A 60948-nucleotide genomic window follows, 5' to 3' on the forward strand; every position below is an offset into this window, starting at 1 on the left:
AGACTCCTCCCACTCCTATAATAAAAGCAGAATCCTGCAGATGTTGAAAACCTGAAATAAAAATAGAAAATGCTGGAAAAACTCAGCAGGTCTGGCAGCTTCTGTGGAGAGAGAAACAGAGTCAATGTTTTGAGCCCAATATGATTCTTCTTCCTCCCACCCCTCTTCATCTCACTTTGTCAACATATCCATTTAATTTCTCCCTCATGTGTTTATCCAGCTTCTTCCCTTTAAATGTATCTAAACGATCCACCTCAACCACTCCCTGTGGGAGCGAGTTCCACATTCTCACCACTCTCTGGGTAAAGAAGTTTCTCCTGAATTCCTGACTGGATTTTGATCGCGCCCACATCTTTTCTACATCGACCATATCAAACCCCAATATAATTTTAAAGACTTCTATCAGGTCACCCCTCAAACTTCTCTATTCTCGAGAAAAGAGTCCCAGCCTGTTCAATCTTGAGGTTAACAACCAGTTCACAGTAGCAGTCACTAATAGCAGACCAAAAATACTAAATAATCAAGGGGCAAAAGTAGGGGAGGAAATAAATACAATAACTATCACTAGAGAAAAAGTACCAGGGGAACTAATGGGGCTAAAGGCCAATAAGTCACCTGGACCTGATGGGTTGTATCCTAGGATATTAAAGGAAGTAGCTACAGAGATAGTGGATGCACTGGTAGTAATCTTCCAAGGATCCTTAGATTCTGGAAAAGTCCCAGAGGGTTGGAGAACGGCCAGTGTAACACCCTTATTCAAAAAGGGAGGGAGACAAAAAACAGGTAACTATAGGCCAGTTAGCTTAACATCTATCATTGGGAAAATGTTGGAGTTTATTATAAAGGATGTAACAGCAGAGCATTTAGAAATACACAATATAATCAAACAGAGTCAGCATGGCTTCATGAAGGGGAAATCATGTCTGACAAATTTATTAGAATTCTTTGAGGAGGTAACAAGCAGGATAGATAAAAATGAACCAGTAGATGTAATATATTTGGACTTCCAAAAGGCATTCAGTAAGGTACCTCACATAAGGCTACTTAATAAGAAAAGAGCCCATGGTGTTGGGGATAGTATATTAGCATGGATAGAGGATTGGCTAACTAATAGGAGACAGAGAGTTGTGTTAAGGGGGGTATTTTTGGGATGGCAGCCTGTAACTAGTGGAGTGCCACAGAGATCAGTGCTGGGGCCACAATTATTTGCAATATATATTAATGACTTAGATGAGGGAAATGAATATACTATCATCAAGTTTGTGGATGACACAAAAATAGGAAGGCAAGTGGCAAGGATGACACAAGGAGTCTACAGAGGATATAGACACATTAAGTGAGTGGGCAAAATCATTGCAGATGGAATATAATGTGGGAAAATATGAGGTTATGCACTTTGTAGGAAGAATAGAGGAGCTGAATATTATTTAAATGGAGAAAGGCTGAAGAAAGCTGCAGTACAGAGGGATTTGGGGGTCCTTGTGCATGAATCACAAAAAGCTAGTATACAAGTTCAGCAGGTGATAGGGAAGGCAAATGGAATGTTGGCCTTTATTTCAAAGGGAATGGAGTATAGAAATAGGGAAGTCTTGCTAAAACTATACAAGGCACTAGTTAGACCACACCTAGAATACTGTGAACAATTTTGGCCCCCTTATCTAAGGAAAGATATACTGGCATTGGAGGCAATCCAGAGAAGGTTCACTAGGTTGATCCCAGGGATGGAGGGATTTTCTTATAAGGAGAGGTTGAGTAGGTTGGGCCTGTACTCATTGGAGTTTAGAAGAATGAGAGGTGACCTTATTGAAACATATAAGATTCTTAGGGGGCTTGACAGGGTAGATGCTGAGAGGTTGTTTCCCCTTGTGGGAGAGTCTAGGACCAGAGGGCATAATCTCAGAGTAAGGGGTCACCTATTTAAAACAGAGATGAGGAGGAATTTCTTCTCTCAGAGGGTAGTGAATCTGTGGAATTCTTTACCACAGAGGGCTGTAGAGGCTGGGTCGTTAAATATAGTCAAGGCTGAGATAGACAGATTTTTAATCAGAAAGGGAATCAAGGGTTATGGGGAAAAGGCAGAAGAGTAAAATTGAGGATTATCAGATCAGCCATGATCTCATTGAATGGCAGAGCAGACTCGATGGGCCGAATGCCCTACTTCTGCTCCTACGTCTTACGATCTCTCAGTTCTGGTATCATCTTTAGGAATAATTTTTGCACTCTTTCCAGTGCCTCTGGCTCCTTTTTTTGATATTAAGGCTAGAATGGAACACAGTACTCTAACCAAGGTTCTGTACTAAATTTAACTCTGCTTTGTATTCTGTGTTAGACATGAAGTTTCATTGAAAATACTTCTCTGAACACTGGCCCAACACAGTGTGGGAGAGGAAAGGTCAGATTCCAATTAAACAACTAATGATTCTGTGAAAAGAGAGGTCAGCCAGACATCTTCACAATAAAAGTCTAGCCCCACATTTTTCGAGAAGCCCAGATTTGCACAAACTGTGAATGATGGAAGATATACAGGAACCAACAGGTTAAATTCCTCCAGACAGTGTGATAAATATAATTGTTTCCTATTTTTGTTCCTGTTTTTCCTTAACACAGACTGAAGAATCAGGGTTGTTTAGCCAACACAGATTGCAGATATGGAGACTGAAACCTGCACTCCCTATTCTCCAATCCACACTCCCTGCCAGGAACCCTTTCTCATTCACCTCATGTCTTGGGGATTTAGCTGTTTAGTATGAAGCAATTAGTCCCCCCATTTCCCGACACGATAGCTTCTCTTTGTCAGTGCGGTTTAGTGAACATCACTCACCATTGAGACAGAAGGATATGGGAGGGACTACCTCATGAATCTGATACTCCAGTGCAGTACTGAGGGAGCGCTGCACTGCCTGAGGGTCAGTACTGAGGGAGTGCTGCACTGTCAGAGGGTCAGTACTGAGGGAGGGCTACACTGTCAGAGGGTCACACTGAGGGAGGGCTGCACTGTCAGAGGGTCACACTGAGGGAGTGCTGCACTGTCGGAGGGTCAGTGCTGAGGGAGTGCCGCACTGTCGGAGGGTCAGTACTGAGGGAGTGCCGCACTGTCGGAGGGTCAGTACTGAGGGAGTGCCGCACTGTCAGAGGGTCAGTACTGAGGGAGTGCTGCACTGTCAGAGGGTCAGTGCTGAGGGAGTGCTGCACTGTCAGAGGGTCAGTACTGAGGGAGTGCTGCACTGTCAGAGGGTCAGTACTGAGGGAGTGCTGCACTGTCAGAGGGTTAGTACTGAGGGAGTGCTGCACTGTCAGAGGATCAGTACTGAGGGAGTGCTGCACTGTCAGAGGGTCAGTACTGAGGGAGTGCTGCACTGTCAGAGGGTCAGTACTGAGGGAGTGCTGCACTGTTGGAGGGTCAGTACTGAGGGAGTGCTGCACTGTTGGTTTTGCAGTCTTTCAGATGTCTGCCTGTTGAGATCAACATAAAAGAGCAGGAGAATTCCTTTGGTCTCTTGCCCTGTGTTCCTCTCTCAAACAATACCACCATCCAGTTTATCACTGGCTCTGGGATCTTGTAAAGGATGAATTTGTGGGAGGACATTTTAAGAGGTTAAGAGATGATAAAATGTATTATAAATGCAAATCTACATAGGAACATAGGACTTAGAAACAGGCGTAGGCCATTCGGCCCTTCTAGGCTCCTCTGCCATTCAGTAAGGTCATGGTTGGTCTGGTTGTGGTGTCAACTCCACTTCACCGCCTGGCGCCCATAACCCTCGTCTCCCTCGTCTATCAAAAATCTGTCTAACTCAGCCTTGAATATGTTCACTGACCCGGCCTCCACTACTCTCTGCGCAAGAGAATTCCAGAGATTAAAGACCCTTTGAGAGAAAGAATTTCACCTGATCTCCATTTTAAAAGGCTGACCTCTTATTTTTAAACTGTGTCCCCTAGTTCTAGTCTCTTCCACGTGGGGAAACATCCTCTCAGCATCCACCCCTATTAAATCCCCTCAGGATCTTATATGTTTCAATAAGATCACCTCTCATTCTTCTAAACTCCAATGGATCCAGGCCCAACCTGTCCAACCTTTCCTCATAGGATAAGCCCTTTATCCAAGGCATGAGTCGAGGCTTTAACTTGGGTTTTTGAGGGTGTATTTATAAAATAAACTGGGGACATTGAGAGGTACAGATTGGGACTGGATGTTTTGATTTGATGCTTTTAATGAATCATGTCTATCTGAATGTTTTCCACTGAATTGCACTGGGCTCAAGTTTTAAATTCTCCGTTTAGCCCTTCATACCAAATCTGGTATTTTCCTGGACACTATAAGCTAGTGGTTTGGAGTTTGAATGAGAATGCCAGAGGTTGGGAGGTGAAATCCTGAACATGGAAAAGCTGTGACATTCGATTCAGTAAATGTGCGAACGTCTGGCCTACCAGCAGACAGTGACCTTGAATGCTGTGGGATTGATGTAAATTTCCTGCCTGGCTGATGAGTTTCCTTCCTGATCTGGCCTGGACGCGATTCCAGTTCCACATCTGTGATTGGCTCAGTGCACCCTGGCAACACGTGATGGGCAGTAAAGACCATTGCCTTGCCAGTGTCATCCCTGCCCTCAGAACAAGTAAAAACTGTGAATGTTCTGAAGCGTTGAATGATATTCATCTCAGAATGAAGGCCCAGGGTGCCCAAACAGTGACCACTCTGGGACTAAGGGTTGTCTTGATTGACATCTCCTCAACCAAGCCACTAAACCTCAACATTTTTGCAAATTAATCTCGGGATGATTCGGTGAATTGTCAGTAAGCAGCTGGGGTTCATCGCTGAGCGAGGCTTGTTGAGGAATATTGGAACTGTTACTTATGCAGGAAAATAAAATGCTTTGAAGTATTTGCTCAGGATCAGCTTTAAGACAGTCGAGTCCAACGGGCTCGAAGCATTTGAAGAAATGGTTGTAGAGTTTGTTCCTTGTTTAGACTAAGATAAAATTCAACATGGAACCTTAATCAGGTTACATCGCAAACTGCATCTCATTGTGTAAGAGAAAACTCATCCTGTTTAACGTCATTAACCCCTGAAGCTCTGGACTAAAACTGACTCTCCCTCCAGATGAATCCTCGGCTGGACGGGTGCATGCGTGGGTGGAGCTGGATGCATCAAGGGTCTGCTGGAATCGAGGATGTTATCCAGAACATAAAAACCAAACAGTGCTTTCAGAATGTGGGGAAGGGATCCTATTTCCCTGGCAGGGGACGTGCCATGTTTCCATTCAACTATAGTAAGTGATATGACAAGCACTTGATTTCAGTGTCTTTTCTTCCAATGAGGAACCTCAACTCATGGGAGCATGGAATAAAAAAATTGGGCCAGAGGCCTTTGCTCATGAATTTTGACGCAATTCGTTGGCTTGAAAGGGCTTTGGGTCGTTATTAGGATGTGAAAGGTGCTAGGTAAATGTAGATTCTTTCTGTTACGATCTTTTAAGCATTGGAATGACCAGAAGATCGGGAAATCGATTCCCAATTCTCCAACCTGCGCTCAAGAAGGGAATTGAAGTTTGCAAAAGCCACGATATCAAAACACCTCCTTTCTTCTTTTTAAAATAGAGCCTCTTTTTCTTGACTCTTTCAGATACGACAGAAGACACTGCTGGAGGTTGGAAGGTTAAGTTAAATCTCCATCTGCGTCCATCAAAAGACACTGGTGTGTTATTTGCTTTAGTCAGTGGAGAGAAAGTTCCTTTTTCACTTGCCTTAACTGATTCCAACTCAACACTAACAGTTAAAAAGCAGGTAATTTGCTTTAATCAATATAGGACTAGCCTTTGGCAGTTCGAAAATCTTAGTTCAGCTTTTAAATATCCAGAAATCAAGCTTTGAGTAAAAGTGAGGCTCAACTGCTTTACTAATACCCTATAGGGAAGGAGATCTGCTGCTCTTAACTCGCCCTAGGCCCATATGTGACTCCAGTCCCATATCAATGTGATTGAATCCTAACTGCCCCCTGAAATGGCCGAGCAAGCCTCACATTAGTGTCTAAACTGTTCCTCACATTCAGAAGATGGCACACCACCATCCTCCCAGGGCAGCAAGGGGATGGGCATGAATAACAGCCTTGGTAGTGATCCCTGCAGACTGACAATCAGTGAAGCAAGGAAGTTCCCTATGTTAGAATGGTTGGGCTCCTCGACATGTAACATTTCTGACTCTGAACCAAAAGGTTGTGATTTCAATCAACACCCAGAGACTTGAGCAACAAATCTAGACTGACATTTCCCAGTATGGTACTGAGGGAGTGCTGCACTGTCGGAGGGTCAGTACTGAGGGAGTGCTGCACTGTCAGAGGGTCAGTACTGAGGGAGTGCTGCACTGTCAGAGGGTTAGTACTGAGGGAGTGCTGCACTGTCAGAGGGTCAGTACTGAGGGAGTGCTGCACTGTCAGAGGGTCAGTACTGAGGGAGTGCTGCACTGTCAGAGGGTCAGTACTGAGGGAGTGCTGCACTGTCAGAGGGTCAGTACTGAGGGAGTGCCACACTGTCAGAGGATCAGTACTGAGGGAGTGCTGCACTGTCGGAGTGTCAGTACTGAGGGAGTGCTGCACTGTCAGAGGGTCAGTACTGAGGGAGTGCTGCACTGTCAGAGGGTCAGTACTGAGGGAGTGCTGCACTGTCAGAGGGTCAGTACTGAGGGAGTGCTGCACTGTCAGAGGGTCAGTACTGAGGGAGTGCCACACTGTCAGAGGATCAGTACTGAGGGAGTGCTGCACTGTCGGAGGGTCAGTACTGAGGGAGTGCTGCACTGTCAGAGGGTCAGTACTGAGGGAGTGCTGCACTGTCAGAGGGTCAGTACTGAGGGAGTGCTGCACTGTCAGAGGGTCAGTACTGAGGGAGTGCTGCACTGTCAGAGGGTCAGTACTGAGGGAGTGCTGCACTGTCAGAGGGTCAGTACTGAGGGAGTGCTGCACTGTCAGAGGGTCAGTATTGAGGAAGGACACCATAATTTGATTGAGGTGCTGAATTGTTCAGATGGAAAATTGAAAATTCTGACTGGGTTCGAGTGCTCCATTTGTGTGGGCTTCAACCTAGACCTATACTTGTGATCTAAAGTACACAGAAAGGTCCCAGGCAGATCAGTTGCCTTTGGATGAAAGGAAAGAGAGCACTCTTTCTTCAGGCTGTTGGGGACCTTGGGCTATGCCCTTCAAGCGGCCTCCTCCGGAGGTCCCCAGCATCACAGATGCCAGTCTTTAGCCAAGTCGATTCACTCCACGTGATATCAAGAAACGGCTGAAGGCACTGGATGCTGCAAAGGCTATGAGCCCTGAAATATTCAGGCAATAGTACTGAAGGTTTGTGCTCCAGAACTTGCTGCGCCCCTAGCCAAGCTGTTCCAGTACAGCTACAACATTGGCATCTACCCGGTTATCTGGAAAATTGCCCAGGTATGTCCTGTACACAAAAAGCAGGACAAATCCAACCCGGCCAATTACCACCCCATCAGTCTACTCTCCATCATCAGTAAAGTAATGGAAGGGGTCATCAACAGTGCTATCAAGCGGCACTTGCTTAGCAATAACTTGCTCACTGACGCCCAGTTTGGGTTCCGCCAGGGTCACTCAGCTCCTGACCTCATTACAGCCTTGGTTCAAACATGGACAAAAGAGCTGAACTCCTGAGGTGAGGTGAGAGTGATTGCCCTTGACATCAAGGTAGCATTTGAACGAGTGTGGCATCAAGGAGCCCTAGCAAAACTGGAGTCAATGGGAATCAGGGGGAAAACTCTCCACTGGTTGGAGTCATGCCTAGCACAAAGGAACATGGTTGTGGTTGTTGGAGGTCAGTTCATCTCAGCTCCAGGACATCACTGCAGGAGTTCCTCAGGGTAGTGTCCTCGGCCCAACCATCTCCAGCTGCTTCATCAATGACCCTCCTTCTATCATAAGGTCAGAAGTGGGGATGTTCGCTGATGTTTGCACAATGTTCAGCACCATTCGCGACTCCTCAGATACTGAAGCAGTCCATGTCCAAATGCGGCAAGTCCTGGACAATTTCCAGGCTTGGGCTGACAAGTGGCAAGTAACATTCACACCACACAAGTGTCAGGCAATGACCACCTCCAACAAGAATCTAACCATCACCCCTTGACATTCAATGGCATTACCATCACTGAATCCCCTACTATCAACATCCTGGGGATTACTGTTGTCCAGAAATGGAACTGGACTAGCCATATAAATACTGTGGCTACAAGAGCAGGTCAGAGGCTGGGAATCCTGTGATGAGTAACTCACCTCCTGATTCCCCAAAGCCTGTTCACCATCCACAAGGGACAAGTCAGGAATGTGATGGAAAACTCCCCACTTGTCTGGATAAGCGCAGCTCCAGCAACACTCAAGAAGCTCGACACCATCCAGGACAAAGCAGCCCACTTGATTGGCACCACATCCACAAACATTCACTCCCTCCACCACCGACACAGAGTAGCAGCAGTATGTACCATCTACAAGATGCACTGCAGGAATTCACCAAGGCTCCTTAGACAGCACCTTCCAAACCCACAAGCACTACCATCTAGAAGGACAAGGGCAGCAGATAGATGGGAACACCACCACCTGGAAGTTCCCCTCCAAGCTGCACACCATCCTGACTTGGAAATATATCGCCGTTCCTTCACTGTCGCTGGGTCAAAATCCTGGAACTCCCTCCCTAACAGCACTGTGGGTGTACCTACACCACATGGACTGCAGCGGTTCAAGAAGGCAGCTCACCACCACCTTCTCAAGGGCAATTAGGGATGTGCAATAAATACTGGCCCAGCCAGCGAAGCCCACATCCCAGGAATGAATAAAAAAAAGCAGGAAGTGTTCTACTTCAAAAAGACCCGCCATGTAGCTCCGTCCGCACAGCCATGCCAGTGGTAGGTGAGGTGAGTGCGGAGTTTCCAGTTCCCCAGCTGAGGTGGCAGCATCAGCTTCCCCTCTGCAGACCTGACGCCCTGCCCAGGCATTCCAATCACCTCATTATGCAGATTTGGGAGGGGCCATGGGAAGCCCAAAGTGGAATTGTGGAGTGGTGGGGGGACATTCTCTTTCAGAGTAACAGCCTCAACCCAGGTCTTTAATAGGGATTATAGACATAAAAGTTTCCAGTCCCATGACTATTTGGACCCCATGTCCCAGTGTGTTAATTCCGACATTTTTATCCTTGATACTGTTTTATGGCGCTGGTGCTTTCTGCCTTCATGATCTCCTCGCTCCCTCTTTCCTCGAACAACACCTCCTCACCCCTCACTCTCCCTCTACTTGAGCATCTGCTCAATCCCTCGCTCTCCAACCTCTACTCACAGATTCCTCACTGTCAGTGGAAGTCACAGGGTTATGGTGTAATCTAAGCTGAGAAAGGTGGCATTTCTTAACCTTTGAGTTTATATTTTTATTTTTCATTAGGGTTTAATTCTGGCTGTAGAGAACCAGATTGTGTCCCGAACTGAGGGAATATACCTGTGCGATGGAGAGCGTCACTCAGTACATCTCACCATAACAGCCAAAGATATCCTGTGGAAGGTGGATGGAATCACTCGTGGGGATCACTTGAACAACTCAGGACTGAGAAAACAACTGACCATACTGGACCGAGCCATGCGGGAAACAGTCAACACAACACTGGGAGGGGTGCCAGGTAACAAACTGACAGGAAAATGGAATCTGCTACCAGTCGACACTAGGGGGCGCATTTTCCCAATACTCCTGTTTCCAATAGGGGACCTCACACACAACAACACACAAATAAATGTTTCTCCTGGATGGAGGACCTAAGACACAGGGTCACAGTTTCAGAATAAGAGGTCAAGCATTTCAGACTGAGATGAGGAGAAATGTCTTCTCTCAGAGGGTTGTGAACCTTTGGAATTGTCTACCCCAGAGGATTAAGGATGTTCAGTCGTTGAGTATGTTCGAGACTGAGATTGACAGGTGTTTGGGCTCTAAGGAAATCAAGAGATACACTCTGCTGCCACTGTGCCTCGGTGGTGGTGAGTCTGAATGTTGAAGGCAGTAGATGGGGTGCCAGTCAAGCGGGCTGCTTTGTCCTGGACGGTGTGAAACTTCTTGAGTGATGTGGGAGCTGCACTCATCCAGGCAAGTGGAGAGTATTCCATCACACTCCTGACTCGTGCCTTGTAGATGGTGGACAGGCTTTGGGGAGTCAGGAGGTGAGTTACTCACCGCAGGATCCCCAGCCTCTGACCTGCTGTCACAGCCACAGTATTTATAAGGCTAGTCCAGTTCGGTTTCTGGCCAGAGATAATATAAAATAAGGGGTACAATTCTTAAGGGAGTGCAGGAGCAGAGGTATCTGGGTGTAAATGTGCATAGATCATTAAAGGTGGCAGGACAGGTGGAGAGGACATTTAATAAAGCATATAGTATCCTACTATATAGTAATATAGTATCTATATTAGTATACTATAGTATCCTGGGATTTATTAATAGGGGTGTAGAGTACAAGAGCAGGGAGGTTATGCTGAATTTATTTAAGACACTCGTTAGTTCTCAGCTGGAATATTGTGTACAGTTCTGGGCATCATATTATAGGAAGAATGTGAACACACTGAGGAGAGTGCAGAAGAGGTTTACAAGAATGGTTCCAGGGATGAGAAACTTCAGCTATGAGGATAGATTGGAGAGGTTGGGACTGTTCTCCTTGGAGAGAAGGCTGAGAGGAGATTTGACAGAGATTTTCAAAATCATGAGGGGGCTGGACAGAGTAGATAAGGAGAAGCTGTTCCCACTCGTAAAAGGATCAAGAACGAGAGGGCACAGATTTAAAGTGATTTGCAAAAGAAGCAAGTGTGACGTGAGAAAAAACTTTTTCACACAACGAGTGGTTCGGGTCAGGGATGCACTGCCTGGAAGTGTGGTGGAGGCAGGTTCAATTGAGACATTCAAGAGGGCATTAGATGATTATTTGAATAGAAACAATGTGCAGGGTTACGGGGAAATGACAGAGTATGGCACTGAGTCATATTGCTGATTTAGAGAGCCGGTACAGACATGATGGGTTGAATGGCCTCCTTCTGCACTGTAACAATTCTGTGATTCTGAGTGGTAACCCCCAGGATGTTGATAGCGGGGGATTCAGTGATGGGAATGCCATTGAATGTCAAGGAGCAATGGTTGGCTTCTCTTTTGTTGGAGATGGTCATTGCCTGGCACTTGTGTGATGTGAATGTTACTTTTCACTTATCAGCCCAAGCCTGAGTGTTGTTCAGGTCTTGACACTGACTGGTTCAGTATCTGAGGAGTCGCGAATGATGCTGAACATTGTGCAATCATCAGCGAACATCCCCACTTCTGACCTTATGAAGGAAGGAAGGTCATTGATGAAGATGGTTGGGCCTAGGACACTACCCTGAGGAACTCCTGCAGTGATGCTGTGGAACTGAGATGACTGACCTCCAACAACCACAACCATCTTCCTTTGTGCTAGGTATGACTCCAACCAGCGGAGAGTTTTCCCCCTGATCCCCATTGACTACAGTTTTGCTAGGGCTCCTTGATGCCACAATCGGTCAAATCGGACTTGATGTCAAAGGCAGTCACTCTCACCTCACCTCGGGAGTTCAGCTCTTTTGTCCATGTTTGGACCAAGGCTGTAATGAGGTTTAGGAGCTGAGTGGCCTTGGCAGAACCCAAACTGGGCGTAAGTGAGCAGGTTATTGCTGAGTTCATAGCACTGTCAACAATACCTTCCATCACTCTGCTGATGATCAAGAGTCGATATTCCCTTCCAGTAATAGCTGTAAATCAGGAGGTGAAAGGGAGAGGGGAACTTGGTGAAATTACAATCACTAGGGAAGTGGTACTCAGCAAACTGATGGAGCTGCGGGCTGACAAGTCTCCGGGTCCTGATGGACTTCATCCTAGGGTTTTAAAAGAGGTGGCTAATGAGGTAGTAGTGTGTTGGTGTTAATTTTACAAATTTCCGTGAATTCTGGAAAAGTTCCATCGGACTGGAAAGTACTTAATATAGCCCCTCTATTCAAGAAGGGAAGGAAGCAGAAAACAGGAAACTCTAGGCCAGTTAGCTTGTTGTCTGTTGTGGGGAAGGTGTTGGAGTCGATCATTAAAAAGGTTATAGCTGGGCACTTAGAAAAACTCAAGATCATTGCGAAGAGTCAGCATGGTTTTGTGAAAGGGAAATCATGTTCAACCAATTTATTAGAGTTCTTTGAAGGAGTCACATGTGCTGTGGATAAAGGGGAACCAGTGGATGTACTGTACTTGGATTTTCAGAAGGCATTTGATAAGGTGCCATATCAAAGGTTATTGTGGAAAATAAAAGCTCACGGTATAGGGGGTAACATATTAGCCTGAATAGAAGATTGGTTTGCTGACTGGCAGAAAACAGAGAGTAGGCATAAATGGGTCTTTCTTTGATTGACAGAATGTGACGAGTGGCGTCCCACAGGGGGTCTGTACTGGGGCCTCAACTTTTTACAATTTACATCAATGACTTAGATGAGGGGAGCGAAGACATGGTAGCTAAATTTGCAGACGACGCAAAGATAGGTAGGAAAGTATGTTGTGAAGAAGACATAAGGATTTTGCAGATGTATATAGATAAGTTGAGTAAGTGGGAAAAAATCTGATAGATGAAGTATAATGTGGGAAAATATGTAGTTGTTCACTTTGACAGGAAGAATAAAAAGTAGAGTGTTACTTAAATGGAGAACGACTGCAGAATTCCAAGGTGCGGAGGGATCTAGGTGTTCTAGTGCATAAGTCACAATAAGTTAGTATGCAGGTACAGCAAGCAATTAAGAACAAAAACAGAATTACCTGGAAAAACTCAGCAGGTCTGGCAGCATCGGTGGAGAAGAAAAGAGTCGACGTTTCGGGTCCACACAACCCTTCAACAGAACTGAGTATAGTTAGGAGAGGGGTGAAATATCAGCTGGTTTAAGGTGGAGGGGCGGGGGGAGAGAAGTTGAGGGTGGGGTGGTTGTAGGGACAAGCAAGCAGTGATAGGAGCAGATAATCAAAAGATGTCACAGACAAAAGAAAGCAATTAAGAAAGCTAATCGAATGCTATCCTTTATTATAAAAGGAATTGAACATAAAAGTAAGGATGTTATGTTTCAGTTATACAGGGCATTGGTGAGACCACATCTCAAATATTTTGTGCAGTTTTGGTCTCCTTATTTAAGGAAGGATGTAAAAGCATTGGAGGTGGTTCAGAGGAGGTATACTAGATTGATACCTGGAATGAGTGGGTTGTCGTATGAGGAATGGTTAGACAGACTGGGCTTATTTCCACTGGAGTTTAGAAGAATGAGGGGTGATTTGATTGGAGTATATAAGATCCTGACTGGTCTTGACAAGGTGGATGTGCAAAGGATGTTTCTTCTTGTGGGTGAGTCCAGAACTAGAGGACACTATTTAAAATTAGAGGTTGCCCTTTTAGGGCAGAGATGATGAGAATTATTTTCTCTCAGAGAGTTTGGAACTCTGCCTCAGAAGGTGCTGGAGGCGGGGTCATTGAATATTTTAAAGGCAGAGGTAGATAGATTCTTGTTAAGCAAGGGAACCAAAGGTTATCGGAGATAGATGGGAATGTGGAACTCAAAGCAAAAATGGATCAGCCATGATCTTATTGAATGGCGGAGCAGGCTCGAGGGGCCAAATGGCCTCTTCCTGCTCCTATTTCGTATGTTCATATGTATGTTCAACTGATGGGTGGCAATTGGCCGGGTTGGATTTGTCCTGCTTTTTGTGTACAGGACATACCTGGGCAATTTTCCACATAGCCGGGTAGATGCCAGTGTTGTAACTGTACTGGAACAGCTTGGCTAGGGGCGCGGCAAGTTCTGGAGCACAAGTCTTCAGTATTATTGCCGGAATATTGTCAGGGCCCATAGCCTTTGCAGTATCCAGTGCCTTCAGCCATTTCTTGATATCATGTAGAGTGAATTGAATTGGCTGAAGACTGGCATCTGTGATGCTGGGGATCTCCGGAGGAGGCCGAGATGGATCATCCACTCGGCACTTCTGGCTGAAGATTGTTGCGAATGCTTCAGCCTTATCTTTTGCACTGATGTGCTGAGCTCCCCCATCATTGAGGATGGGGATATTTGTGGAGCCTCCTCCGCATCCAGTGAGTTGTTCACTGTCCACTGCCATTCAAATACACTAGGGATTTATCTATTGATTTGAATGGGTGATTGTAATATTCAAAACCCATAAGCATTTTAATAGATTAATATTGCTCCATAGTTAAGTGCCTTAATTTGGGATTGTTTGTTGCTAACAACGCTGTCACATTTTTGTGTTTTCAGCTGTTCCATTTGCATCCACGCCAGTCATAGCTTCCTTCAATGGTTGTCTGGAAATAAAGCTTAATGATGAGGTTATTGACCTGGATGAAGCCAGTCACAAGGACCCTAACATCCACTCCCACTCGTGCCCATCAGTGAAGAGAGAAGATTAGGCTCTGTCAGACTCTCTCTCAATGTAGTAAATATTTTCATGTTGCTTATCATTGTGGACTACTGTGTGGACATTGTTTTAAAGCTCACAGGCTGTAAACTGCACATAATGAAAACCGTCTGAAAAAATGTAGACTTTAATAATGCTTGTGCTCCAAGATAACAACTAGAAAGTGTAAATTCTAAGACTCTTTTTAAAAACTGTTTGTCAATATATGTTAGATTAAACTGAAGCTCTATTGAACTGTGTGTATCATGCAGTAAAATAACACCCATATTAAGCCCAAAACTGTTGTTTACCAATAGCCTGTCTGGATGTCAGTGGTGGCTCAGTGAGGAGTACTCTCGTCTCTGAGTCAGAAGTTTATGGGTTCAAGTCCCACTCCAGAGACCTGAGCTCAAAGTCTAGGCTGCCACTCCAGTGCAGCACTGAGGGAGTGCTGCACTGTCAGAGGGTCAGTACTGAGGGAGTGCTGCAATGTTGGAGGGTCAGCACTGAGGGAGTGCTGCACTGTCGGAGGGTCAGTACTGAGGGAGTGCCGCACTGTCAGAGGGTCAGTACTGAGGGAGTGCTGCACTGTCAGAGGGTCAGTACTGAGGGAGTGCTGCACTGTTGGAGGTGCTGGATCTCAGATGAGATGTGAAACCAGGGCCCTGACAGGTGGATGTAAAATATTCCATGGTCACTATTTGAAGGAGAGCTTGCCTCCTGGCCAATATTTATCTCTTGACCAACATCACATCAAAAAAACAGATGATCTGGCCATTATCACATCACTGTTTATAAAGTCATACAGTCATAGAGTTATAAAGCACAGAAACAGGCCCTTCAGCCCATCGAGTCTGTGCTGGCCATCAACACCTATCCATTCTAATCCCATTTTCCAGCACTTGGCCCATAGCCCTGTATGCTATGGTGTTTCAAGTGATCATCCAGATACTTCTTAACTGTTGTGAGAGTTCCTGTCTCTACCACCCCCTCAGGCAGTGTGTTCCAGATTCCAACCACCCTCTGGGTGAAAAGATTTTTCCTCAAATCTTCTCTAAACCTCCTGCCCTTTACCTTCAATCTATGCTCCCTGGTCATGGACACCTCTGCTAAGGGGAAATGTTTCTTCCTATCAATGCCCCTCATAATTTTGTGTACCTCTATCAGGTCCCCCCTCAGCCTTCTCTACTCTAAGGAAAACAACCCCAGCCTATCCACTCTCTCTTCACAGCTGAAACGCTCCAGCCCAGTCAACATCTTGGTGAATCTCCTCTGCACCCTCTCCAGTTCAGTCACATCCTTCCTATTGTGTGGCGACCAGAACTGCATACAGTACTCCAGCTGTGGCCTAACTAGTTTGTGGGATCTTGCTGTGCACAAATTGACTCCCTACATTACAACAGTATTTCACTGCCTGTATGGTATTGTGTGATGTCCTGAGGTCATGCTGTACAAATACAAGTCTTTTATGTCTTAATTTTCCTTCCCATCACCTTGTTTGATTCTCAGCGTCACAATTATAGCTTGAGAACTTCATGAATATTCCAAAAAAAACTGCCACAGAACATTTCCACAAGTATTTGGTTATTTTTTAAATGGTTGTTATTGTTAATTATGTTTGTTTAAAGAATATTGGTAAATGTGCACTTTTTGTTTTCCTTATGGACATATTATGACTTCTGGTACAACTTGCATTTATATAGCACCTTTAACATGGTGTTGAGGTGCTTCACAAGTGCTTGTGTAGCAGGTAGAGAGAATGTGACTGCAACCTTGAAACTACTGCACAGCAAATCACATCAATCCCTGGAGAATGCACTCAAATCGCCCCTGATAAATTAGTGCCTATTTGTGAATGCGTCTCTGCACATCCCACCACTCGCATTGTTCACACTTAGTTATCAATATCACACAGATAATATCCATCATTGCCACAGGCATCTGTAACAATGCTGCCCCTTCTAACGTGTTAAAGGCACCAGCTATTCCAGGCAGTTCAATAAGGGCTGGCCTGTTTATAATGTTCAGTTGATTATAGCCAGCTTCAATCAGCTGTTTGCTGAGTCAGGAGTTTCTGAAAGCAATTGTTAACATTTAAGAAAGGGAGTTGCTAAATGGACATTTCCAGTTTTATATATGTATATATGTGTGTGTGTGTGTGTGTTAGATACTTTGCTCTGGTTTTAGTGTTCCTAGTCCATAGCAGCTAACTGCTCTGCTGAGCTCTGAAAGAGTGAAGTTGGGTGTTTGTCTCTGGCTTGGCGTCTGCATCTTTCTTATTCAGTATAAATGTAATAAAACTATCGCTGACTTACACAGTGAGGATATCGGAGGGTGAAGAGAGAGATGAGCACTTTTGCTCTCTGACCTCAGTCACCCCAGTCTGTTGAAGATTACCCACTGACTCTTTTTAAAGTCTGTACCCTGGTTTCCTGCAATGGTGCTGGTCACTTACACCATTGCTAATCTCAGAGATTCCCTTCTATTAGGCAAATGATGCTAACCATCACCATAGGTATCCATTAATGGCAGCTGGCATTTATGGAGTGACTTTAATGTAGTCACAGCTTTTATAAAATATTCTGCTTTTCTATTATTATGACCAAAGTGAATAACTTCACACATCCCTATATTATACTCCACCTGCCATCTTGTTGTCCACTTACTTAACCTGTCTATATTTTGTTGCAGCCTCTGTGTCCTTCCCACAGCTTACCTTCCCACCTAACTTCGTATCATCAGCACACCTAGATACAATCCTCACTTTCCCTTCATCTGAGTCATTAATATAAATTATAAATAGCTGATGGCCCAGCACTGATCCTTGCAGCACTCCACTAATCACTGACTGCCAATTTGTAAAAGCCCAGTTTATGTCCATTCTTTGTTTTCTATTCATTAACCAATCCCCTATCCCTGCTAATACATTACCCTCCGCCAACTCCATGAGCCCTTATCTTACCTATTAACCTTTTGTGCGGCACCTTATCAAAAGCCTTTTGGAAATCCAGGTATATTACATCTACTGCTTCCTCTCTATCTTCCCTACTAGTTACATCCTCAAGAAACTCTAATAAATTTGTTAAACGGGATTTCCCTTTAGTAAAACCATGTTGATTTATTCTAATCATACTCTGCTTTTCTAAGTGCATTGTTAAGACTTTGTTAATAATAGTTTCCAGCATTTTCCCAACAACTAATGTTAGGCTAACTGGCCTGTAACCCTCTGTGTTCTCTCTCTCCCTCTCTTTTCTTGAAAAGCAGTGTAACATTTGCCAACTTCCAATCCAATGGGACCATTCCTGAACCTAAGGAATTTTGGAAAACCATAGCTAGCACATCCACTATCTCTGCAGCTCTCTCTTTTAAAATCCTATGTGTAGGCCACCAGGCCCCAGGGATTGGTTAGATTTTAGTCCCTTAAGTTTCATCAATACTTTATCTCTGCTGATCTTAATTTCCCTAATTTCCCCGCTCTTTTTAGCCCCTAGGTTACCATCTATTTCTGGTATGAAACTTGTGTTTTCTGCTTTGAAGACAGACACAAACTATTTGTTCAATGCCTCTGCCATTTCTTCATTCCCCAGGATAATTTCTCCTGTCTCTGCTTCTGAGGGACCAACATTTACTTTAGCTACTCCCTATCTTTTTATATATTTCTAAAAGTTTTTATGATTTATTTCTATTTTTTCCCTTTTTATCAACTTTTTGGTGGCCCTCTGTTGGTTTCTAAAATTCTCCCAATCCTTCTGTATTTTTGCAGTAAGCATCTTTTAAGCTAATAGTTATCCCTGACTTCCTGAGCCGCGGGTGGGTCTTTCTTGCTAAGTTTTTGTTCTTCAATGGAACGTATTTTTGTTGAACTGTTTTGAATTGTTTCTTTAAATGGTTCCCATTGTTCATTTACCTCCATACCTTTAAGTCTAATTACCAAATTAACCTTAGCTAATTCTCCCCTCACCTATGTAATTGGCTTTGTTTAAGTTTAATATTTTTGTTTGTGATTGGAGCATGTCACTTTCAAACTGGAATTCAATAGCATTATGATCACTATTTCCCAGTGGATCTTTTACTATGACATTACTAATTAAACCTGCTTCCTTACACAATACTAGATATAAGATAGTTTTGTCCCTGGTCGGTTCCACAATGTATTGCTCCAAAAAACAATCTCAAGAACATTCTACAAACTCATCCTCTAAACTACTCTTCCCAATTGGATTGCATCACTATGTGAAGATTGAAGTCCCCCACAATTATTACATTGCCTTTGCTACAGGCTCCAATAATTTCTTGTTTAATGCTCTGTCCAGTGGTATAACTACTGTTAGGGGCCCAATAAAGTACTCCCACCAGTGTTTTCTGACTCTTGCTTTCCCTCGTTACCACCCATGCTGATTCAGCGTCATGATCTTCTTAGGCCAAATCCTTTCTCACTAATGTCCTTATGTCCACCTTGACTATCAGGGCTAGCCTTCCTCCTTTGCCATTCTGCCTGTCCGAAATCTTGTGAACCCTGGAATATTTATTGATCAACCTCGATCATCTTGTAACCATGTTTCTGTGATTAGATCAAAGTCATTTTCCTCTATCTGTGCCATTAGTTCATCTATCTTATTGCAGATGCTTCGAACATTCAGATAAAGAACTTTTAACTTATTTACTTCTATTCTCTGCAATGTCCTTATTCACTGATGTACAGTTTTTGTTGAACTCTCTGTGGGTCTCCTGACTATATTGTTCTGATGCCTCTACCTTTCTCTTTGGATTTCTAAATCTCCCTTCACCCGAACACTCCACCACCACCACCCACAGCCCCCATCCCGGGGCCCTCCCTCTGTTAATTTAAATCCCTGTCCACAGCCCTAGTTATACGATTGGCCAGGACACTGGTCCCAGCTCAGTTCAAGTGGAGCCCATCCCATCGGAGAAGCTGCCCCTGCCCTGAGTACTGATGCCAGTGCCTGATGAATTGATACCCCTTCTTCCCTCGCCACTCTTTGTGCCTCATGTTTAAGTCTCCAATCTGCTTGATCCAATGCCAATTGGCTTGCAGCTCAGTTAACAATCTAGAGATGGTTACCTTTGATGTTTTGTGTTTTAATCCCTAACTCCTCAAATTCTCTTAGTTGAACATCATTCCTGGTTTTATCTATCTCATTTGTTCCCACATGGACCATGACTACTGGATCCTCCCCATCCCACTCCAAACTCCTCTCCAGCTGTGAGGAGCTGTCCTTAACCCTGGCACCAGGCAGTCTTCACAACCTTCAGAGCTCCCAGTCACGATTACATAGAACAGTATCTCTCCCCCTGATTATACTATCTCACATTCCTTTTTGCTTGCTCCCACTTGAATGGCATCTTTCACCATGGTGCCATGGTCAGTCTGCTCATCTACCCTGCAGTCCTCCTCATTCACACAGGCAGCACTCTCCTCAGATCTATTAGACAAAGTCAAAGGGTAAGGCTTCTCCATCACTACACGCTGGTTCCCCTTACCTGCCTGACTCACAGTCACATCCTCCTGTCCCTGACCATTGACCAACTCTAAAGTTCTGCCTAACCTAAGGGGTGTGACTGCTTCCTTGAATAAAGTGTCCAGGTAACTTTCCCCCTCCCTGATGCTCTGCAATGTCCCCAACTCAGACTCCAGCTCAGCAACTCGGAGCCCAAGTTGCCTAAGTTGCAGACACTTTCAGCAGATATGGCTGTCTGGGGATTGCAGTGCATTCCACAGGTTCCCACATGCTGCAGTCACAGCACACCACCAGCCCTGCCATTTCTGTCTAATCTTATTTGTTTAATTAGTCAGGTAATAATTAGCTGAAGTAATTGAAAGTTGCACTCTCCTAGCTCACCATTCACTGGAGGCTGAGAAAGTAGAAAAAGGAACATGTTTTTTCCCCTCTGCGCTGAATTACCACCCGAATCAAATTCCCAACTACACACGCTGTCCAGGTCTCACTCCAGCATAGTCTCTACCCTGTGCATCCCCTTACTCCACCAAAAACGTTTACTTTTGCCGTAGTCACATAGGATGTCATTTGTTATTTTAATAAGTGCTGTTGCAGGACTGTGGCAGGGTGGACAACCTGACTGGAGGGATTCAAACATAGAACATAGGAGCAGGAATAGGCCATTCAGCCCCTTGAGCCTGCTCTTCCATTCTACTAGGTCAGGGCTGATCATCTGCCTGTTATGCCATTTTTCCCCCATTATCCCCATATTCTGTGAGGTCATTGGTCTCCAGAAATCTATTGATTTCTGTCTTGAACATGCTCAATGATTGAGCTTCCACAGTCCTCTGGGGTAGAGAATTCCAAAGATTCACCACCCTCTAAGTGAAGAAAATCCTCTTCATCTCAGTCCTAAATGGCCTGCCATTTATATCCTGAGACTGTGTCCCCTGGTTTTGCGCTCACCAGCCTGGGGAAACATCCTGTCCATAGCCACCCTGTCACCCCCTGTAAAAACTTTCTCTGTTTCAATGAGGTCACCTCTTATCCTTTGGAACTCTGGAGAATACAGGCCCAGAGTTCTGGTAAAGATGGCAATGGCTGGGGGAGGGGACAGCACATTCATTTCCCTTTGAGGAAAAGGGAGGTTGGAGATGGAGTAGTAGTTAGCAAGAATGGGGGAGGCATGGGTTGGATTTTTGAGGAGAGGGTTGATAATGGCAGATTCAGGAGAGTCAGAGCTGAAGGGAGAGAATCGTTCACAATATCAGCTAGCACAGGGCCCAGGAGGTCAGCAGTTTAGTGGGAGCAAGGCTGAGGGAGGAGTAGGTGGGTCTCATGGACAAGATGAGCTCAGAGATGGGATGGGGGGAAAAACTGGAGAAAGATGTGAGTTCAAGCTGAAGGCAGGGGGTAATTTTAGAGGACATATGACCTGATAGGCTAGGAGATAGGATGGAAGTGACAGAAGCAGATGATTGACAATCTCAAATGCATTGATAAGGATCTCCATTCATTTACTGTTGGAGGTGACGATGGATGGGATAGGGGAGACAGTTTAACAAGATGCTTTGCAGTTAGCACAAAGAGGTGGGATTTAAAATCAATGCTTTCCACCCATTTTATGCTGGACACACACGGTCATCACTCACTGAATAAACAGATTCAATCACATCCTCTGTGATCTGTGGGCAACACAGGCCATTGGCTCACCAATGATATGCAAATATTTCTAAATGTCAGTCACTCTCACCTCAGAGACAAAAGGTTCTGAGTTCAAGACCTGTTCCAGAGACTGAAGCCCATAACCCAGACACACACACCTAGTGAAGTACCGAGGGAGTGCAGCACTGTCAGAGGGTCAGTACTGAGGGAGTGCTGCACTGTCAGAGGGTCAGTACTGAGGGAGTGCTGCAGTGTCAGAGGGTCAGCACTGAGGGAGTGCTGCACTGTCAGAGGGTCAGTACTGAGGGAGTGCAGCACTGTCAGAGGGTCAGTACTGAGGCAGTGCAGCACTGTCAGAGGGTCAGTACTGAGGGAGTGCTGCACTGTCAGAGGGTCAGTACTGAGGGAGTGCTGCACTGTCAGAGGGTCAGTACTGAGGGAGTGCTGCACTGTCAGAGGGTCAGTACTGAGGGAGTGCTGCATTGTCAGAGGGTCAGTACTGAGGGAGTGCTGCACCGTCAGAGGGTCAGTACTGAGGGAGTGCTGCACTGTCAGAGGGTCAGTACTGAGGGAGTGCTGCATTGTCAGAGGGTCAGTACTGAGGGAGTGCAGCACTGTCAGAGGGTCAGTACTGAGGGAGTGCTGCACTGTCAGAGGGTCAGTATTGAGGGAGTGCTGCATTGTCAGAGGGTCAGTATTGAGGGAGTGCTGCACTGTCAGAGGGTCAGTACTGAGGGAGTGCTGCACTGTCAGAGGGTCAGTACTGAGGGAGTGCTGCACTGTCAGAGGGTCAGTACTGAGGGAGTGCTGCACTGTCAGAGGGTCAGTACTGAGGGAGTGCTGCACTGTCAGAGGGTCAGTACTGAGGGAGTGCTGCACTGTCAGAGGGTCAGTACTGAGGGAGTGCCGCACTGTCAGAGGGTCAGTACTGAGGGAGTGCTGCACTGTCGGAGGGTCAGTACTGAGGGAGTGCTGCACTGTCGGAGGGTCAGTACTGAGGGAGTGCTGCACTGTCAGAGGGTCAGTACTGAGGGAGTGCTGCACTGTCAGAGGGTCAGTACTGAGGGAGTGCTGCACTGTCAGAGGGTCAGTACTGAGGGAGTGCCGCACTGTCAGAGGGTCAGTACTGAGGGAGTGCTGCACTGTCGGAGGGTCAGTACTGAGGGAGTGCTGCACTGTCGGAGGGTCAGTACTGAGGGAGTGCTGCAGTTTTGGTGGAGAGGCTGGGGATGTTTGGGGTGGGGGATGTTTGGGGTGGGGGATGTTTGGGGTGGGGGAGGTTTGGGGTGGGGGAGGTTTGGGGTGGGGGATGTTTGGGGTGGGGGATGTTTGGGGTGGGGGATGTTTGGGGTGGGGGAGGTTTGGGGTGGGGGAGGTTTGGGGTGATATATGCTGGTGTCCACCGTGTCCCCAGGTTGAGGAATGCAGCCTCTCTATTGTCAGGACAATTAAACTCGTGGCCAGGCCACGGCTCCAGAACAAAAGAAGAGCAATCCGCTTCACAATCTGCTTCACAGCCTGCTTCACTATCTATTCACAATCTCCTGTTCTCCCACATGTCCAGGTTCCTCATTCCTGCGATGCTGCCAGTTGACGTAGAGACTGTGTCTGAGCTTGTTGCTGTAATCTCTGTGTGAGGGAAGAGTTAAAGAGGTGATGAATGTAGATGTTGTAATGTTTACTCTGCTTTTACTCTCTCTGCTAATTGGTGCAGACTGAGAGAGGTAGAGCTGAGAAGTGGCCGGCAATCTGAGCGACACAAGATGCTGGGCACCCTGTTCCTGCTGCTACTCCTCAGCCCAGACTCCTGGCAGTGTAAGTGAGCTCTTCAACCGGGACAGTCTGTCCCTCTCTGTTTGTCTCTCTCTTCCTGAGTCTCATACTCTCTGATTCTCTCTCTCTCTCTCTCCCTGACTATATCTCTGACTTTCTCTCTTTCTCCCTCTGACTCTCTCTCCCTGTCTCTATCTCTGACTCTGAATTTCTCTCTCTCCCTAGCTCTCTCTTTCCCTCTCACTATCTCCCTCTCTCTCTCTGTCTCTCACTCACTCCCTCTTTCTTTGTCTAGTCTTGTCACAGAGAGCTGCTTCCAGCTTCCTCAATCGGATCAAACGGGCGAACCACGTCTTTGAGGAGACCAAACAGGGTCACTTGGAGCGAGAGTGTGTGGAGGAATCCTGTAACAAGGAAGAGGCCAGGGAGGTCTTCGAGAACGACCCAGAAACGGTAGAGAATATTCCCCCACCCCCCAGTCCTTACTGCCAGGAGTTGGCCAGTTTAGGACGGGTTTTATTCCCCCCAAGCTTCTGTCCCTCACCCTGTGATGTGTGTGTGTGTGTAGCTATGTTCATGCAGAGATGTGAAACTGTCACTGGGACACTAACAGTCCAGCCTTTCAGTCTGGGTTACATAATCCGAGAGGGGCAAACGCCGCAAATTCTTCACTTTCACATTTAAATTGAGTGAAAGCAGTTGGACTTGTGCCCAGGAGATGTCAGTCAACCCGTGCCCCTGTGAGGGTCGACCTCTTGGTGTGTGGGACACGGGACTCATTATTTCCAAAGCTGTCTTGCTTTCCAAGCCTTTTTTTTAAAAAAAAATGTTTTTTGTTGCATAGAAATAACTGCTTTAACAAACTACCGTGTGCTTCATTGGAGCAGTGCAAGTTACATTTCAGAGTTTGTCACTGTAGGAGTCTTGCATGTGTTCCCACAGTCAAGGCCACAAACAAGGCATCCTTTAAATAAATATCAAGGAACAGTTGATAGTCAGGCTTCCCAGCGAACTTCATAATTTTTTCTGACATTTTTTGCTGCTTGTCTGTGATTGTGTCAACACTTTCAGTGGAGGAATGTTTGATTCATGCCCAGCTAAATCTCTGGCTCCTTGCAGCAATTCTCCAAATTGTAGCTGGCATGTCAGTGTTAAAACAAACTGTAATTTACAGTAAGAATAATGTCACCAAAATGCGAAGGGCTGTGGTTCTGTCACTAACATCAGCTCTCAGTTCCAAGAGCAAACATTCTAACTTCTCTTTAATTAAAATTCTTGATGCTCTTTAATTAACCCAAAGCTGCTTTAACATAGGCTTTGGAAGATAGGAACAGGAGGAGGTCATTCAGCCCCTTGAGCCTGTTCTGTTGTTGTTCACTGTGATCAGAGCTGATCTGTATCTGAAACTCTATCCAGCCGCTTTGCCTCCATGGTCTCTTGATTAGCAAAACCTACTGACCTTAGATGTAAGATTAATGGAGCTGGCATTAACTGCTTTTTTGTGGAAGAGAATTCCAGCCTTTGCTTGAAGAAGCGTTTCCTTGAAGGGATCACTCGATATCAGCAGAATTGTGCATTATGGGGTATAATACATCTATTCACATATTATTGGGAGGTGGGGGCATACTGGGATTGTCACTGGCCTAGTAATCCCGAGACCTAGAGTAATGCTCTGGGGAGCCGGGTTCAAATCCCACCATGGCCGATGGTGAAATTTTAATCCAATAAAAACCTGGAATTAAAAGTCTGATGATGACCGTGAAACCATTGCCGATTATCGTAAAAACCCATCTGGTTCACTAATGTCCCTTTAAGGAATGCCATCTGCCTACCTGTGACTCCAGACCCACAGCAATGTGGTTGACTCTTAACTGCCCCCTGAAATGGCCCCAGCAATTCACTCAGTTATATCAAAAGGAATCGACCTAGGCCCTAACAGCACTGTGGGTGTACCTACAGCACACACTGCAGCGGTTCAGGAAGGCAGCTCACCACCACCTTCTCAAGGGCAACTAGGGATGGGCAATAAATGCTGGCCCAGCCAGCGAAGCCCACATCCCGTGGACAGATTTTTAAAAAAGAACAATGCTGCGAAGATACTCAGACCTGCTAATGTAGAACAAACTCCAATGCAGTTGGTTCTGCTGGTAGTATGTAGGATGATACACCCTTTTATTGTTTCACAGTTTGTTTTGTCAGCTTTAAAGGATCCCAACAAGTTGCATTTATAGAACACCTTTAATGGAAAAAGGGAATTAATATCCCGCAGCACATCACAGAGACGAAAGGGGAAATCTCGAGGCTGCGTCACCGAGGCAACTGGAAGGAGAGGTGACCAAAAGGCTAACGAGATGAGGTTCAAGGAGGACGGGAACATTGAAGAGGTTTAGGGAGGGAATTCCAGGGCTTGGAGCCCAGGCAGCTGAAGGCACGGCCACAAATGCTGGAGTGACAGGAGGAAGGGGATGTGCAAGGGGTCAGAGTCAGTGGCACAGAGAGGTCAAGGTTGCTAGATGAAGGAGAAAACTTGACATTTCATCCTGGGAGCCTGAAATTTGCAATAAAAATGGGTGGGACTCTGAAGATTAGTATTTCTTGAACAATCTCAATTTGCCCCCTTTTCATCTGATTGAGTGGTTTTCTGGGCTGGTAAAGAGCTGATGATATTGATGTGGGTTTGCAGTCACGTATATAACCAGGTGGGATAAGGATGACAGATATCCTTCCCTAAAGGCTGAAAGAGCTGGGCTAGTCGATGATTCAATGATTGTAAAATTCTTCTTTCTGTGGGAATGCTGCCTTGTGGTCACCTTCACAAAGTGCCACAGTACGGCCAGGATGGGAAGAGTGCGCGGTTTCTCTAGCCCCACCACTCTACAGGTCGGACCATTAGCTTAAAAGTTTAATTTACTCACCAAAATGGCCAATTGTTTACCTTCAACTACTGTTACCCAGAATAAAAGAGATTTTAACCAGGCTTATTTCAATAAACAACACTTATTAGTTTATTACAAAACCAGTCTTGTCAAATAGGAAAGCGAAGCTTATCAACATACAGTATGGAATATGAAACTATGCTAATTACTTTTTCAAGATACCCTAATTCTTTCACACACACACACACACACGGAGGAGTTCTTGAAATCGCATCCAGGTTATATGGTTGGTCTCTCAGCACAGCTCCCCGAAAGAATCAGCGACTCTGGTATTGCTTTTCAGGTAGACTTGAGGAATACTCGCGGATACTCTATTCCAGCACGTAGAGCATCTCAGGAGCAGCTTATATTCCCTTCCAGTTGTGAACTGACTCTGGGCTGCAAAATGCTGCTGTCTTCCTTCTCAAGCAGTTGGTCCTTTTCTCAAAGCAAAACCAAAACCCACTTTTAAAACAGTCTTCCAGGCAAGGTCTTTTTTCAGAGCCATAAAACCCATGTACTCTTTGTACACAGTTTACCCGGGTCAAGAGGTTGACAGTGTTTTTTAAACTGCTTTCTTGTAAAAGGATGCTTTTCCAGGAATAGCAGCAATCAGAGTCCTGCATTAACCCTTTAAGGGACAGTGTCTTTTAAAACACAAATTCTTCCAGAATGTTCTTAGCCCTTGAAGATGAACCACTTTCCATGATTAAAATGTCCATGACACTTCCCACCCTGGAGAAATGGGACGCCGTATTTATATATGTTCCATTACAGAGTGTAATAAAACATAACACAAAAATACTAACACACACCCACACTCTCATTCATTCACTTTACATAGAAAACTAATGCAGCTATTCTCTGTATCATTTTGGCCTTTAGCAAATTTAAAGCAAAGTTCAATTCTAGACAAAGCATCAGCAATTACATTGTTTGTCTCTGCAATGGGGAAAATCTCTAAGTGATAAGGCTGTAATGATAAACTCCATCTAAATAGTCTAGCGTTTTGGTTATTAAATTTTTCCACAAAGGCCAAGGGGTTATGATCAGTATATACCAGTGTGTCTCTGCTTCCATGGTGGACATACATGTCAAAATGCTTAAGAGCTGATAGCTTGCCCAGGGTTTCCTTTTCCAGAGTATTGTTTTAGGTGTCAATTCAACTTCCTGGGAAAGTATCCCAATGGCCTTTCTATGCCTGATTCATCTTCTTGTAACAGGACAGTACCGACCCCCCAGCTCACAGCATCAGTTGCTACTTTGAAGAGCTTAGTGAAACTTGGAGCATTCAACACTGGTTCATTGATCAAAATTGCTTTCAGCCTTTCCAAAGGTGCCTGGCAGTCCCCCTATTGCACTACCTTGGCTTTCTTTTGTAACAAGTCTGTCAGTGGGGCAGCTATAGTGCTGAAATTTGGTACAAATTTGCAGTAAAACCCACAGATCTGCAAAAACTTCATGATCTCCTGCTTAGTTTTAGGGCAGGGAACTCCGCCAATGCTTGTACTTTCGCTGTTCTTGGTAGCACTTGTCCTCACCCTACAGTATGCCCTGGATAAGTTACTCATCCTTTTGCGAATTCACTTTTGGAAAGGTTTATTACCAAATCAGCTGATTGTAGTTTTTAAACCGGGCTTCTAGCTGTCTCAGGTGTTGTTTCCAAGTGTCACTATACATCAGTACATCATCAAGGTAAACCATGTGATCCATTTGCCTCTGAAAAGTTGCTTTTTAGCCCGAATGATGTCACTCGGCATTGGGAAAGACCATCTGGCATGGCAAAGGCCGAAATTTATTTAGCACAGGTTGTTAGAGGAACCTGCCAATATCCCTTTAACAGATCTATTTCGGTAAGAAACATGGCATGGCCAACTCTGTCAAGCGAGGAGTTAGGTGGGAATCTGCTTTTGTTACTGCATTGACTTTTCTGTGGTCTATACAGAATCTGGTCGAACCATCTGGTTTAGGCACTAACACAACAGGGGGAATCCAGCTGCTTTGGCTGGGTTCAGTAAGGTGATTTTCTAACATGTACTGGATCTCTGCTTTTACCTGAGCCTGTTTCTCTGGCCCTAAGCAAGAAGGATGCTGTTTTTTCAGGAGACCATTCTCCTACATCCACATCGTGTATGGCTAAGCTTGTACATCCTGGTTTCTCCCTACAGATTTCTTTAAATTCTGTAAGTAATCTCACTAGATCTTACTGGAAAAATTCCTGGAACCTTTTCCTCCAGCTTCTAGGTATGAAAAAATAATGTCTAACTATCCGAATATTTCAGTTAGCTAACCAGGTAGTAGGAGGTTCAATTTGGGAACTGTCTCTTCCATCCTCTGCTGTCCTCACTATCTGACATACCTGCTCCTTATCCTCCTCTCTATGGTGATATTGTTTTATATTATGACACAACCGATGGTAAAGTTTGAGCTGTGTAAATCCCAGTGGGAAATTTGAAACAACTGTCATAACCCATTTTTGAAATTTGTAATTTTGAGATGCAGACTTTGAATTCAGCAGGAATAAGACCACTGAGTCTCATGGTTTTTATATACAACTAAGTTAAACATTTATTAATATCACAACAAATTAAACACATACATATGGCTACAAATTGCTACTATAATAACTTTTTAACAAATCCCCAAATTAATCAGCCCCCAGGTAAATCTCCACTAAGGCAACAGTAACCCATAGACTTGAAATAGATACCAGGTAAAGCACATTTGACCTTATGAATTCCAAATGAGGTTCCTTTGCAAGTTGGTTGTAGGCGTACAGGCTGGTTAGGTCTTAAGTGCCTCTCCCTTACACACAAACTCCTTTCTTTATATACCTAGCTTTCCCTTTGAATGTAAGTTTTCCATTGTATCACTAGGACTTTACCCCTTTCATAACACCAGACATTAGGTCACACTCCAAGTGCACCCGATACAAAGGTATGGGTATATACCCCCTGCGAATGCCATTTATTAAAACTTTGGGTTTTAATGTGCTCTTGGGGAAAAGTTTATACCTTTCCCCAGCAAAAGTGTTCCAGTGGCTCTCATATCTCTGCATACGATTGTAGGTTTAGCTGTCTCATTTGAGGGATAAAAGGTTACTTCTCCTCTCAATAAGAATTCTTTATAACTCTCATGTATTGCATTCACCTCTCCTGAACTCACAGCAATGTTCACACTTGAACTTACAGCTGCAGTTAATGCTACTGATCTGTTGTATTTTCAGTCAGGGCTCCTTTTCTTGAATCACCCTTATGTACCCCAATTACTTTTGAAGTGTAGTCACTGTTTTTTTATTCATTCATGTGATGTGGCTATTGTTGGCAGGGCAGCAATTATTTCCCACCCCTAATCACCCTTGAGAAGGTGGTGGTGAGCTGCCTTCTTGAACCGCTGCAGTCCATGTGGTGTAGGTACACCCACTGTGCTGTTAGGGAGGGGGTTCCAGGATTTTGACCCAGTGACAGTGAAGGAACGGTGATATATTTCCAAGTCAGGATGGTGAGTGACTTGGAGCGGGACTTGCAGGTGGTGATATTCCCATCTATCTGCTGCCCTTGTCCTTCTAGATGGTAGAGGTCGTGGGTTTGGAAGGTGCTGCCTAAGGAGCCTTGGTGAGTTGTTTGTTAACATACTGTTCCCATAATTTATATTTTTTATTCTAGACGTATCCTTACATTATCTGTCTGTGACTGGGCTCCAGATAGAATATGTGACACTTTTTTGGCTCTCAATTCTCTGGAAGTATCTCTTTTAGTTAAAGCTTCCAAACTGTAATTCATCCTGAGACACCCTTGGACGAGGATGGTATATTTTCTGGGGAGATTTGTCTCATGTCCGCAGTTATAAACCTTGGCGTCTGACATTGCAGTTCTGATCTACCAGCACTGCAGGGGGACCTCCCCCACACGGACTGCAGCTTTTCAAGAAGGCAACTCCTCCTCAAGGGCAGTTAGGGATGGGCAATGAACACTGCCCTGATAGCGATGCCCACATCCCGTGAAAGAATAAAAAAAAGCCACTACACTTCCAAAATAATTGCTTAATCGTAAAGTGCCTTGAGAAGTTGTGAAAGGCGCTATATAAATGCAGGATGTTTCTTTTTTTGTACGTGGTTATCTGAGTGTGAGAGCTCCTGAATCCCCAGAAGCTCCTGGGGTGAGTAATCTCGCCCTGGTTATCCTCGATGTGCCAGCCTCTGATTATTTGGCTTTATTTATTCTTTTACTGTAGTGTTAATATTGTCAGATATTTGATGCCTTTCCTCTCACATTTGATATAATGCCTTTTCTCTCCACAGGAATACTTCTATCCAAAATATGTGGGTAAGTTCACTCTTTGTATCAAACAAAGTTTTGGAAATCATTTTGCACAGCCAGTGATAGATTTTAACCTGCTGACAGAGGCTCAAATGCTGTGGAAAAGACTTTCTATGTCCCATTGTAGTGGAGTTAAGATTGGGCGGTTTCTATAAACAAGCGACTGATCCGCGTTCGTTCAGGGTGGTAGCTTCAAAGTCTAACTCAGTGGAGTTCTGGGGTTGTGATGATTTAATCATTGGGTGACACTGAGTGCATTGGCCACAACTGTCACCTCGTTCCAACCCCTGCCCCAAAGTTGGGCTTGTCACTCCGAAACAAATAATTACCAGACCAACGGTTACAGAGTATTTACAGCACAGAAACAGGCCATTTGGCCCATCTAGTCCATGCTGGTGTTTATGCTCCAGACGAGCCTCCTCCCACCCCCTCTTCATCTCACCCTATCAACATTTCCTTCCATTCCTTTCTCCTTCGTGTGTTTATCCAGCTTCCCCCTTAAATGTATCTGTACTATTCACCTCAACCACTCCCTGTGGTAGCGAGTTCCACATTCTCACCGCTCTCTGGGTAAAGAAGTTCCTCCTGAATTATTGAGGATTGAGAGGTGATCTTATTGAAACATATAAGATTCTGAGAGGATTTGACAGGATGGTTGATGAAAGGATGTTTCCCCTTGTGGTAGAGACTAGAATTAGGGGACACAGTTTAAAAATAAGAGGTCTCCCATTTAAGACGGAGATGAGAAGAATTTTTTCTCTCAGAGGGTCATGAGTCTTTGGAACTCTCTTCCCCAGAAAGCGGCGGATCATTAAATATTTTTAAGGCAGAGGTAGATAGATTCTTGACTAACAAGGGGTAGGTAGGAATGTGGAGTTGAGACCACAATCAGATCGGCCATGATCTTATTGAATGGTGGGGCAGGCTCGAGGGGCCGAATGGCCTACTCCTGCTCCTAATTCGTACGTTCGGATGTTCACATTAGCAACAACCTTACATTAAATTGCGTCTAGTTTTGCGCCCCCTCCAAGTGGAACCATCATCTCCACATGTACCCCATCCAACCCGTTTATAAAGACCTTGATCGGGTCACCTATCAGTCTGTTCCTTTCATTTCAATGGGACTGAAAATGAGGGGAGATTTGAAAGGGGCAGCAGATTCACGATTGTCCATTTTACACTTTGTACAAAAGCGAAATGACCCCTAACGTGTGGAAATTTGGTGATGACCGTTCTAACAGTTTGTCACATCTGCAAACAAAGCTTTATCCACTGGGTTGTTACAGAATGTTGATGAAGGTCAAATATACACCTGGAATCCGAAAGTCTCGGGCCCCGACCTTAAAGCAGCCAAAGAGCGGCTGTCTGGAATGTACAATATTAATCATTGATTTCCTAAGATCCCCTCACACTGTGTGGGAGCAAGTGTTGAAAACACTTGCGTCATTTCCATATTGAAGAGTTCACAGGCGATTAAGTCAGGACCAGCCAATTTTAACAGTAATGCAGCTCAGTTGATCAGTAACCAGAGGACACAGATTTAAAACAATCTGCAAAAGAACCCGGGGGGTGGAGGGAGATGAGGGGAATTTTTTACGCAGTGAGTTGCTGTGATCTGGAATGTGCTGCCTGAAAGGGCGGTGGAAGCAGATTCAATAGAAACCTTCAAAAGGAAATTGGATAAATAAAGAGATGAAAGGGTGAAGATCACGACTGAAATTGTGTGTAGAGTTCTGGTCTCTTTATCTAAGGAAGGATATACTTGCTTTGGAAAGAGTGCAGCAAAGCTTCACTGGATTGATGCTGGAAAGACAGGATTGTCCAAGCACTGGAGATTGAGTAGAAAGACCTATATTCTCTGGAGTTTAGGAGAATGAGAGGTGATCTCAATGAGCTGAATAAAATTCTCAGAGGACTTGACAGGGTAGATGCTGAGAGACTTGTTTCTGCTTGGCTGGGGAATCTAGAACTCGGGATCCCAACCCCAGGATAAAGGAACAATCATTTCAGACTGAGAGGAGAAGAAATTTCCTCACTCAGACGGTAGCGAATCTTTGGAATTCTCTGCCACAGAAGGCTGTGGATACTCAGCCATTGAGCATATACAGGGCAGAGAGTGACAGATTTTATGGCACTATGGGAATCACCTTCCACTGATTGCTATTTCCGATGTTCTACAAAGTTCTCCAGGAATCAATCCAAGCAGAGTTGGTAACATAAGGTATGATTTCCTGATGTGTGAGGGATTCTGCACTGTTGGTGTGTGAGAGATTCTGCACTGTCGGTGTGGGAGAGACTCCTGTTATGACAGAGCAGTTTGTAAAGGCTGAGCTATTTAAAAACTCAGAGGGAAACTTTAAACAACTGTCATAACCTATATTTTCAATTGGTAGGTTTCGAGTTGCAGCTCTAAATTCAGGAATAAGACCACCAGTTCTTGAGAGGTTTTTATATCAAAATAAATGAAACATTTATTAATTTACAACAAATTAAACACATACACATGGCTACAAATTACTACTATCATAACTTTTAACAAATTCACAAACGAATCTCCACTAAGGCAACAATAACCAATAGACTTAAACCAGACACCAGGCAAAGCATTTTAACCTCACAAATTCAAAATGAGGTACCTTTGAATTTGGTTCCTTTGCAGACAGTTGTAGGCTTACAGGCTTAGATCTTACATGCCTCTGACCTGCACACACAAACTCCTCTCAGGTTATACCTAGCCTTCCCTTTGAATGCAAACTCTCATTGTATCACCAAACCCTTTTAACACCACCTCTTCAAACAATAAAACCCCTTTCATTGTGCCAATTTTATTAGTAATATAAACATTTTGCTTGGTGTCTCCTAGCTAGGTGCACAAATTCACCCCCAGGCTTTGAATGGTCTATTTAAAGATGCAAATTGCCGCCCATGTTTATCTAATTACCATTACAAACATTACTTTTTTCTATGCATCAAAGCACACAGACTAATGGTTTTAATCCAATTTACACACACAGACTAAACCTCTATTTAAAAAAATTAATCTCCAATAACATTATATACATTAATATCTCTTCCTGACACTCCACACTGTCGGTAAGTGAAATTCCTTGGACAATAAACGTAGAAAAGAAATGGAATCCAAGGAAAAGCGTTCACACTCTGATGGATTCGGTCATGGGGTAAGTGTTTCTCTAACGTCTGCAACATTTACGTTGGATTTCACTCGGGATATTTTATAATAGGGCAGGGCAAGGTTACTTTTAGAATGCGGAATGATTTTTTGAGGCTTTTTAAATTGTTTGAAATCTAGTCTGATTGTTTGGATGATTTGACAGAACAAAATGTTACTTTATAGCTGTTTTTTGTGATCGATGTTGGGCTGTAGTTCCTACTCATGAAAAATTTTTGCTGTTTTTACCCACAGATTGCCTGAGAAAGTATGGACCCATCAGCGCAAGAAATCCTAACCTTTTGACATGTGTTCACAGTAAGTTACCGATAACATCCCTCAGTGTAATGAGGCAGGATGGCAAATTGTATTCCCTCGGTGCCTGAGTCCAAAGCTCATGAGGTGAAAGTCCGATGTTTGCGTCTCAAGTTTTGCATGTAAAATAAGCATTGGGTCATTGCATCGATCCCTCAGTACTGACCCTCCGACAGTGCAGCACTCCCTCAGTACTGACCCTCTGACAGTGCGGCACTCCCTCAGTACTGACCCTCTGGCAGTGCGGCACTCCCTCAGTACTGACCCTCCAACAGTGCAGCACTCCCTCAGTACTGACCCTCCGACAGTGCGGCACTCCCTCAGTACTGACCCTCCGACAGTGCAGCACTCCCTCAGTACTGACCCTCCGACAGTGCGGCACTCCCTCAGTACTGACCCTCCGACAGTGTGGCACTCCCTCAGTACTGACCCTCCGACAGTGTGGCACTCCCTCAGTACTGACCCTCCGACAGTGCGGCGCTCCCTCAGTACTGACCCTCCGACAGTGCGGCGCTCCCTCAGTACTGACCTTCCGACAGTGTGGCACTCCCTCAGTACTGACCCTCCAACAGTGCGGCGCTCTCTCAGTACTGACCCTCCGACAGTGCATCTCTCCCTTAGTACTGACCCTCCAACAGTGCGGCACTCCCTCAGTACTGACCCTCCGACAGTACGGCACTCCCTCCGTACTGACCCTCCGACAGTGCAGTGTTCCCTCAGTACTGACCCTCTGACAGTGTGGCACTCCCTCAGTACTGACCCTCTGACAGTGCAGCACTCCCTCAGTACTGACCCTCTGACAGTGCAGCACACCCTCAGTACTGACCCTCTGACAGGGCAGCACTCCCTCAGTACTGACCCTCTGACAGTACAGCACTCCCTCAGTACTGACCCTCCGACAGTGCAGCACTCCCTCAGTACTGACCCTCCGACAGTGCAGCACTCCCTCAGTACTGACCCTCTGACAGTGCAGCACTCCCTCAGTACTGATCCTCTGACAGTGCAGCACTCCCTCAGTACTGACCCTCTGACAGTGCATCACTCCCTCTGTTATGCCCCATTATGTCCTCCTACATTATAAGCCTAAACCGTTCTGTTTGATCGATCTTTTCTGCCCTGGGATTTACTCTTGCCACTCGATGAGGGATGGAGTGTGCACAGTCTAGTAAATCAGGATGAATGTGTTTGGGCTCCTCTCCTTTTCGTATTGTTTCATTGTTGATACGCATAACTCACTGATCTCCGGCATCGCAACTCCCTCCCGGGCTCTGCTTGTATCGTATTACAAGAATTTAATTGTGACACCGTGTGAAGACAATAGAAAATGTAATGTTAAATCCAGTTGAACTTGCTTTGATCTGTAAAGACGCTGTGAGGTATGAAACCCCCAGGTCTGTAACAGTCCCATTGGAAATGGTACCATCCCAGTTTCTCACTTTGTGCTTGGTTTGTAGATATCCCGAATCAGTGTTCCCCACAGCCCTGCAGTCTGAAGGGTTATGAACAATGTGAAGATGGTCAGGGAGCTTTTAAATGCATCTGTAAACCAGGCTGGAAAGGCAGTTCCTGTGAGCAAGGTACAGTATGTGTCGCGTAGCCTGACAGAGGACTGTGAATCTATTACTGAACTGTACTGCTGGACCTGGTAAACAGCTATGTGGAAGGAGCATGGGACTAATTGGATAGCTCCTTCAAAGAGCAAACACAGGTATGATGGAACGAAGGGCCTCTCTCTGTACATTGAATTTCTTAGGTTCACTAAGTACTCTGTCTGGACAGCGAAAGATTCACTTCGACCTGGGTAACCTTTGTGCCGATAACATCCTGACTTGTCCTGGTTTCAAAAAAGGAAGAGAAGTGAGAATATAATGCATTGAATCTTGAGGAGGCCATTCAACCCATTGAGCCCTTTCTTCCATTCCATTCTGTCTGTTACTCCTCACACTTTATAGAATCACAAAATCTTAATGGACTAGAAGGAGGCCATTCGGCCCATTGTGTCTGCACCGGTTCTCCAAATGAGCATTATGACCTAGTGCCTTTGCCCTGCCTTTTTCCCGTAACCCTGCACATTGTTTCTATTCAAATAATCATCTAACAATGCCTCGATTGAACCTGCCTCCACCACACTTCCAGGCAGTGCATTCCAAACCCAAACCACTCGTTGTGTGAAAAAGTCTTTCCTCACATCACATTTGCTTCTTTTGCAAATCACTTTAAATCTGTGCCCTCTCGTTCTTGATCCTTTTACGAGTGGGAACAGCCTCTCCCTTTCTACCCTGTCCAGCCCCCTCATGATTTTGAACATCTCTATCAAATCTCCTCTCATCCTTCTCCTCTCCAAGGAGAACAGTCTCAACCTCTCCAATCTATCCTCATAGCTGAAGTTTCTCATCCCTGGAACCATTCTTGTAAACCTCTTCTGCACTCTTTCCAATGTGTTCACATCTTTCCTACAGTGTGGCTCCCAGAACCATACACAATATTCCAGCTGAGGTCTAATGAGTGTCTTATATAAGCTCAGCATAACCTCCCTGCTCTTGTACTCTATGCCCCTATTAATAAAGCCCAGGATACTATATACTTTATTGATTGCTCTCTCCACCTGTCCTGCCATCTTTAATGATCTATGAACATTTACATACAGGTCTTTCTGCTCCTGCACCCCCTTCAAAATTCCACCCCTTATTTTATATTGTCTGTCCATGTTCTTCCTACCAAAATGCATCACCTCACACTTCTCTGCATTTAACATCATCTGCCACCTATCTGCCCACTCCACCAACTTGTCTATGTCCTCTTGAAGTTCCACACCATCTTCCTCGCAATTCACAACACTCCCAAGCTTCGTATCATCCGCAAACTTTGAAATTGTCCCCTGCACACCAAGATCTAGATCATTAATATATATATCAAGAAAAGCAAGGATCCTAATACCCGCCCCTGGGGAACTCCACTACAAACCTTTCACCAGCCTGAAAAATATCCATTGACCATTACTCTCTGCTTCCTATTTTTCAGCCAATTTTGTATCCATGTTGCTACTGTCCCTTTTATTCCATGAGCAATAACTTTTCTCACAAGTCTGTTGTGTGGCACTGTGTCAAATGCCTTTTGAAAGTCCATGTACACCACATCAACAGCATTACCCTCATCGATCTTTTCTGTTACCTCTTCAAAAAACTCCTGCAAGTTAGTTGAACATGATTTCCCCTTTAGAAATCCATGCTGACTCTTCCTTATCAACCCATATTTTTCCATGTGACTACTAATTCTATCCTGAATTATTGTTTCTGGAATCTTCCCCACCACTGAAGTTAAACTTACTGGTCTGTAATTGCTGGGCTTATCCTTACAGCCTTTTTTGAACAAGGGCGTAATGTTTGCAATTCTCCAGTCCTCTGGCATCTCCCCTGAGTATAAGATTATGGCCAGTGCTCCTGCAATTCCTACTCTTACTTCCTTCAATATCCTTGGATGCATCTCATCCAGTTCCGGGTGCCTTTAAGTACTGACAGTCTATCAACACTTCCCCCTTATCCCTAGAGGGGAGTGTGAGAGGAGGACCCTGGGACAGGCAGTCAGCAGCATCTGGCGATCTGGTCTATCTAGAGGATCCAGCATCTAGCCTATACTCAAGTAGGAGTAAGGGTAAAACAAAAGCAAGGGTACATATTCTATTTAGTTAATATATGTCTGAGGAGCTCAGTCCAGTGGTTTGCACGTCCTGTGCTATGTGGGAAATCCTAGACGCTCCCAGCGGTCTGGGTGACCATGTGCAGGAGGTGCCTCTGACTGGAGTGAGTCGAGCTCCGGGTTTTGGAGTTGGGGGCACTATAGTGCATTCACGAGGCTGAGAGGTTCATGGACAGCACGTTTCAGGATGTGGTCACCCCGCAGTTTAAGGATGTGTAAGCAGAGAGAGAATGGGTGACCGCCAGACAGAAGAAGGGGACCAGGCAGGTAGTGAGGGAATCCCCCGAGTGTATCTCACTCACAAACCATTTTTTGGCCTTGCAAAACAGCAAGAGTGACGGTTCCTCTGTGGAGGCCAAACAGAGCCAAGGCCATGGCACTGTGGGTGGTCCAGCTGCTCAGTGGTGGGGAGGAAAAAGTGTGGAAGGGCAATAGTAGAAGGGGTTAGTGAGGGGAGTAGACAGGCATTTCTGCGGCCGTAGATGTGACTCCAGGATGGTGTGTTGCCTCCCAGGTGCCAGGGTCAAGGATGTCACTGAACGGCTACAGGACATTCTGAAGGGGGAGGGTGAACAGCCAAAGGTCATGGTCCATGTTGGGACCAATGACACAGGAAGAAAGATAAATGAGGTCCTGCAAGCAGACTTTAGGGAATTAGGTAGAATATTGAAAAGCAGGACTTCAAAAATAGTAATCTCCAGATTACTCCCAGTGCCACGCATAGTGAGCAGAGGAACAGAAGGATAGTCCAGATGAAGGCGTGGCTAGAGAGATGGTGCAGGAGGAAGGGCTTTAGATTCCTGGGACATTGGGACTGTTTCTGGGGGAGGTGGGACCTGTACAAGTTGGACGGGTTACATCTGAACAGGAACAGGACCAACATCCTCGTGGGGAGGTTTGCTAATGCTGTTGGGGTGGATTTAAAATAAATTGGTGGGGGGATGGGATCCTGAAAAGTAGTTCAGAGGGGAGAGAAGCTGAGATGGAATTAGAAGTTAAAACACTAGTGAGTGAGTGTGGAAGGCAGAGGAAACATAGGCTGGATAAGAAAGAAGTGAGTTTAGCAAAGCTAAATGGAATATATTTTAATGCAAGGAGCCTGAGGAATAAGACAGTGAGCTGAGGGCACAGATAGGCATGTGGGAATATGATGTCATAGCTATGACCGAGACTTGGCTCAAAGATGGGCAGGATTAGCAGCTCAACATTCCTGGTTATAGGGTATTCAGACGAGATAGAGAGGGGGATAGAAGAAGAGTTGGGTGGGGGGTTGCAATATTGATCAAGGAATCAATTATAGCAGTGAGAAGGGATGATATATTGGAGGGATCATCAAATGAGGCCAAATGGGTAGAAGTAAAAAACACAAAAGGGGCAAACACACTGTTGTGTGTGTGCTATAGGCCCCCAAACAGTCCGAGAGAGATAGAGGGTCAAATATGTCATCAAATTTCAGAGAAGTGTAAGAATAACAGAGCAGTAATATGGGGGATTTTAACTACCCAAATATTAACTGGGATAGTTTTAGTGTGCAAGGTAGTGAGGGAGCAAAATTCTTAAGTTGCATCCAGGAGAACTTTTCAGCCAGTATGTAGAAAGCCCAACAAGGGAGGGGACAGTTTTGGACCTAATATTCAGAAATGAACCCGGGCAGATGGAAGATGTATCAGTAGGGGAGTGTTTTGGAGATAGTGATCATAACTCAGTTAGATTTAGGATAGTTATGGAAAAGGATAAGGTCGGACCGGGAATAAAAGTTCTAAACTGGGGAAAGGCTAATTTTACTGAGATGAGATACGATTTGGCCCAATTGGACCGGGAGCAGCTACTTACAGATAAAACTGTGTCAGAGCAGTGGGAGGCATTCAAGGAGGAAATAGCGAGAGTACAGGGCAAATATGTTCCCGTAAAGACAAAGTGGGGGACCAAGTCTGGAGAACCCTGGATGTCAAGGGACATAAAGGTTAGGATTAAGAAAAAAGGAGAAGCTTATGACAGATACTGAGAGCTCAATACAGCAGAGTCCCTAGAGGAGTGTAAAAAGCGTAGGGGGGGATCTTAAAAAGGAAATTAGGAAAGCTAAGAGAGTGCATGAGAAAGCATTGGTGGGTAGAATAAAGGAAAACCCAAAGGGTTTTTTAAGTATATAAAGAGCAGGAGAATAACTAGGGAAAGACTAGGACCAATTAGGGACATAGAGATAATCTGTGTATGGACCCAGAAGATGTCCTCAGTGAATACTTTGTGTCGGTCTTCACAATGGAAAAGGACAATGCAGGTAAAGACAACAGGGTGGAGGACTCTGAAATATTAGAGGAAATTAATCGAGAGAGAGGATATTCTAGTGGGTTTAGTGGCCTTAAAAGTGGATAAATTCACAGGCCCTGATGAAATGTATCCCAGGCTGTTGAGGGAGGCAAGGGAAGAGATATCAGGAGCCCTGGCAGTAATTTTAAAATCCTCTCTGGCCACAGGTGAGGTGCCAGAGGACTGGAAGACTACTAACGTTGTCCCATTATTTAAAAAAAAAGAGAAAGGGATAGACCAGGAAATTACAAGCCAGTCAGTCTAACCTCGGTCATGGGGAAGTTACTAGAAAGAATTGTGAGGGAAAGAATATATCTGCACTTGGAGAGACATGGATTAATCAGGGATAGTCAGCATGGATTTGTTAAGGGAAGGTCATATTTGACAAATTTGAATTTTTTGAGGAGGTAACCAGGAGTATCGATGAGGATAATGCATTTGATGTGGTCTACATGGACTTCAGCAAGGCTTTTGATAAGGTCCCTCATGGCAGACAGGTGAAGAAAGTAAGAGCCCATGGAATCCAAGGCAAAGTGGCACATTGGATCCAAAATTGGCTGAGAGGCAGGAAGCAGAGGGTGATGGTAGAGGGATGTTTCTGTGACTGGAAGTCTGTTTCCAGTGGGGCTCCACAGGGCTCAGTGCTGGGGCCCTTGCTGTTTGTGGTGTACATAAATGATTTGGGTTTAAAAGTAGGGAGTATGATCAAGAAGTTAGTGGATGACATGAAAATTGGTAGGATGGTAAATAGTGAGGAGGATAGCCGTAAAATGCAGGAGGATATCAATGGACTGGTCAGGTGGGCAGAGCAATGGTAAATGGAATTCAACCCAGAAAAGTGTGAGGTAATACACTTGGGGAGAGCTAACAAGGCAAGGGATTACATTATGAATGGAAGGTCCCTGGAATGTGCTGAAGATCAGAGGGACCTTGGTGTGCATATCCAGAAATCCCTGAAGGTAGCAGGGCAGGTAGATAAGGTGGTTAAGAAGGCATGTGGGATACTTGCCTTTATTAGCCGAGGCATAGAATACAAGAGCAGGGAGGTTACGGTGGAACTGTATAAAACGCTGGTTAGGCCACAACTGGAGTACTGCCTACAGTCCTGTTCACCACAGTATAGGAAGGATGTGATTGCACTGGAGGGGGTGCAGAGGAGATTCACCAGGATGCTGCCTGGGCTGGAGGGTCTGAGCTATGAGGAATGATTGGATAGGCTGGGGTTGTTTTCCTTGGAGCAGTGAAGGTTGAGAGGGGATCTGATAGAGGTATATAAAAGATGACGAGGGGCATAGATAGGGTGGATAGCAAGGCACTTTTTCCATTAGTAGATGGGTCAATAACCAAGGGGCATAGATTTAAGGTAGGAGGTAGAAGGTTAAGAGGGGAGTTGAGGAGAATTTTTTCACCCAGAGGGTGGTGGGAGTCTGGAACTCACTGCCTGAAAGGGTGGTTGAGTCAGAAACTCTCGTAACATTTAAGAAGTATTTAGATATTCACTTGCATTGCCATAGCCTCCAGGGCTATGGGCCAAGCGCTGGAAAATGGGATTAGTGTAGTCAGATCTTTGTTGACTGGCACAGACATGATGGGCTGAATGGCCTCCTTCTGTGCTGTAAACGCCTGAATTCTTTACCCAGGCAGTTGCTCCCCCTTGTTTTCCCCCCAAAGCAAAACAGCTGAGCAGTTTTGAGACACTGTTTTCCAGGCACAGGTTTTTTCCCTGACATAAACCACCATGTGACCCTTTTGTAAACAGTCCACCGAGGTCAAGAGGTTTCCAGCTCCTTTAAAACTGCTTAATTACCTTTTCTTATAAAATGCTGTCTTTTCCAGGAACAGCAGCAACGAGTCCTTGCCTTAACCCTTTAAGGGACAGTGCCTTTTAAAAAACACAAATTCTTCCAGAATGTTCTTAGTCCTGGAGAATGAACCATTTTCTGTGATTAAAGCACTTATGACAACAGCAATGTTATAACAATTGGATAATCCCTCTGGGTGAAGTCAATGGAGGGATAAATATTATCCAGGACACTGGGGAACTCTGCAGTTCTTCCACAGGGTGCTATGGGATTTTCTACACCCACCTGAAAGAACAAACCAGGGGCTTCAGTTTAATGTCCCATCCAAAAGACAACACCTCTGATAGTGCAGCACTCCTTCAGTACTGTCCTGCAAGAGTCAGCCGGGTCTTTGGAATTCTCTGCCCCAGGAAGTTCTGGATGGTCAGTTGTTGAGTATATTCAAGAGAGAGATCACCTGATCTTTGGGTACGAAGGGAATCACATATAATGCAGGAAGGTGCAGAGGGTAGAGAAGAGCTTGATCTTAGAAATTGGTGAATGTGACTTGATGGGCCAAATGGCCAGCTTCTGCTCCTAGTCCTTAGTTTTGTTTCCTGCACAGGTCTCTGCAGTGGGACTTGAACCCATGACTTCCTGACTCTGGGGTAGGATTGCTACCCATAGAGCCTCAGCTAACACCCCATCCCAATGCTCTCCTTTTAACTTCCACAAGGGGCTAGATTTTCATCCTTGACATTCTATGCAGAGTGTTTACATATCCCAATATCCTGTGATTGGTTCTGGTATTGACTCTGTGATTGGTTCTGGTATTGACTCTGTGATTGGTTCTGGTATTGACACTGTGATTGGTTCTGGTATTGTCTCTGTGATTGGTTCTGGTATTGACTCTGTGATTGGTTTTGGTATTGACACTGTGATTGGTTCTGGCATTGACTCTGTGATTGGTTCTGGTATTGATTCTGTGATTGGTTCTGGTATTGACACTGTGATTGGTTCTAGTATTGACTCTGTGATTGGTTCTGGTATTGACACTGTGATTGGTTCTAGTATTGACTCTTTGATTGGTTCTAGTATTGACTCTGTGATTGGTTCTGGTATTGACACTGTGATTGGTTCTAGTATTGACTCTGTGTCTTTCTCTGCCCTCTAGATATTAATGAGTGCATGATGCAGAACGGTGGCTGTGAGCACACCTGTACAAACAAGGAGGGGAGTTACCAGTGTCTGTGTAATGAAGGATTCAACATGAAGCCGGACAATCGACGATGTCAGGGTGAGACAGACACCTTAAGGGGCAGAGTCCTCTGAGTTTGTGCTCCGGGAGGGAGGGACAGCCTCATCACTTTGGAACTTCAGAGGTTCACATCTGTGGTTTTCCATTCATTAATGTTTATGATGGAGAAAGTGGGCAGTGAGCCCAGGGAAAGAAAAATCAGACCTGAAATGGGCCTGAGTTTCTATCATTCAATCCCTCCCTAACAGCACAGTGGGTGTACCTACACCACATGGACTGCAGCGGTTCAATAAGGCAGCTCACCACCACCTTCTCAAGGGGCAATTAGGGATGGGCAATAAATGCTGATCTTGTCCATGATTGAAGAAGTTTAAAAAATAAATCCATGGAGCTCCAGGATTTTATCCAGGAGTGATGGAAGGACGGTAATGTATTCCCAGACCAGGCTTGTGTGTGACCTAGTGAAAACTTGCTGGGTGGTGGCATTTCCTTGTGTCCCCTGTGCTTCTTGGTGGTGGACCTGGCAGGTTTGGGAGGTGTAAGATAAACATTAAGGGGAGGATTTTCCTCTTGTTGGGTGGGCACAGCAGACAGGCCCGGGAGTGGCTGTGAAACGGTCCACTGCCTGCGATTGGGGCCCCCGAGTGCGATGTCAGGCTGGCTGGCCAGTTAACGGCCAAGCCAGTGTGAAACAGCGCATAGGGAGCCTCAGCGCTGCCCAGGGTGAGCGTGGGAGGAGCGCGAGCGCTGAAGTGTGTGCGTGCGTGGGAGTGCACTCACTGAAAGCTCCTGGAAGGCACAAGAGCTGTCCCAGGGAGCTGAAGATTTTTAAAACGAAAAATAAAGATTCGAAAAATAAGGAAAACATGTCCCCCACATGTGACTCTGTCACATGAACAGAGAAAGGAGAAAAATTAGTTTAAAGAATTTTTATTGTTTTTTTTATTCACTGTTGGAAACTTTACCCCACCTGTGGATGAGGTGTCGCTAAAAGTGCAAAGGCCGCCTGGCCTATTCGCCTGTCCGCCAACCGTGAAAAATTCAATGGAATGAATTGATCGCCCTCTTAATTATCAGCGGGTGTGCCGCCGACTCTGGAGCGCGCCCGCCAACCAAAATACTGCGCGATGATGTCGAGATGCTCACCCGACATCACCGCGCACTATTTCACGCTCGTGCGTGTCAGGCACGCGCCCGCACACCGAGCTGAAACTCCTGCCCGAAGAGGTTGGAGAGGTTTACCTGTCACGGGTGTGACAGGGATATCGAGTCACGAGACATTAGTGCTCAGAATCACTGCCTACCGTATTCCAACCATAATGACCTCTTACCAGTTTCACGTTTTAATTAAATTAGATTAATTCAATTGATAACTTTATAAGTTTTGTAAAAATCATTTTAATTTCAGACATTGACGAATGTCGGTTGGAGCCTGAGATTTGCGGACTTGCGCATTGTGAAAACATGTTGGGTTCTTACAAATGCACATGTGAAGGTGGATACAAATATGACCCCTCGACCAAGTCTTGTAAAGGTAAACACTTCCCAAGCTCTGCACGGGAGCAAGGGAGGCTAAACTTAACCATCCCTTCAGCTGGGAGATCCTTAATGTGCTCAATTTGGGCAATTCTTTCATTGCAGAGAATAGAGAAATGGCAGAATTCAACAATACCAGCCTGCATTTATATAGCACCTTTAACGTAGCAAAACGGCCATTGAGTTTTATAGCAGAAATGATCAAACAATACATCCGTCAGTGAATTTTCACCCACCTGCTTATGGGTTTGACAAGTTGTGGAAATTGCCCTCAAATGAACTGCATGGAGGGAATCCGAGTGCAGGATGGAATTATTTTGTCAGATGTTATTGTGGCAGTCGCAGTGTTTAAGTGAAGGGAGAGGTTAGAATCTATAAATTTGTGGCAGTTAATGCCCTGATTACGTTCCCATTATTGAACACAAGTGGCAAAACATAGGAACAGACCAAGGCCATTCAGCCCCTTGAGCCTGCTCTGCTGTCCAATTAGATCATGGCTGACGTGTATCTCAACTTCATCTTCCAACCTTTGATCCAGATCCCTTGGTGCTGTTAGATTTCCAAGGGAAATCCAACTATCTCAGTCCCACCAACAAGCTGGGCCTCCAAATTTTCACCGCTCTTTGTAAGGAATGTCACATTGAGGTCACAGTCCATCGTGTCATATAACACTACCACCATGCTGAGTGAAATAGATTAAGTATTAATCGAACAGCTGAAAACCAGGCATCTCTGAGGTCATACAACGCTACCACCATGCTATGTAGGCCATAGGCATCAGTAGAATTGTATCTGACCACAGTCAGCACCTAGTATTTAGTATATACTCCTACAGCACCATCAAGCCAGATGAAAAATCTGCTGGTTCAATGAGGAGCTATAGGTGGAACTAAGTGATCCCACTGTGAAGATGGATGTTATTATTTTAATATTTTTTGAGAGTATGGTTGTATTCTGTTAAAAAAGGGTGTGTGTGTGATTAATTAAACTGGTGGGGTGGAGGTTGGGGGCAAAGTTAGTAAAGACAGCCTGTCAGTGGGAACTGAGAGATGAAAGGCAAAGGTACTAGATACATGCATGTATAATGAGGGGCTATGGTGAAGTTAGAATTACAATAATTTGGGTTTTAAGATTTGCATTAGGTGATAGGTAAGGACTTGGCTTTTCAGCTGCTAAATTTCAAAGGGAGTTTAAGGGACTTATATAAATTACAAAGGTTTCACATGTAAACAAGGGAAAAGCTATTGAATTTTATTTGACCTGCAAGTGGAGGCAATAGGAAGACATGAAAGATTTTTATATTTTGGAAAAGTTGAGTCAGAAGAGGTGCTTAGGACAATGAAGTCTGAGGTGTAAGGGATAAAAAAGGTATTTAAGGAAAGATGTTTAATTGATTGTGTTGTCTGTCTGGGCCAGATATACTGAGGCCAGTTCAGTGCTGAGAGAAATTGTGAATTTGAACCAGCCATCCAGTTTCAAACCAGTGAAGTCTTTGTTTCCAGGAAACAGCCTTTTCTGAACTTCCTTCAGTTCCACAGCAGAGTGGAAGAGAGTGAGATGTCGTGTGGTATACCTTTTACTAACGTAACAGCAGTTTTTACCTTGGGTAATATTAGTGGATTTTTATGTTTAAAAATCTATAAGGGAGCTGTTGCCAGGTAGTTTACTTGGGTCTTCTGACCAAGTGGGTTTATTTTGGGGAATGTTCTGTAAGTCTGTTTCAACTGTGCAATTTTAATCTTGTGTGTTTATGTTTTTTTTCTTGTCAATAAATCTTTTAATTTTAAAATCCTAAAAGTGTTAGTGGAATTCTATGCTTCTGGGATCAGTAGTTTTCCTCTTGCTTTCAAAATACCAAAAAAAAAAGATTATTATCAGTAAAATAAGTTTCCCTTTGGGATAAAAGCAGAAAATGCTGGAAAAACTCAGCAGGTCTGGGCAGCACCTGTGGAGAGAGAAACAGAGTTAATGTTTTGAGTCTGTATGACTCTTCTTCAGAGCTAAAGGGAAGTAGAAATGTGATGGATTTTATACTGTTTAAGAGGTGGTGGAGCAGGTGAAGCAAAGGTCAGGGACAGGTGGCAGCTAGGAGAGGTTTGACAAAGATGTCATGGACTCCAGACAAAGGGAGTGTTAATGATAGTGTTAAATCCCTCCTGCTCAATGAATAACATCAACTGCGGTCATAACACCACAACCAACAGATCAATGGGAAAACTCTCCACTGGTTGGAGTCATACCTAGCACAAAGGAAGATGGTTGTTAGAAGCCAATCATCTCAGCTCTAGGACATCACTGCAGGAGTTCCTCAGGTCAGTGACACTCCCAGTACAATACTGATGGAGTCTTGCACTGTCAGAGGTGTCATCTTTAAGATGAAATGTTAAACCAAGACTCTGTCTGCTCTCTCAGGTTGGCATAATAGATCCCATGACGTTATTCCAAAGCAGAGCAGGTGAGTTCCAACAACTAATACCACAAAAGCAGATTATCTGGCCATTTATCTCATTGCAGTTTGTGGGAGCTTTCTGTTTTATGGGCTGCCGTGTGCCCCACATCCCACATTACAACAGGGACTACACTTCAGAAGTACTTCCCTGACTGTGAAACATCCTAAGGTAGTGAAAGGTGCTATAGAAATGCAAGTCTTTTTATTTAATTTAACAGAGACAAGGCTATTGTGTAATAACATGAAATCTTTGTTCTGTTGTTCAGATGTAGACGAATGTGAAGAGAATATCTGTGAGGAAAGTTGTGTCAATACACCTGGTAAATATAGCTGCTACTGCGATGGAAAGCGAGGATTAAAGCTGGCAGCTGACCTCCAGAGTTGTACAGTAAGACCCTTGCACCTGTATTTGCTCTCTGTCTCCTTGAGGGTACCAAGGGGTGAATAGAAAAATGTGATGCCATTTGATCGATTATTTTAATGATATTTAATAAGTGCATTTTAGCAATCTCCAACCTCCATTCACAACTCCTCAGAGACTGAATCAGCCTGTGTCCAAATGCAGCAAGACCCGGACAATATTCAGGCTTGGTCGGATAAGTGGCAAATAACATTCGCGCCAGACAACTGCCAGGCTGTGACCATCTCCATATCAACAGACAAATTAGGGGGAGGCCACTCGGTCCCTCGAGCCTGCTCTGCCATTCAATAAGATCATGGCTGATCTGATTGGAACCTCTCGCCTACCCCCGATAACCTTTCACCCCCTTGCTTACCAAGAATCTATCTAGCTCTGCCTTAAAAATATTCAAGGACTCTGCCTCCACCGCCTTTTGAGGAAGAGAGTTCCAAATTTTTCCTCATCGAACAAGAGAGAAACCAACTATCTCCCCTTGACCCTCAGTGGCATTAGTATCACCGAACCCCACATTAACATCCTGGGGGTTACCATTGACCAGAAACTGAACTGGACTAGCCAGATGAATACTGTGGCTGCAAGATCAGGTCAGAGGGCAGGAATCTTGCGGAGAGTAAACTCACCTCCTGACTCCCCAAAGCCTGTCCACCATCTACAAGGCACAAGCCAGGAGTGTGATGGAATACTCCCCACTTGCCTGGATGAGTGCAGCTCCCACAACACTCAAGAAGCTTGACAGTGTGGTAGGGTAGTTTGGACAGTCACAAGGGACCATGGGTTGTGGGTGGGGTGGCAGGGGGGTGGGGGGGAGCATTGATGAACAGGGTGTATTGGGGGACACAGATTCTGTGATATTTTGACAAAAACCAATGGTTTCAAATATCTGCTACTTTATAAAATTTGCCATTAGACATTTTCTTTAAAGCAGACAATGAGCTTGTGTCTCTGTGTTTCAGCCGATTTTGCCTTGTGTTTCGCTGAACGCTGGGAAAAATGAGGCTTCTCTCTACCTGGGAAGATTCTTCAAGGGGACACCTGTGATGCGTTTCAACTTCAAGAGAAAACAACCCACCAGGTGAGGCCTTGTTAAATTCAAGATTTCACTGCGGGGAGTACAGAGCAAGGAAGTATAATCTTAAAATTGGAGCCAGGCCGTTCAGGGAGTGATGTCAGGAAGCACTTCTTCACACAAAGGGGAGTGGAAATCTGGAACTCTCCCCCCCCCAAAAAAGCTGTTGAGGCTGGGGGCGAACTGAAAATGTCGGAACTGAGATTGATGATTTCTGTTGGGTAAGGGGATAATAGAGCAAATGTGGGTAAATGGGGCTGAGGTCCAGATCAGCTTAAATGGCAGAACAGATTTGAGGGGCTGAATGGCCTCCTCCTAGTCCTAATGTGTCTCTGGATGGAAGAATTTTGTAACTCTCTGCAGCTGGTAGTTAAATTTGTCCACAGCAACGAGGGATTGCGACAGATAATATAGATAATACATAATATAGATAATATATAATATAGATAATATAGGCAAAGCTTTATTGGCTGGAGAGAGCTTTGGGATATCCTGAGGTCATGAAAGGTGCTAAATAAATGCAAGTCCTCTGATTGTGTTTATTAGGGTGTGTGCCCCATCACCCTCAATTCTCTCCCACTAGAGTCAGGTGAACTTTGTTACAGTTTGATTAGGCCAGTTGTGTGGGTTTGAACAAAATATACAAATGTATTGCAAAATACAGAGCATGTAAATTGTTTTTAGTTCAGATTGAACCTTGCAGATGAGCCCTTTGAAATAGTTATGAAATAATGTTTTTCCCCAGTTTGTTTTGAATCCCCGTGTGGGGGGTCTCCGGGCACAGGGAGTGAGAATACTGCCCTTTACAGGGCCAGGGTGGGATTGAGTCCAGAGCTCACTAATGAGATGTGGCCAGATATTGTGCAAGCCCCCACACACACTCAGCTGCATGTGGTTGTCGGTTTTGAGTCAATTCCCACTGGGCAGGACTCCAGAATATTTGGCAGCATGCTTGATTTTTGGTCTTTCAGATCATTAGTCTTCTCTAGAAATAACACAATGAAAGCTTTGAATATAGGAACAGGAGGAGGCCATTCAACCCCCTGAGGCTCTCCCACTGTTCATTGTGATCATGTCTGATCTGTACTATGTGCTCCATTTACTCCCTTTGCCTCATACCCTTCGATACCCTCACTGAACTAAAATCTGTTAATCTCAGTCTTGAACTTGAGCCCATCCAAACTCCGCTGTGTTCTAACTCACACTTAGTCCTGTTCACTCCTGTACTCGCTGACTACACTGGCTTCCATTCTGACAACACCTCAATTGTAAAATTCTCGTGCTTATTTTCAAATCCCTCCATGGTTTCATCCCTTCCTATCTCTGTAATCTCCCCCCACAACCCTCCAAGGTCTCTGCGCTCCTCCAGTTCTAACCTCTTGAGCGTCCTTGACTTTAATCATTCCACCATTGGCGGCCATGCCTTCAGCTGCCTGGGGCCTAAGTTCAGGAATTCCCCCCCCTTAAACCTCTTCATCGTTCTTTCCTCCTTTAAGCCTCTCCAAAAAATCTACCTCCTTGACCAAGCTTTTGGGCGCATATCCTAATATCTCCATATATGGACTTGTGTCAATTTCTGACTGACAACAAACCTGTAAAGTTCCTCGGGATGTTATGCTGTGTTAAAGGGGTTATATAAATCCAAGCTGCTTTTTTACAAGTTAAACAAACATTGTAGACAGGGGGAAAATCACAGTGAAGAATTATTGGACTGGGTCACGAATACTCTGCTCGTTTTCCAAGGGCTGGGGGTGGGTTGGGCACCATGAGAATGGAATTGTTGGGTGACCAAGGGCAGGAGAGTGGGGGGTGGGGCAGTTGGAGGTGGATGGTTATGTGATGCCACTTCCAGGTGAGCACCCAATCAGAGTTGGTGCTAGCTGTAGCGGTATTACTCAGCAATCGCTGTGAAATGACTGGCTGTTTTTTTTTTAATGGACAGTCTTTCAGTGGAATTCGATTTTCGAACGTTTGACACTGAGGGCACAATATTCCAAGCCGGACAACAGCGAAACAGCACCTGGATCATGCTGGGCTTACACAATGGGAAGCTCCAGGTTCAGTATAGCAACAACAATGAAGCCACGACTGGAGTTACCAGTGGAGGTCCATTCCTAAACAATAGCCATTGGCACACGGTACATCCTCACTCACTCACCATTTCTCTTCCTCCTTATAAGGAGTGCCAGGGTTGGAATAATATCTTCTGTGTTCAATTCTTTTCAGACCCCGCTCCACGTTGCGCGGGCCCTGCACCACATTGTGAAGATCCTGTCCCACGTTGCGCAGGCCCTGCTCCGTGTTGCGTGGGCCCTGCTCCATGTTGCGTGGACCCTGTCCCGCGTTGCGCAGGCCCTGCTCCGTGTTGCGTGGGCCCTGCTCCACATTGTGAGGGCCCTGTCCTGTGTTGCGCAGGCCCTGCTCCGCGTTGCGCAGGCCCTGCTCTGCGTTGCGTGGACCCTTTCCCGCATTGCGCAGACCCTGCTCCGTGTTGCGTGGGCCCTGCTCAGTGTTGCGTGGGCCCTGCTCCACATTGTGAGGGCCCTGTCCTGTGTTGCGCGGTCCCTGCTCCGCGTTGCACGGGCCCTGCTCCACATTGTGAGGGCCCTGTCCTGTGTTGCGCGGTCCCTGCTCCGCGTTGCACGGGCCCTGCTCCACATTGTGAGGGCCCTGCTCCGCGTTGCGCAGGCCCTGCTTATATTACGCGGGTTTTGCCCCTGTTGTATTGACTGTGTCCATTAGTGGCCCAGATTTCAATGTGCTGTCTCTGAAGTTGCAAAATATTTTCCATTTCAGATTTCTGTCGAAGAATCAAGGAACAGTTTAATTGTGAAAGTTGCCCGGGAGGCGGTGATGAATATTAACATCCCCACTGGTCTGTTCCAGGAGGTGCTGGGATTATTTCAGTTAAACATCGCGGTGGGAGGCCTGTTTAATGATGGACAGCTTGTTAAAAAGGTAACTTACTTCATGAAATGGTACTTCCCAATTATCAGACTAGGTTTCAGCATCAGTTACAGAGTATGTGGCGACAGTCACATGACCTACGGGGAGTCACATGTTCCATGGGGGGGGGAGTCACATGAACTTTGTGGGTGTTGTTTGCTTCTTCCCATTTAACTGAGCTTTCCCCCAAAGTGTTTCCTCTTGCTGTGTAATCCCCCGTTAGGGGGAGATTCCCTGTCAGGAATGAGAACCTGACTGTGATTCTCCGCTCCCAACGAACCTCACGACCTGATTGGTCCTCCTGTAGATTAACCCGCGATTGGATGCCTGCATGCGAGGGTGGAACTGGATGAATGGTGAAGACACGATTACAACTGAGACCATCAAACATGACAAAAGGATGCAATGTTTCTCTGCCATTGAGAGGGGATCCTATTATCCTGGACAAGGCTTTGCTTCATTTGACATCAAGTACGGTAAGAGGAAATTTCGTTCCCGCTTCACTGGACTGAAGGCTTCCCTCCTCAGACAGCTCCGTCACTCACTGGCAGATCTTCAAGTTGCATTTTGAGAATCGGGTTAGGGCGTGAGGTCAGGTCTGTGTGCCGAGGATGGACCTGGGGCCTGAGGCTGCTGTTGGTCCCCCAGTGTCAGCCGCTTGGAGGAAGGTGACCTGTGAGACTCGTTTGTATGTGCAAACTAACGAGCTAAAGTAACCTTTGTGTCAAAATACTGAACGTGATCCTTAAGATAATAACAAAAACAAAAATTGCTGGAAAAACTCAGTGGGTTTGACAGCGTCTGTGGAGAGAGGAGTTCAGCCTGAAGAAGAGTCACGCGGACTGGAATCATTAACATTGTTTCTCTCTCCATAGACACTGTCAGATCTGCTCAGTCTTTCCAGCAATTTTTGTTTCTGTTTCAAATTTCCAGCATCTGCAGTATTTTGCTTTTACTGTAAAATAATAAATTCATTTGTATTTTTAGATTTAGCTCAATGATGAAACTTGAAGGGTTTCTGTCTTTGTCTCATTCTATATCACAATGCTTAGTCTTTTTTGGACATTTTCCCCTTTTTGGATTCACTTCCCCAGTATCTCTGATTCCACTTATGATTGTCCTCTTCTGGCTTTACAACATAATTTAATAACCGTGTAACCTGCTCCAGGTTGGACATGAACAGGAGGGGGGTTCACTACTGAACCCTTGAACCTATTGAACCAATCAGATAGGTGACCCATTCAAAATGTTTAGACAAATTACAAGCCACCATGCGATATCACTCTTGCCTGCTCGCCAACGCTCCTGTGAGGGGAAAGGTCGGGGAGGGGAGTGTCGAGCAGGAGAGAGTTGGGGAGCAGGAGAGAGTCAGCAGTCTGAGGGGGTGAGTGGGAGAGAGTTGGGGAGCGGGAGAGAGTCGGGAGTCTGAGGGGGTGAGTGGGAGAGAGTTGGGGAGCGGGAGAGAGTCGGGAGTCTGAGGGGGTGAGTGGGAGAGAGTTGGGGAGCGGGAGAGAGTCGGGAGTCTGAGGGGGTGAGTGGGAGAGAGTTGGGGAGCGGGAGAGAGTTGGGAGTCTGAGGGGGTGAGTGGGAGAGAGTTGGGGAGCGGGAGAGAGTCGGGAGTCTGAGGGGGTGAGTGGGAGAGAGTTGGGGAGCGGGAGAGAGTTGGGAGTCTGAGGCGGTGAGTGGGAGAGAGTTGGGGAGCGGGAGAGAGTCGGGAGTCTGAGGGGGTGAGTGGGAGAGAGTTGGGGAGTGGGAGTGAGAGGGGGCGAGTGGGAGAGAGTTGAGGAGCGGGAGTGAGATGGGGCGAGCGGGAGAGTTGGGGAGTGGGAGAAAGTCAGGAATCTGAGGGGGCGAGCGGGAGACAGTTGGGAGCGGGAGTGAGAGGGGGCGAGCGGGAGAGAGTTGGAGAGCGGGAGTGAGAGGGGGCGAGTGGGAGTGGTGGCGAGTGGAAAGGGGCCATTCCAAAATGATGCTACCATCTGCAAATCCTGAGCGGGAGAGCGCAACCCAATAAAATGGAATGGATTTTGTTGTGAGATTTCATTTATCAAAATAAGGGAAAATCACACAATCATAGAAGGAGGTCATTCGGCCCATTCCAGATCACAGCAACTCGCTGTGTAAAAAAAAATTCCCCTCATCTCCCCCCCTACCCCCCAACCAACCCTCCCAAGATCTTTTGCAGATTATTGGAAAATTGTGTCCTCTGGTTACTGACTAACAGAGTTCCATTATTATTAAACTGGCTGGTTCTGACTTAATCACTGAAACTAAATCATCTTTGCAAAATGATTCTGAAATCTATGTTCTGGAAGAATATTAATTGAAAAACAAACTATTTTTAAAAACACAGCTACAAGACCGAATAATGACGATGGGAGCTGGGCCATGAATGTGGACCTTTCAATCCGCCCCTCAGCAGACACTGGCCTCTTATTCGCTTTTGTAAGCGGCAACAATATCTCCCTGTCCCTGGCCATCATGGATTCGAACTCTGTTACACAGGTAATTAATGAGAGGAAATAATGGAATTGTGCACAGGGGTCAGAGAGCGGAGGTCAGACTGTGAAGGTCAGAGGTGGGGGGTGGGGGGTCAGAGAGTGGAGATCACCTCACCCTGATGGATGATGCTTTTCTAACTTATAGGCTCCTAGTCATTGTTTTTGAGATTGGGGGTGGGGGGCATTTGCAGATCAGCTTCCAACTTGATGACAGCTTCTTGGTGGGTGAGCTCCACACTGGGAAAACACATTCCTTCCTGATAGATGAATAATAGCCAGTGGATGAGGGACTGTACCCTGGGAAAGGTCAAAGGGTTTCAAGGGGGAAAGGTCAAGAAAATGACACGGAAGAATGGGAGAGGAGCCGGATAATGTGGATGCTGTTCATCTCTAGTCATGGCATGGGTGTCTACTCTTCTTGTTCTGTCCATCTGCTCCTGTGCTCACACTATTTGGGGTGTGGCAATGGCAGCTAACAAACCCAATCCTTGTTCACATTTGGCATTAAGTTGTGGTTTTCACTCCCAAGGGGCTGGTTTGGAGAAGTTTGTGTTGGTGGGAGGGAGGAGGTTCCCTGAGATTGTGTTGAAGGACATCATGGGGATGGTGTCGAGGACTCTCTAGCTCTGTATCTAACACATGCTGCTCTGACCTGACAACACCTGATGCACCTACAACTCATCCTAACCGGGAATGAGTCCTCGAAACATGATTCACAGCTCGAGGAGCAATGGGGTCATCAGGAAGGAAGTGCAGGAATGAGGTCAAAAATTGGATCTTGACATCATCTATTCCACCATAAACCACCTGGAAGATTCACAAAACATCACTCTCATTCATTCAGCTTGGCACAGAGCTGGGAGTCAGCATCAGTCCCAGTGAGTTCAAGGCCCAGCCCAGGATCTGAGCACATAATCCAGGCTGACAGTTCAGTGCAGGACTGGGGGAGTGCTGCACTGTCGCAGCATTTGATAATGTTTGATAATGTTCCTGTGAAGCACCTTGGGTTATTTTACTGTGTTAAAGGTGATATGTAATTGCACATTGTGTTTCCTTAGGATATCATCCTAGCTGTTGAGAATGTGATTGTTTACAAACTGGAACGATTGCCACGGTGTGCCAAAGACAGATTGTCTATACAGCTCATCGTAACTAAAGGCCGCATCGTTTTAGAGTCGTCTGGTGTGGTTGGCAGTAGCCCTTTGACAAAATCAGAACTAGCAGAACGTCTCTCCAAACTGGACCAGTATATGCATGGATCAGGACTGACCTATCTGGGTGGCATTCCAGGTAAAACTCATTTTGTAGTTTATAGCATCTGTTTTCACAGTCCCTGCGTATACTTCCTGTCCACATCACCTTTAACTCCTGTCTCATGGTCTTTTCTGTAACGCTTATGTCAACATTCACATTGGGAAAAATCTCATGTCAACATTTTGCCTGTCACACAACAATTGCAAATCTTCCGCCACTATGTGAGGCTCCTTTTTAATCAGCTCTGTGAGCAATGCCACCAGAGGTCAGCTAGCAATGTATTAGAAATTTTCCATATTTCCCAGGCTTCCTACCAGTGTCACATTTTCATCCTATGACGCTTTATTGGAAAACTGTGAGCTCCTGGCGTGACATGAGCAAAGTATCCCTCTAACCCCTCCCGAGTGCTCATCACTGCACCAGCCTGTACCTGGTGAAGCACATGGTGATGCCTGTTTGCTGCCCACACCTCTCAGGTCTCCATCTTCAAATGGTTCCGGTCATGTTGCTGCAGGTTTCTTGCTTCACCCCAGCACCCAGCGCACTCGAATCACATCCTTACCCAAAACACTCGAATCACATCCTTACTCAGCGCACTCGAATCACATGCTTACCCAGCGCACTCGAATCACATCCTTACCCAGCGCACTCGAATCACATCCTTACCCAGCGCACTCGAATCACATCCTTACCCAGCGCACTCGAATCACATCCTTACCCAGCGCACTCGAATCACATCCTTACCCAGCGCACTCGAATCACATCCTTCCTGATTCTTGACATTTAATGGAATTAATAGTCTCCAGGTCTCTGCTTGGTACTTTCTTGGGAAAAATTTGGTGTCAGGACTCGAGACTTCCTGCCTCGTGGGATTTAGATGTCCAGGTTCAGAACATCACATGTCATTGGGCGAGGGGTTATCTGCCCCACCTCCCCCACACCCACCACCCTCACTCCCCCAGTGACACAGCCAGCCTGACATTCAGATCATTGGGATTAATCATCGGGAAGGTGCCTGTGGATTCCTGATGCACACTTGAGAGTAGATTGTCACACCCCCACCCCCCCCAAACTCACCGGTTACAGTCCCTCGGGCAGTAGACTCACCGGTTACAGTCCCTCGGGCAGTAAACTCACTGGTTACAGTCCCTCGGGCAGTAAACTCACTGGTTACAGTCCCTCGGGCAGTAGACTCACTGGTTACAGTCCCTCGGGCAGTAGACTCACTGGTTACAGTCCCTCGGGCAGTAGACTCACTGGTTACAGTCCCTCGGGCAGTAAACTCACTGGTTACAGTCCCTCGGGCAGTAGACTCACTGGTTACAGTACCTCGGGCAGTTAACTCACCGGTTACAGTCCCTCGGGCAGTAGACTCACCGGTTACAGTCCCTCGGGCAGTAGACTCACCGGTTACAGTCCCTCGGGCAGTAAACTCACCGGTTACAGTCCCTCGGGCAGTAAACTCACCGGTTACAGTCCCTCGGGCAGTAGACTCACTGGTTACAGTCCCTCGGGCAGTAGACTCACTGGTTACAGTCCCTCGGGCAGTAGACTCACTGGTTACAGTCCCTCAGGCAGTAAACTCACCGTTTACAGTCCCTCGGGCAGTAGACTCACTGGTTACAGTCCCTCGGGCAGTAGACTCACCGGTTACAGTCCCTCGGGCAGTAGACTCACCGGTTACAGTCCCTCGGGCAGTAGACTCACCGGTTACAGTCCCTCGGGCAGTAGACTCACTGGTTACAGTCCCTCGGGCAGTAAACTCACCGGTTACAGTCCCTCGGGCAGTAAACTCACCGGTTACAGTCCCTCGGGCAGTAGACTCACTGGTTACAGTACCTTGGGCAGTAGACCCACTGGTTACAGTCCCTCGGGCAGTAAACTCACTGGTTACAGTCCCTCGGGCAGTAGACTCACTGGTTACAGTCCCTCGGGCAGTAGACTCACCGGTTACAGTACCTCGGGCAGTAGACTCACTGGTTACAGTCCCTCGGGCAGTAGACTCACTGGTTACAGTACCTCGGGCAGTAGACTCACCGGTTACAGTCCCTCGGGCAGTAGACTCACTGGTTACAGTACCTTGGGCAGTAGACTCACTGGTACAGACAATGGCCTATTTTCTGATTACACAGATTGGGTAAGGGATGGGTTTAATTGAACAGTTGTGGAAACATCTGCTGATGAAGAGATGAAAAGGGAGATAAGCCCATCAGACCCTCACGCTGGTCACCAGGCGTATTCCGCCTCTCCGCGTTCCAGAAACCTGAAATTCCTGTAACTAATAATCGTCGTCTCTGGTATGTCAGATCCAAAGATGTAGTGAGAGTGTCAGGTTGCCATTGTTAATGCTCGGATAGCTCAGATTCTGAATGCTTTATTCACAGATGTTCCAATAACTTCCACACCAGTGACAGCGTTCTACAACGGCTGTATGGAGGCTTTCATCAATAACCATTACCTAGATCTGGATGAGGCTCTTTACAAGCACTTTGAAATAAGATCACACTCCTGTCCTCTTCAGAATGAGGACGGCGATTAGCAAAGTGGCAGCCGCCTTCACTCTGCCTGCTCGTTACACCAACGCCATTTCCTGTTCATTCCGAGAGCTGAAGTGACTGATTTACTGTAGCTTTAACAGTCGAGGTTCTCTCTCTCTCTCTCTCTCTCTCTCTGAGCGCGGGAGGCTGACAGAGTGAGGTGGAGGCAAGGTGGTCCAGTAGTGAAGGCTTGTGAGACACCGCAATACAAAGATGTGTGACAATTTGTTCTGTAATGGGGACACCAGCTGCAGTTAAAGCTCCTCTTTTTAATTGTAGTCTGCTGTAAACCAGAGTAAAACAATTACATTAACTGGTATCAAACTGGGGCAGATCGACCCTGGCAATAAACAGCAGAGCTTTGAGATGTTTATCCTACTGTAACCTAGAAACTGATCGCAGTATCATTACTAACGCTTTTCAAATGCAGCTTATATAAAATACTATATATATATACTTTGTTATATTCAAACTGTACGTCTGTAAACACTGGCAGCATTTCGAAACTTAAGGAAATATACTTCATGCAATGAAAGGATTTAACAAAAAGCCATAATACACTGTTTTTGAGACTCAGGTGCTCAAAGTGTGAATTTTATAAAATGATTCTGTCTGTTTAATGTGTGAGATTATCACAGTTTTATGAGGAATCTATAATGATTAATCTACTGATGCTGCAGAGTCGATCAAGATCCAGTGGATCATAAAGCTGCAGATCACTGCACAGAGGATCACAATCTAGTAAATCGCGACACAGTAGATTATCCCTGAAAAATGAGAGGTGGGGCAGGATTTTTACCTGGTCGGGCAGGCGAGACCGGGAGCGGCTGCAAAAACCGACTGGTGCCCACGATCGGGCCCCAGCTGCCAATCGACAACCAGCCAGCGAGAAGCAGGCGCTGTATCGCTTGGCACTGCCGGGTGGTGTTGGGGGGGGGCGCGGGGGAGAGGAGGGGAGAGGACGAGTGCGGAAGTCAGAGCTTGCGCGTGGCGGGGGTGCGTTCACAGAAATCTCCCTGAAGGCACATAGCGGCCTCAGGGGGCTGAAGGTTTCTAATATTAAAAATAAACAATTGAAAATTAAAGGAAAACATGTTCCCTCGTGTGGCTCTGTCACATGAGCAGAGACACGTTAAAAATGAGTTTAAAATGTTTTTTTCCAAATCACTCATCCCACCCATGGTTGAGGTTTCACAAAAAACGCAAAGGCCGCCTGGCCTATTGGCTCACCCACCAACTGAACGGGCAGCGAAAAATTCCATTTAATGAATTGATTCAGGGTCTTAATCGGCCTTTTAATTGTCGGCGGGCGCTGCTGCCTCTTGCGCTTGCCCGAGCGGAATGTTGTGAGAGTGCGTGATGACTCAGGACGCTCGCCCGACACCATCGCGCACTATTTTTCTCCACTTCGGGCTGGGCGTGTGCCCGCCCAGAGAGGGAAATATCCCGCCCATGGTCCCTAAGCTTTTCATCTTCCACTCATCCCTGAGTGTGCTGAGAGTTACACTGAAAACCAATTTAACATTGTCAGTGTGGCTCACTTACACATGCTACAGGCCACATTCATCCACACACACAGGGCCCTGTCCTTTCAGACAGAAGGAGCATGTCCACACATTGGGCCTTTTTCAACTAAACCGAAGCCTGGGGGACAGCCATTCCCTGGTTCACTCCCTGTGGCAATGCCTTGACCAATCAGAGTTGACCTGCCTGGTTTCAATTTGAACAGAAGTGTGGCAGTTAACTGTTCCCTGCTGCATTCGCCATGGCAACACCTCTACCAATCAGAGTCCACTTGCCAACCAATTAGCACTTGTTTCTCATGCAATATAAATTGTCCCCTTTCCTGTCGGTTTCTCTTGCCAACTGTCCTGATGAGTGCGTGTCTCTTTTTTCAGCAATACTCAAGTTCTGTACTACAAAATGATTATCTGGACACAGTAGATTGTTACCCAGTGGATTGCTATCCAGTAGATCACCATGCAGTAATTCATTACTCAGTAGATCACAATCCATTAGATTACTAGCCAGAAGAGCATAATCCAGTAGGTTGTTGTGCAGCAGATCAAAATACAGAATTACTATTGGCCGAATGTGCTGATCCATCGTCTTGGATTATACCAGGAAAAGGTTTCAGCCCCTCTGACCCTGACTGTGCTGAACCATTCAAAGAGCATCAGTTTTGGGGCAGGTTGTCAAACAAAACCTGGTCTGAATCCAGAGGCAGGTTCAATCAAGGAAGTCAAGAGGGAATCGGATTATTCTCTCAAACAGAAGAATGTGCAGGGATACAGGGAGATGCTGGGGGAAATGGCACCAGGTGAATTGGTCAGAGAGCCAGCAGATACACAATGGGCTGAATGGCCCCCTTTTATGCTGTAACCACTCTGTGATTCTATGAAGTCTCCCAACAAAAGCAGGATTATTTCTGCAGAAAAAGCAGTCGGTGGAGGATAGTTACCTAATACTAGTTAAACTACCCTTACTCAAAGAAAGACACCACCAGCCATTCTACACAGTTGACCAATCAGCAGCAAGCATGTTAACACAAACTGACCTATTACAAACACAATAGCCTGACCAATCAGCAATAAGATCCTGCCCATTTTCCCATCCTCTACTGAATATATAAAACGACCTCTTACCTGTTCCACTCATGCCTCCAGATGATGGGTATAGAATTAGTGTTTGTAATGCGAGGCTTTGCCTAGCGATTCTTCCGAGGGACTCTTCTAAGGTAACAGCTGCTCTTTACAGAGCAAAACTTTACAATGGTCTAACTGTAAATTTGTCTTCCTCAATATTACTGCTGTCACCATGAGAAACCTTCAAACAACTTTCAGTACCAATGACTTTGTACAAAATCAATTGCAGCCACTTACAATAGTGTGGTCCCCAGAAGTGATTGACAGGGAAATTACCCAATCATCTTCATCCTGCCTGGGGTTCGTTGTGGCACTCTGAGCTGTGCACAGGAGCAATGGATCTGAATGTACACGTTTGAATGTACACGGTTGAATGTATGTTTGAATGTACACGGTTGAATGTATGTTTGAATGTACATGGTTGAATGTACACGGTTGAATGTACACGGTTGAATGTATGTTTGAATGTACA

General features: G+C 45.6%; 2 protein-coding genes across 3 annotated transcripts in view; both read left to right on the forward strand.

The window, feature by feature from the left end:
• Positions 1–14764, forward strand: part of pros1 (protein S) — a 48075-nt gene extending 33311 nt beyond the window's left edge. Inside the window, exons 12-15 of the mRNA XM_078546073.1 lie at positions 5102–5270; positions 5624–5784; positions 9437–9668; positions 14326–14764. Coding sequence (XP_078402199.1) covers positions 5102–5270; positions 5624–5784; positions 9437–9668; positions 14326–14477 — 714 coding nt within the window. The 3' untranslated portion in view covers positions 14478–14764. The remainder of the gene's footprint in view (positions 1–5101; positions 5271–5623; positions 5785–9436; positions 9669–14325) is intronic.
• An 8471-nt stretch (positions 14765–23235) lies between these two features.
• On the forward strand, positions 23236–58451 carry LOC144683061 (growth arrest-specific protein 6-like). Of its 2 annotated transcripts, XM_078546075.1 has the most exons (15): positions 23236–23403; positions 23657–23814; positions 30577–30601; positions 34020–34082; positions 35534–35656; positions 43038–43160; positions 44530–44655; positions 47373–47494; positions 48481–48599; positions 50536–50731; positions 51390–51551; positions 51847–52015; positions 53893–54044; positions 55099–55330; positions 57679–58451. In XM_078546075.1, exons 1-15 carry the CDS (start codon positions 23352–23354, stop codon positions 57831–57833), a joined length of 1977 nt encoding a protein of 658 aa, XP_078402201.1. In that variant the 5' UTR covers positions 23236–23351; the 3' UTR covers positions 57834–58451. The 2 variants fall into 2 exon arrangements, with proteins under 2 accessions (XP_078402201.1, XP_078402200.1); XM_078546074.1 differs by lacking the exon at positions 30577–30601 and having other exon boundaries at positions 23657–23839.
• The last annotated feature ends 2497 nt before the right edge of the window (positions 58452–60948 follow it).

This window comes from Cetorhinus maximus, chromosome 7, assembly GCF_964194155.1.
Source record: "Cetorhinus maximus chromosome 7, sCetMax3.hap1.1, whole genome shotgun sequence".
Classification (NCBI taxonomy): Eukaryota; Metazoa; Chordata; class Chondrichthyes; order Lamniformes; family Cetorhinidae; genus Cetorhinus; species Cetorhinus maximus.

What these genes read in the sequence shown, in the direction of transcription:
- LOC144683061 (XM_078546074.1), top strand. Translation starts at nt 23,352, where the DNA reads ATGCTGGGCACCCTGTTCCTGCTGCTACTCCTCAGCCCAGACTCCTGG. An exon ending in AGGCAGTTCCTGTGAGCAAG is followed by an intron (nt 35,657 to 43,037) that starts GTACAGTATGTG and finishes TCTGCCCTCTAG; the next exon opens with ATATTAATGAGTGCATGATG. An exon ending in TTCATTTGACATCAAGTACG is followed by an intron (nt 52,016 to 53,892) that starts GTAAGAGGAAAT and finishes TTAAAAACACAG; the next exon opens with CTACAAGACCGAATAATGAC.